Source organism: Oncorhynchus keta, chromosome 8 (assembly GCF_023373465.1).
Source record: "Oncorhynchus keta strain PuntledgeMale-10-30-2019 chromosome 8, Oket_V2, whole genome shotgun sequence".
In the NCBI taxonomy this organism is placed as follows: Eukaryota; Metazoa; Chordata; class Actinopteri; order Salmoniformes; family Salmonidae; genus Oncorhynchus; species Oncorhynchus keta.
In genome coordinates, this window is record NC_068428.1 from 14,033,334 (window position 1) to 14,105,422 (window position 72,089).

The 72,089-nt window shown below is 41.6% G+C and overlaps 4 protein-coding genes across 6 annotated transcripts in view; 1 reads left to right on the top strand and 3 right to left on the bottom strand.

The window, feature by feature from the left end:
- Positions 1–10,206: 10,206 nt before the first annotated feature.
- LOC118386831 (DBH-like monooxygenase protein 1 homolog) lies at positions 10,207–23,362 on the bottom strand. Of its 2 annotated transcripts, XM_035774708.2 has the most exons (13): positions 23,222–23,362; positions 22,703–22,898; positions 21,008–21,154; positions 20,635–20,802; positions 20,353–20,436; positions 18,120–18,299; positions 17,873–17,975; positions 17,530–17,696; positions 17,097–17,288; positions 16,624–16,683; positions 15,170–15,312; positions 12,589–12,757; positions 10,207–11,930 (listed from the first exon to the last, which is right to left on the bottom strand). In XM_035774708.2, the coding sequence occupies exons 2-13, from the start codon at positions 22,757–22,759 to the stop codon at positions 11,775–11,777; spliced, it is 1,626 nt and encodes a 541-aa protein (XP_035630601.1). In that variant the 5' UTR covers positions 22,760–22,898; positions 23,222–23,362; the 3' UTR covers positions 10,207–11,774. The 2 variants fall into 2 exon arrangements, with proteins under 2 accessions (XP_035630601.1, XP_035630600.1); XM_035774707.2 differs by lacking the exon at positions 23,222–23,362 and having other exon boundaries at positions 22,703–23,204.
- A 4,652-nt stretch (positions 23,363–28,014) lies between these two features.
- Positions 28,015–37,502, bottom strand: LOC118386832 (syntaxin-7-like). The gene is made up of 10 exons (XM_035774711.2): positions 37,391–37,502; positions 34,788–34,901; positions 34,462–34,531; positions 34,249–34,339; positions 32,660–32,797; positions 32,526–32,575; positions 31,187–31,289; positions 30,850–30,922; positions 30,362–30,444; positions 28,015–30,233 (listed from the first exon to the last, which is right to left on the bottom strand). The coding sequence occupies exons 2-10, from the start codon at positions 34,870–34,872 to the stop codon at positions 30,138–30,140; spliced, it is 789 nt and encodes a 262-aa protein (XP_035630604.1). The 5' UTR covers positions 34,873–34,901; positions 37,391–37,502; the 3' UTR covers positions 28,015–30,137.
- A 5,088-nt stretch (positions 37,503–42,590) lies between these two features.
- LOC127931344 (putative nuclease HARBI1) lies at positions 42,591–44,024 on the top strand. The gene is made up of 2 exons (XM_052523511.1): positions 42,591–42,919; positions 43,014–44,024. Exons 1-2 carry the CDS (start codon positions 42,808–42,810, stop codon positions 43,382–43,384), a joined length of 483 nt encoding a protein of 160 aa, XP_052379471.1. The 5' UTR covers positions 42,591–42,807; the 3' UTR covers positions 43,385–44,024.
- Positions 44,025–66,453: 22,429 nt separating this feature from the next.
- The window catches only part of LOC127931342 (trace amine-associated receptor 1-like), a 9,367-nt gene continuing 3,731 nt past the window's right edge, over positions 66,454–72,089 (bottom strand). The window contains exons 1-2 of one of the 2 annotated variants that reach the window (XM_052523505.1): positions 68,205–68,243; positions 66,454–67,910 (exon numbers count right to left, since the gene is read on the bottom strand). In XM_052523505.1, coding sequence (XP_052379465.1) covers positions 66,855–67,892 — 1,038 coding nt within the window. In that variant the 5' untranslated portion in view covers positions 67,893–67,910; positions 68,205–68,243 and the 3' untranslated portion in view covers positions 66,454–66,854. Of the gene's footprint in view, positions 67,911–68,204; positions 68,244–72,089 lie in introns of those variants that run through there. The other variant, XM_052523506.1, reaches the window with a different exon arrangement.

A 72,089-nucleotide genomic window follows, 5' to 3' on the forward strand; every position in this document is an offset into this window, starting at 1 on the left:
TCCCAGTCACGTACGGTTGTGATACAGCCTGGAATCAAACCGGGTCTGTACTTCAAATACAGCCTGAGACACCTTTGGTATTTCTCTTCATACAAAATAAATGGTGAAACACTATTTGTGATGGTGTTCTTCGAATGTATGTGGAGGAAACGCACACCATGGAAAACATGTCTCACACTCATCATAGTTAGTAGAATAATGAATGGATTGGCAAGAATTCAGAACCGTCAACTTTTAGAAGGTTAGTAGGAAAGTTAATCCTTTCAACCATCTAAATATACTCATATTCACTGAACATTTAGTATTTGAAACTCAAACATTTATTTCCCAACTGTTTTTTCCCTATAATCCTACAGGTTCTTTATCATTCTCCATACCTTATAGTCCAATGACTCTGACATTATGCATGCCCACCATGGTATTCAGCAGCTGCTTTTTGAGAACTCATCTGGTTTAGAAATCAAACTCTGGATAACTTATTGCAGAGCATATTGTACAACTGTTTTGAGAGACAATTGTATTACACACACACACACACACACACACACACACACACACACACACACACACACACACACACACACACACACACACACACACACACACACACACACACACACACACACACACACACACACACACACACACACACACACACACACACACACACACACACACACACACACACACTCCTTAGCAAGGCTAAGTGTGGTGTGTCAGGTGTGACTCTGCAAATTGGATTAAATATTGCTCAACTACCTATGAATGCTGAGTGTGTGACCAGTGTGTGACCAGTAGCCTGCTTTAATAACAACAAGGTTGGATCATGTCTCTCTCCAAAGGATGGCATTCCCCATCCTATTCCCTGTCTACAGTACATGCTTTGGATTTCTATGCAAAGCATATGATTGAATGTTTATTTAAGCCTCCAGCTAGTTACTTGAAATGAGACATATAATCATGCCAAAACATGATTCAAAAATGTAATTCACAGACAGAGAGATAGCTAATGAAACACAAATTGGCATTTACAGTAGCTGGCTAGGCTCGTCAAACTGTAACATTGGGGAGCTTACAATAAATTGTCTAAACTGTCAATGGAGTTCCCTCTTCATATGATAAAGACAATTCGTATTACATGCTGCATATTTCAAGTGCACTCGAAAACAAATGTTTGTCTTATCTCAGTCTTTGGGAGCTAGCTATACATGTTCTTCTTCATCAGACAGCAGCTCGCGTTTTCACAAGAGGCTGTATTTACATCGTATAGAGAAGCAATTGGCTGCCTTCATCAGGAGGGGTATGTTCGGATTGGTTCCGAGTTTAGAATTTGGTCAAATTTGCCTGAGCAGACAGAGTTGAAATATACATTTTAAAAGAAAATGTACAAGAATTGAAGGTATCACATTTTTTTTGAATCGTCATAAGAATGTTTTACTGTCATATACAAAAAAATCTACTCCTCCCTCGATGGGGATCGATCAACTTCACCTTCGGCTTCGGCCCACAACCTATGTGTCAACATATCAGCCTGACAAAATATCTTCAGTCTCTCTGTGGCTCGCAATGAGACATTTATATCCCCCAAACGTTGAGTAGCAAGATAAATGTCTGCGCTGCTGATCCAGATACTCTGCTGTTGCCAGTGACCCCAGTCATGAGTGACTCCTGACCCCTATGTGCAAACTGACCCTAGGCTGGAGAATATGTTTTCAGCATGATAAATTACTCCCCTTCGGAAAAAGAAACAGTAGACTGGGGAGAATTTGTTTTCCCTCTGTAAAAGTGTGAACTGTTTGTACAGAATGGGATATTTCAACATTGGGTCAGGGGCTGTGTTGCCCGCTGGTGTTTGCCTGGGGTCAACACTGTCTTTTCCTGCCCCCAGCTAGCTGGACATTCCCCACGTTGTTCACAGAATTGACTGCCCTGCCATTGGGCCAGTTTACCTCAGGTCACTCTCGATGGATTGAAAAGAGAAAAACAACCTCTAAAGAGGGCTTTATCCCATATGAAGTTTTTTCTCTTCACACAAATGAGGGTCGAATGCAGCTCATGTGGTGGCCAGAGTCTCACATGTATTTCAGCGGTGAAGTCCAGTTTAACTTGGACCTTGTTTATGACTATGACTGGTATTTCAGGTGATACAGAGTATCACAAGCGCAACACAGCTACACGACCGGGGCCCGGGGATAAGATCAAGAGGAAACGTACAGCCAGCCAGTCTCTAATAGCATCAAAAGCTCACCAAGACATTGCCTCACCACAGAAGAGGACAAGGTTTAAATTCCTCTGGATGCATTATGGTTTATCTGAGCCAAGTATTACTAGACCCCTAGTAATCATCTCGGTGCAGTACTGTAAACAGAGCCGTCTCACAGCGCCCTTGGGACAGCTTGTTTACCTCATCTAATTTCTCTACTTTTCCCTCATCATGAATACAAAGATAATGGCAGTGATGTCATTGTTAGTTTCTATGGAACTGCCTGCTGTGGAGGAGGAAAATACATGGATAATTTACTGGTACATTATTGCACAAGCCAAACAAATGTGAGGAGGAAGCCTCTTATATAAACTCCTGGGATCTCTTCAATATATTAGCTCTGCTGAAAACTGAAGAAGTTCACCTTGTTTACTTTTGAGTGCATGCATATTCCAGCTCCGATGGGCAGTTAATCATCAGACTAGTCTAGCTGGCTGATAATTTAAGAGTGATGTCATTTGATTTGCGATAGGTTCTGCTCAAGAAACTGGCAATTTGCGAACACTTGATAGGGAGCAAAACCTCTTTCAGAATGACCAAGCGACCGTATGCACTAGCAGGCATTCAACTGCTTCCCAACAGAGCTGCTGCATTTAAGATATTTTCCCTGAAGTAAAAAAAAGAATTAAAAAACTAAAAAGTATATGGGCATAAAGCCAATGTATATATGACATTATTGTATATTCTGTACATGCTCAATCGAGCAGAGACGCTATTTCACCAATCTTTATGAGAGCACCATAAGTAGCTACCTCATGGTGCGCCTTCATTTGGGGTCACTGTTTGCTAATGGTGCTGCTAATGAGCGTCTACAGAGTATTGGGTTCTGAAAGGGCCTCTATTGCCCAGGCCTGTAAACGTCCTGGTTGGCAGTGAGTGATCCGCATTAAGCCTGTCAGGCGCCGCTAATCATTTTCTCGTGTCCAAGATTTACAGGCTAGGCTGTGTCTCAAACGGCACACTATTCCCTATGTAGTGCACTACTCCCCACCCCCCCCTCTCCCCCCCCCCATAGGGCACTATAGGCAATAGGGTGCCATTTGGGACAGAAACACATTGTTCTGGTCCTGCAGTGTTAGATCAGGGAAACAGAGCATTAAAACCCCTAGCGGGGATAAGTCTGAATTACTCTTGTTAAGCCTCTGTAAGTTAACGGGCATCATTGTTACTTTGGGGTAAAGCTGGAACATTCCATGTGTTATTCAGGCAATGTCTATATGATTGAAAGAAGGGCAGATTATGGTGGAACTTTAAGACGATTTAATAGAAATATAAAAAACAAGAGTCTGAGAAACCGGGCTTATATTCTGTTTTATTAGCAAATTAGTTGAATCTTACCTTCTGAACTTAAACCTGCAACCCAACACGCTGATGTGCCAACTCTCCAGTTTGAATTCAGATACCACTGTATAATTGCATGGCAGGAGCACATCAACTATATAGGGGTACACATAAGCGCCTTACGTATGTCACACGACTGACGAGAAGTAAAATGTTCACTTACATCTTGAAAATAACCTGTGCTACTTTAAACTCAGTCATGACTTAAAATGTGATATAATTTACTCTCATCCTTGTGCCAGGCAGTTGGAGTAGCAAGTTCATTCGTTCCAATAGCTTAATTTGGAATCTTAAATAAAACCTAAACACCACTTACTGATAAAAAAAAGGTTTCTTGTTCCTATTTATATCTGATCCCAGTTCAAACAGGTGAACTTGGTGTTTGCTTAAAATGTGCACATGTACAAGGGAGCGTTACATAGTATCTACACACTGACTATACCAAACATTAAGAGCATCTTATAGAGCTGCCTTCAGAACAGACTCAATTTGTTCTGGGCATGGACTCTACAAGGTGTCGAAAGCATTCCACAGGGATGCTTGCCCATGTGGACTCCAACGCTTCCCACAGTTGTGTCAAGTTGGCTGGATGTCCTTTGGGTGGTGGACCATTCTTGATACACACAGGAAACTGTTGAGCGTGAAAACTCCAGCAGCGTTGTGGTTCTTGACACAAACCAGTGTGCCTGGCACCTACTACCATACCCAGTTTAAAGGGACTTAAATATTTTGTAATACATATAATATTACAATATTTAGCAGATGCTTTTGTCCAAAGCGACTTACAGTCATGTTTGCGTACATTCTACATATGGGTGGCCCTGGGAAACAAAACCACAACCCTGGCAGTGCAAGCACCATGCTCTACCAACTGAGCCATTCACCCTCTGAATGGCCCTCATGCACAATCCATGTCTCAATGCTTAAAACCCCTTCTTTAATTAACCGGTCTCCTCCCCTTCATCTACACTGATTGAAGTGGATTTAGCAAGTGGCATCAATAAGGGATCATAGCTTTCACCTGGATTCACCTGGTCAGTCTATGTCATGGAAAGCGCAGGCGTTCTTAATGTTTTGTATGGTCAGTTTATAGTAATGCAAACATACATGCAATTTACACTTACAGTATATACCTGAAGTGAACTATATTGAAACATTGTCAGGAAAAACAGGCCCAAATTCCTGTGAGTTCCACCATACCGCGTGGTTGCCGGGCGGGTCACAAAGAGATCCTGTGTTATGGCAAATGTGGAAAAGAAGGCCTAGTATACATTCCAGCCGACAGAAGAAGGCCTCTCTCTTCCCTGGGTCTGGGAGGGTGTTTTCGTAAGCTACTTTAGAATGTTTGTGCAATTGCTTTTGACCACTTGATTCAAAATATATTTTGACGCTGTGGGGCTATGTCGTGTAGAGGGTCAGCTCAAACTGGTTTGAGAAGAGCAACAACCTATTGGGGAATAAACATACCCGTTTTGGGTCACAGTAGTGTCGGAGTCTGAAGTAGCTGACTTTTTTTTCTCCCTCCACAGCTAGGTTGTGAAATAACCCAATCCAGTGGGAATCTAACATCGATCACCTCTGCCACAATAGTACTACAGAATATCCCCTCAAACCACACAGGTGGAAAAACTCAGAGGGACAACAACAACCAAAACACGGAAGCGGAAACGAGAATGTCTGCTCATCTCAGTGACGTGGCGAAAGTAACGGTGGCCTGTTGAACAAACAGAGGGCGCACAACCAGGGGGGATGTTTTGTGTGTCTCATTTTGACACCTGCAGCCGTGGTGTTTGCAGTCAACTAGGTGCTACGGGATGTGCACGAGATGGGAGAGCCCACTGGAACTCTTTTTACTTCCTCATCCGCCCAGACCAGACATCCTCACCTGACCCATGGCCTCTCACTCATCCAGCATACCCACCCCTGATAGAAATACATAAATCAACTCTCTCCGGAAGTCCTCTTCCACCGTTTGATGATTGTGAGAAAACTAGTAGGCTTGCATTCATGGTGCAGTCAGGAATGCTCTCGAATGGTCTCGAATCTGCTTAATGTACGAGCAATGGACCCACAGTCCTGTGGGTTGCAAGCTTCATAAAGGGGCCCAACGTAATCTTAAATCTTATTGTCACAATAAAATGTTTTATCACTCCTGTATTTCAGGGTCTCTCTCTCTGGTTGCAGTGGAAATGATTTGTGAGACCTCCCTTGTGTGGTTGCTCAATAGTGGTTCCTGTACAACCGCGGTACAGGGTCAAGGGTTTCAACCATACAACGATCAATGTTTTCCCTTCCTTAGTGTACTGTGTAATTACAAAAGCAAACACAGTCTGTCGTCATGGTAACGGACTCAGGCCATGTAGATAACTCGTAATAGTCTACTTCATTTTCTTTGGCAACGTTAGCGGAGAACGTACTGGGGAGGAGTGCTGAACTACAGCCGTCTGTTTATGAGACCTTCGCCTCACCGTGTTTTCACCATCCTGTATACCACTGGCATCCTGTGGCATTTGTGTGGTCTCAGCCACATCATAACCACATCCAACCTTTATAGGAGGAAGTAGGAACACGGGACTCTACTCAAGAGTGCACCTTGTCCGGCAAATATGAATTTCAAATACACATCTAACCCTAACTCAACTAAAGCAGTTCACTTCCAATGTCGCTAATGGAAGGGGGAAAACACAGCTGTCAGCCATGTACATAGCTCTCACACAGGCTTGTCCTGGGAAGTGGGTAGAGATGAAAGGTCAATGGGAGGGCTGTTGTTGCAGATCGTGACAGGACACAATGTAGGCACGCTGTGCGCCACTGACATTGGCGGATCAAATGTTTCTGTTTTTTCACAGACGACAGTGGAATGCGGTCGACCTTGCTGTGCACTTTTGATCATGGTGGACATGGAAAGTGCTCTGGACAGTGAGTGGCTGGCTGCCTGGCTGTTGTTTGTGTCCTGTGATGACAGGAGGCCCAGATAGTACTCACTGAGTACTTAACTCTTGCCTCTCTGCTGTTAACGTGTCTCAAAATACCCCTGGTCCCTGTGCAAACATTTGTCTGTGTATTTTAGACAAAAATAAATAAATAAATGCATCCCTGTCACGCATTAGAAGGCAATATGGGGTATGTTGTTTTCTGTCCTAATGCTCTCCAGTGTTTCATTACCGCCAATTGCACCATGATGGCTGTCAGGCCAGGCGTGCTATTGACGTGAAACAAATATATTAGCCCGAAACCGCACCCGCCAAATGAAATATTCTGTCCAATTTTGAGAGCAGACCAACAACTTCAAAGACTGCCTGGGAGAGTGACTTCAGTTGAAAAACACCAGGGGCATATTTAACTCTTGGCCGACAGCCACAAATTGCTGGAAGTCCTTGCAAAACATCAATATTTACCGGTATACTGAAGCCTTCCTATAAAAGTGGTTTCATGTTAAAACGTGCCAGTTGCACAGAGAGATGGGGAGAGGGATCTCATCTTTATTTATTACGTTTTTTTCAAATATGCCTTCTCAGAGCAGCCACCGCAGTGCACACTTTCATAGCAAATACAAAATTCCTTGGTACCATAGATCTAGTACAGAATGAACAACAGACCAGCTCCAAAGTAAAGTTTACATTCCTTCGGGGGTTCGATGAATCTGCCGGAATGTGTTCTTGAGAGGCTCTATTTTCATGGGGCCACGGGTATTACCAGTGGGGGCCACTTTATTGGGCAGAGCAGGAATGTACGATGCCAACACAGTTGTAGCTGCTGGTCTGCAGCTATTTCCTCCCGCCCGCGAAAAGGTAAATAAAGAGATATATTTCCCGTGGGCTTAAGCAAGGCCTAAAAATACTGTCAGCACAGCATCAGGACATCTGGCTTATTGGAATATACGACAAATCACCTGGTTATTTCCCTATGCTCATCAATTGAAAGTGAGATATATGATTGAAGTGAATATAACTCAGTTTAGTCATGGAGTATTTTTGTTACCCACGTGTGGTACTCACCCATAACCCTCTATTTACAAGAGGAGAATCTCAATTGAATCCTCCTTGCGTCCTCTCTTTTGCCTCCTTCTCAAAACCTGTTGGAGGAGAAGGTTAGAGGGGAGGGACCACTGGCTTTCTCTTCCAATGGATTTTGTGAAGAAGAAAGGAGAGGACACGAAGGAGTATGCCATTGAGATACTCCCAAGGATACCCTTCTCCAGGCCCTGGGCCGGGATCCTTAGCTCTACCCAGCTAAGAGACTGGTGGTTGGTTAAACCAGATCCCTCTTTCTTTCCATTGGCCAGTTCTTTGTGTGGCTTGTATCTGATCAACTAACCCAACTATAAAACCCTCTGGCTATAGGAAAGACCATGCCCATTGTGTGTTACTTCTGGTAACATCTCTTGTCTTTGAGTTAAGGGCAGCTGTGTATCAAAAATAGGTTAGCAAAGTTTACTTTATAGAGAAGTGAGTGGAAAAGCTGAGTCTCAGCCTGTGTGCTTGTTTCATGATATACCACCTGCATAAACATACATGTATGGGGATCTCCTTTGGGGAAATCTTGTTAAAATAGTCCTATCAAGTAAAATCTAAATCAACATTTATGATTTTTACACAGCTTTGTAGTCAGAGTTTTATTTGGAGCTTATTTGTTGCAGATGTGGAGTGTGGCTCTGAAAGCTATTAGCTAGTGGCTGAGAGTACGCACTCTTACAGGGCCAGTATCAGCTGATGGTGTCTGATGTTGGAACTTGGAACCAGCCAACTGAAGCCGGTTTGGGTTCTGTTTTTTTTCTCTCTATAAAATGTAGGTCAATGCGTTCTCAGAACCTCCTATCCAATTTATATAGCAGGGTGGCATGCTTCCAGTAATGAGGAAACCATGGTTCCCAGACTAGACTCTAGTCTCTGGACAAAAACCATAGCAATGTACAGAGACAACAAAGACCATGGGGCGGAGGACTCAGATCGGATTTTTACAAACCCCACTTCAAGGGCTTCAATGTTAACTGCAGTATAAATACATCAAACACGGTCTTGGGAGTCTACTTTGGTCAGAAGTGAAATATTATTATGTGCAATTATGACAGTTTTATTTACTGTTCATTTGAATGAGATAAACAACGGCAAAAGCCTAATGTGGTATGTGTTGTCAGATGGACATCCAAAACAAACGATAAATACTCTTTAGTATAGCCTACACGGTGTGCTTTTGATGAAGTCTGTAGTAAATATCTATATTGCGTTGCCATTCTCCTGGCCTCATACTGCATGAGTGAGGAATGAGTTTTATGTTCTTTTCAATTCCCCTGCTGCCTCTGCCTCAATCCTGTGCTGAGCAGCATCAAAGCAGGACTTTACATAATAGGCCTCAAGAAAGGCATCGACATTAGTTTCCATCCATATCCTCCAGCCAGGAGAAAACGGCACCTTCTGCAATAGGAGACCTGTGCAGTCTTCTTGTCTTATAAAAGCAGGTCTCTGCCGCTTGAGGGCCAGCGAATGCCGTTCGCGGGGAGTGCCAGTTGTTGACCGTGAGTCTGCTGCTGTTAAAGGTCCAAGGACAGGAGAAGAGAGGAGGAGAAAGGATAGAGGTAGGATGGGAAAAGGTCCTTCCCCATTGGTTTGGCCAGATGGGTGTGTTTACACACTAACCACAGCAGTCTGTGAGGCCTTGGGAAATGACAGTGGTCTGAGTCTCTCTCACTACCTTCCTCTGGGCTCAATAATCATCTCTCTGTTACAGGAAGAGGAACCAACGGTCTCCCAAACATGAGTGACGACCTCGCAGGTTCAGATGACTCAGCGGAGGGTTCCTGCCCCTCCAGACCACGAATTTGAAACAAACGTTTCCATGCAGCTCCCAGACAGAGGGATTGTGTCTGTCTGTGTCTGAGACCGGGCTGAGACATACTATACAGGATTGATATGTTATGAGGGATCAGTGTGTTCATATCCAAAGGTTAGTCAGCAAGTCAAATCCAGTGCAGGATAGAGCTCCTAATAAATAAATAAAAATTGGCAGGCATCCTGGCCCAAGACCTTGTATTACACCGTCTTACGTAAAGGAGATGTCATACTTTTGATATTGGATTTAAATGATGCATACATTACAAGGCTTACTATGGAAAGTCAGTGTCTGCAATATCACACTGAGATACTTGTCATAGGAATGTCCTCATGCGCTTACACTATTTCTGTGTTGGTTTGAGAACGAGATGCAGAAATTTGCTAGTGTATACTGACCTCTGCTGGATGTGTTTGGAATTGATATCTTTTTGGAAAATATGGACCCCAAAAAACATGTCGCCACCCAGAAAGGACTAGCCTTGATGTCAAATGAATGAAAATAATCCGCTATGGGTAATTATATCTGTGTAACATTGGCATAGTGACATTCAGTTTAGGAGTAGTCATAGTAGTAGTAGTAGTAGCAGTGGTAGTAGTAGTAGTAACAGTAGTAGTAGTAGTAGTAGCAGAAGTAGTAGTAGTCGTAATAGTAGCAACAGAGGAAGTGGCCTAAGGAGTAAATTAAATTTGATCCAACAACACCAATTTACTCTGATGCACCACAGCCACATACTTTATTCTGAACATGCCCATCTTTAGAGAGCCTCTTTCATGTCTGATGGCATTTGACAAGGGCACTTACGGCCAGGAAAACCAAATAACCTTGCAAAACTCTGACATGGCTTCTCACTTTGCAACAGGATGCTGCTGAAAATGCTCCTCAAACTGTTATTTGTTTGAACATTTCTGCAATATTCTCAATTGTGGATGTACCATTGTTAAACATGCCAATGATTGCTTAAACATACAGATTTTGATGAAGATTTTTTATTATACTAATTGGATTTACACAGGGTGAAAAAAATATATATTTTTAAAGGTCACCTCAGTGCATACAGACCAATATGACTATCAGGGAATCCTCAATTCACTTGGATTTCTGGTTTTGGCATAAATAAATAAAATCCCTTTTTAAATTTGGGTGGTCTTGGTTTGCCAGTTTTGAGAGAGAGTGGATGGATACTATCTCATACTTCCAGTATTCTATGGTATCACCTCTGTCATGCACTACAGAAACAGAGAGGAAAGTCGGCACAGACTCACAGAACAACATAGACAGAAGAACTGTCAGACAGAGAGGTAGCCGAACGGGGGAAAAAAGGTCATGTTTTCACCCATGACTCTCTCAAACAATTCATATCAATTCCACACTGTAATTGGTGGCAAATTCGTCTCCCCATTTGGAAAACCTCCTTTTCATAGCTACCCACGCCTAACTAGAGGCACAAAGAGAAACAAAACAATCAATAACTTAGTAAAAGATAATGATAATAATGATAATACCTTTTCATAAATGGCCCATGTAATCTAATAATTCACATACCTTCTTCACCGTCCCTATCCCATTGATGTATCTTGCTGTATCCATTAGATGAACAAAATCCATCCACTCATCCATTCAATCAACCATTCATCCAATGTCATCCACATGGTCTGGAAATAACACAGTATTCCATATTCCATGACTCTTCTCTCCAACTACTCCTAACAGAAAAGCAAGAATGAGACCTTCCTTTTTGCCCTGGTTGCGACTGTATGGGACATTGGCACATTGGAGTTACTCAGCCAGAGTAATCGCTGTAAGTCGGACTAGTGGTGCTGGCAGCACTGCGGCCTTAGGGAGAGATGTTCCTAGCGGTACCAGGGTGACCAAGGCTGTAACAGTGGCCTTACAGTACTGAAACTACCCTGAGCCAACTATATGTTTCTATGTAGCCTTGTCAATTATTTGAATCAGGTCTGGAGAAATTCACTGGTATTTGGGACTATATTGCAGGCCTAAATTCTGGGCAATTTATCCATACATCATAGAAGAAAAGAAGAATGTGTCATGGGCAATACTAGCAAAAAGGGTCGTACACTCAACGTAAATAACTACCTACCTAAACTTGACCTTCTTGGCAATAGGTAATACTACTACTTCCAAAACACAACTCTAAATAAACATTTATTAACTCTTGGACATAAAACATTTTAAAAGTATGTTTTATATATATTTAGACAATAACCCCCCCCCCAAAAAAATCCACCATGTCAACATCAGCACATCTGATGGAAGAGTCCTTCTAATACACAGGGAGTGGTGTGATTCACACAGTTGCATGGCTATAGGCTACAGGCTAAAGGCTTAAACAGGCATGGACTACGGAGTATGTGAGGCACAATGTAAAGAGGAGAACCACTCCGCTGTGTGGCTCTGAGGCAGAACGGCACACCACGGAGGGAGGCTTGACTTCAGACTTCACCTCTGGTGGTGACACTAACGTCCCTTGAATCTGGAGGGGAAAAGAACGAGAGGGAAACGGGAATAACTATGAAATATAGGGAGGAAGATGACTCTCCAAAGCACATTCAAGCATATATTATACAGTCAAATTAAACAAACAACTTTCAACAAAATGAATATAAATCAACATCGCGGAAGAGTGAAAGGGCACAGTTTCATTGGTGGATGACATATATGTATTTCCATCAGAGACTAATTTTATTTAATTTATTTATTTTACCTTTATTTAACCAGGCAAGTCAGTTAAGAACATATTCTTATTTTCAATGACGGCCTGGGAACAGTGGGTTAACTGCCTGTTCAGGGGCAGAACGACAGATTTGTACCTTGTCAGCCCCACAACCTTCCGGTTACCCAACGCTCTAACCACTCCAGCTGCCGCCCCAGCTCACCAGATTATCCAGCCCCACCCCCAGCCCCAGCTCCATCCCCAGCCCCAGACCCAGCCCCAGCCCCAGCCCCAACCCCAGCTCCAGCCCCCAGCCCCAGCTCCAGCCCCAGCCCCACCCCCAGCCCCAGCTCCAGCCCCAGTCCCAGCCCCAGCCCCAACCCCAGCCCCACCCCCACCCCCACCCCCACCTCCATCCCCAGCCCCAGCCCCATCCCCAGCCCCAGCTCCAGCTGCCTGATCCTGACAGAACACTCACCGACCACTCGTCCTGCCCCCACTTGGAGCAGCGCACGTTAATGGGCAGCTGTAGAACCATCTCGTTGAAGGACTTCCCCCTTTTCTTGGACCACCTGTACTTGTCCATGGCCTCTGTGAAGGATAGGTTGCTATACTTCTTTGGGCTCTTGATCATGAAAGGCCAGGTCCTTTGACAGAAGAGGAATGTACATTAAGTGACAGTAGGTAGAATGTTTACCCATACGTCTGCTGATGCGCAATATATCGGTCGCTGCATATGTGTACATGTACACTATTCAACATTTTGACAACTTATGGTCAGAAGGGAAGAAGGGCAGAGCTGCTAAACCAGATCATTCCCAAAGCATTTCCATGAGGTAGACGTTAGGGGGAAGTGGGACATTTAGTAGTTTCCTGCTAAGGCCTGTTTGTGTTTACAGAAGGTTAGTATTCGTCTTTACGACAAGGTTGCTTGGGAGAGCACATAGCCTTTCTCGGATGGAAGAAAGAGCTGTGTAACTTCATCTTTCTTTTTAAGCGCAGCCAATCTATTCGAAACCTCCTCGTTCTTGTGAATGAGAACAGAAGGAGTTGCGTCCCTCTGTAAACACACTCCAGCAGCTCGACCCATGAAATAGGCTCTCATTTCCAGGCCTCTCATCATTCTCAGGGCCAAGGTCTTACCTTACGCAACCTATTAAACAGGAGCATATGAACAGTAGAGACCATGGACACATTACAATATGTAGCATCGGATTAAGGAACACGTTGAACTGTGTTTACTGTACGGACATACAATGAACTGACTTCTATGTGACGTAATCATTATATGAAGTAAAATGACGTTATATTTTAGGATTTCCTTTCATGCGCTTACAGCATACAAATTGAAACGTTACGGCAAAATGATTGTTTTCACAGCAACTATTGTGTATCGTTTCATTTCATTTGATGAAAAACATGTTATTTTGAACAAAATGAATGGAATTCAAGAGCAAAAACATAGTGAGGAAAACAATACACTATTGCTTTGTATATCTCGCCGTCAAATTCCAGCATGTTAACTAGTAAAACATAACAGAACCTGCTAAAACAGGACAATGAGTATCACTGTTCTCAGCTGCAGCTCAGCTCCACATGTTGACCCCACTGGGCGAGTGTGAGTCCATATTCCTCTGTCCTTCCTTCTTTCCTTCTAATGGCACTCTCTCAAGCACTGTCAGGTTGGATGGGGAGCGTCGCTGCACAGCTATTTTCAGGTCTCTCCAAAGATGTTAGATCGGGTTCAAGTTCGGCCTCTGGCTGGGTCACTCAAGCACACTCAGATTCTTATACCAAAGCCACTCTTGCGTTGTCTTGGCTGTGTGCCTAGGGCCGTTGTCCTTTTGGAAGGTGAACCTTCGCCCCAATCTGAGGTCCGGAGTGCTCAGGAGCAGGTTTTCATCAAAAATCTCTCTGTACTTTTCTCTGTTCATCTTTCCCTCAATCCTGACTCGTCTCCCAGTAACTGCACCTGAAAAAAATGTCCACAGCATGATGCTGGCACCACCATGCTTCACCGTAGGGAGGGTGCCAGGTTTCCTCCAGGAGTGACGCTTGGCATTCAGGCCAAAGAGTTTGATGTTGGTTTAATCAGACCATTGTTTCTCATTGTCTTTAGGCAAACTCCAAGCAGGCTGTCATGTGCCTTTTACTGAGGAGTGACTTCCATCTGGCCACTCTACCATAAAGGCCTGATTGGTGGAGTGCTGCAGAAATGGTTGTCCTTTTGGAAGGTTCTCCCATCTCCACAGAGGAACTCTGGAGCTCTTTCAGAGTGACCATCGGGTTTTTGGTCACCTCCCTGATCAAGGCCAATCCCCCCTGATTGCTCAGTTTGGCCGGGCAGCCAGATCTACAGTAGGAAGAGTCTTTGGTGTTTCGAAAATTCTTCCATTTAAGAATGATGGAGGTCACTGGGCTCTTGGGGACCTTCAATGCTGCAGACATTTTTTTGGTACCCCAGCTATGTGCCTCAACACAATCCTGTCTCGGAGCTCTACGGACAATTAATTTGACCGCATGGCTTGGTTTTTGCTCTGACATGCACTGTCAACTGTGGGGCCTTATATAGACAGGTGTGTGCCTTTCCAAATCCTGCCCAATCAATTGAATTTACCACAGGTGGACTCCAATCAAGTTGTAGATACATCTCAAGGATGATCAATGGAAACAGGATGCACCTGAGCTGTATTTCAAGTCATAGCAAATAAGGTATTTTGATTTTTTATAAATTTTGTAACATTTCTAAAAAATTATTTTCACTTTGCCATTATGGGGTATTTTGTGTAGATTTTAGAATAAGGCTTTAACGTAACAAGATTTGGAAAAAATCAAGGGGTCTGAATACTTTCCGAATGCACTGTATGTACTCGCTGTATAACATGCAGTAACTAATTCGAAACATAACTTCTCCCTGAGAACACATGCTGTGTGACCTTTGAAAGGTGCTCCAGGAAGAGAAACTCTTCACCTCAAAAGTATCTTCCCCAATTGTTGTTGCAGGTTCCAACTTGAACTGCTGCATAGGTATTAGTTACAGTATACAGCTGCATACTTACGTGACAGGGGCCTGGATCTCTTTGACTCCAATGAACTTGAGCTGCCCGGTGATCTCAGGGAGGCTCTCACACCTGGCCAGGTTCACTCTGGGATAGTAGAGTAGGTATGACAGACACATCTCATCCCTGGTGGTCAAACCACCCTGAAGGAACAAACCAGAGGAAAATAATCAAGAAATCAAGCCTGGGAGACAATCAGTATGCTCAATATTAAACGCCAATACCACAGCTAAATTAAGGTTACCACTTACCATGTTTTACAACTATCACATGACACTTTTATTTCATTCTATTTAGCTCCACAGAAACATTTGTCAACAAATACACCGATATCTGCGCAACAATCATCAACTCTAACAGCCACTAAGAAATCACGAAAATCTGTTTCGGAACAAATTTGAATGTGAGTGATAAAATGTTAGCATATTGGAAACAGTGCCAGGGAAACTAAACCAAATCATGGATTAGTGTCATACCAGGTGCACAGACTGCTTACAGGGTAAGGAAACGAATGTAACATTTTGTAACTTGGGTGAATGATCCCTTTAAGGACTACTTCAGGGAGTATGATTTCTGACAAGGAGCAGACACAAAAGCATTGCTTTGTGGCGCCATGCGCTGGACAAAGTTGCAATGGCAAGCACTGTGTTTTTCGGGGGGAAATATTTGGCATGAATTCACAAAACCATAACAATGGATTCAAATTTAGTCTCATGTCGTTCCAGAATAACAATGAGTTATCATGTTTCCTCCTGAACAGTAGAGAGTAACTTCAGAAGAAAACCACCCTGGTTTTACGACTAGTCGTCAGAAATGTGTTAGTTTGATGTCTCTGTAAGAAACAGTGCCAGTAGCTGCAAACGGCGATATAACCAAGATTCGTCTGTGGTCCTGGGGCTGTATTTGCAGACAGATCGTTCAGCCAAGAACAGACAGTCTTTAACACATACATCTGAAAGTATCAACCAAGAGGTTCATGCAGGGGAAACACAACTCATTCCTATAACAAAATTCCCTTCCATTGCATTCAAGTAGCCTCCCCTCTTTCCACTGATATATTATCCTTCTTAATTTTGAGAAATTGGAACGATAGTGTTCTTCAATGTAATTGTTCTTCACGTTAAGAATGTTTCAAAACAATGTGCTTCGTGTCTGTCTCATGCCGACGCTGAAGTCAAAGGAATAATCCCATAGCTCTATCCTAAAGGGTTCTGTAAAATTGGCGTGAACATGATCACTATTCTACCATCCGGCAACCAACCAAATCATCAAATCCTGGAAACACAGACAGATGAGAAACACAAGCTCAAATAGACTCAAATAGGCTCAGCCGGAGGACCAATAGGACACACTGAAAAATGTTGTGATCTCTGTAAACTCAGAAGAACAGATAATTAAAGAAAAAAAAGTGTGTTTTTATTTATCCATGTGGATTGTGAGTACTACATTCTTACCCAGGTCATGTTTTGTCTGCCTTTCGTGGTGTACTTGCATTCTGTGATCAAATGGTCACCCTGAAAAGAAAACATATTGAAATCAAGGCTCTTCTCTGGTTGTGAATTTAGAACCCCACATCAAACAGAATGGCGTTGTCATAAAGTACAACATCAATATAACACTAAAGCAACAGTGCATAAGGTGTGACTCACTGTGGTTTTAGCACGGCTGTACTGCGGTCAAAGGCAACAGCCGTTTGTATGACATCTTTTTCACATAAGTGAGCAAAACCCCCCAAAATGAACCACTTTTGTCCTGTATCTACAGTATGTCGGTGGATCAAAGTAATGCAATCATCAATCTTTACTGTTCATCAAAGGGTGAGGTAAACCTGCTTAGACCTGCATGGGAAGCTCAAGCAGTAGATTTATATTCTCATGTTTCCTTCACTACTTAACATGTCAGGTTAACAGTATAGCAGTGTACCAACAGGTAGCAGCAGCCTCTCTTCCTTCAGCAGCTGGAACTCCTGGAAGTTGAAGTCAAACTCCTCGTCATGTGACAGGGGCTGCAGCTCCTCCTGCTCCCGGAAGTGTCTGGTTCTGATGGCGCGGCCAGCTAGGTGGGCATGCATCAGAACAGCAAACACCCTCACTCCATTGGGCATCTCCTGGCCTAGGGACTGATGGAGGAGCAAAGAGATTCTCTCATAGATGCAGAAAGTGTTTTTTTTAGTTTAATTGCACTTTTGGATGATCACTGTTTTGGGAACGTAGCAAGAATAAAACAGAGGCTTGCCACTGTAGGTGATGTAGCATAACAGTAATTTAACAGTGGATGTTGGACGCCTGTTGTTCCCTAGTGAAATGGGACTTTTGGCATCGCACCAGATTGAAAAACAACGCCAGAGCTGGCTGTCTTACCTCCTGCAGACACTCGCGGGTACAGTGTCCTTCGGAGACGTACTCCTGCATGCCTGGAGGCAGCATGTGGTACAGACTGACCCAGACACCTGTCTCTATCACACCTGCATCATATTGGCGCAGCTCCGGGGTATAGAAGAGACGCAGGCCAGAGCTGTCCACCACTCCTGAGAAGGAAACAGTAACATTACCGTTCACAGGGTAACTGACCGTTGTGCTGTAGATGTCACTTTGGCGCACACAAATGTGTATGCTGTGAACGGGTGAAAAGGAAGAACACAATGGCCATGGCAAATGAGCCACGTTCGCTGTAACATGACGCGTCTTTGTTGGTGTACTGTACCTTGTTGAAGGGCTGGGTTGTCATAGTGGACCTCCATCAGGACATAGACAGGGTCTATTGCTGTGCCAATGGACAGACCAACGTGGGGCGGATAGGTGAACCCCTGTGAGGGTAGATTGAGAGGCACACTGAACATGTCGATAAGGACGCTTACGCGGCCACTCCGATACACGCACACACATGTAGCTAATGAAATGTATTACGACGCTGAATTGAAAACCACCACAAGTAGAAAACAATTGCCCACCTCACCACCGATGGCCCAGGCGAAGACTATCGTCTCACAGGTGAGAAATGAGTCAGGCATATTTGGATGGTAACATTCATGGCTGGCACCGAGCTCACTCTCATTCAAGTTGCTATTACATTGATACAACAAAATGTGATGAACCAGGTTTTCGTGGCCCCTTTGAATCAAAGGCTCAATCTGTAAAGAAAAGAGGGGAAGTTGTACATTTGAATGCATTCTAAACCACAGTTGGCTTCTTTTGAATTGCCTACACTTGCCTTAAAAGACCTCAACTCTATTGCTCTTAACCGTAGGATACACATGAGATGGGATAAACAGGATTCGGTTGGCCCTGCTCACCATAGGATGGAAGTAGTGAAAAATATTATTTTTTCCTCGATAGGGGCCTCTAGTTTGGCCTGCGATTCTGAGCAAAGCAGCTTGCTGCCTGCTGGGCAAACTGTGACATCATACTGTGAGGCCTCCTTTCAAATCAGCACGACATAAGACCAAAGCTTGGCCTATGACCACCATATAAATATTTAGACATTCTTTCGTTTACTTTTTCTCAATTGTTATTATTTAGGGTGGAAGCAGCTGTCGTAGTCGAAGTTAGAGGTTGAGATTGTGACATACGGGGGGTATCCCTTGTTAGACGATTTGAGACACTTTATAGGCTGCTGTCTCTGAATAGAGGACTTTGTTGAACAGAATACGTCTGTCAAACTCAAATACGCATGTCATGTAGACACAGTTTTCAGGAAGTCTTGAAAGTCAGAGTCAGCTAAACAGGAAGTGAGGTTGCGGTGCCCAGGATAATAGCGGGTGGGGTGAGGTGGTGAAAGGCCAAATAAATCCCCCAGAGGGATGAAACAGGTGGAGCAGAGGGTAGAGAGAGAAACCACGACTGAGAAAATACCATGGGAATGTTTAAAAAAATGTTTTTATGTCAGGATAGGCGTGCACAGGGAAAATGAGACAGGCTCTTTTAAACTTCTGTATAAATGCTTTAAAACGCAAAAAAGAACAACAGTAATGTTTCTTTATGGACCACAGATGAATTGGATGAGACAGACCTATTCAGATCACGCATAAAAACAGATGTCTTACATACGGCCTCTCGCTCGCTGACTCACACATCATGCACACGCACACGAAAACATCTGGGATGGAAAAATATGTTTAATGACAACAGCCTGACTCCCATTTGGATAACCAAATGATTTCCGTTTCACTCTAATTGTGTGCTAGCAACTCTTTTAGTATCTTACATCATTCCGTTATGCAAAAGATCCCTCTAAAATAAGAGTTCACAACAATATACGGGCTATCTTAATAAAACAACAGTGCGTGTGTTGTGCATAGTGGAATCAGACACCCCCAGCTGTTAATAAGGCTAGGATTTTCCACATCTTTTTTTCTCCAATTGAGCATATTTTTAGTCTAGAATGGTGCTGGTGTTTCTCAGTCTATGCTCTAATTGTTATCATCCGAGTGGCAGAGTGGAGAACAGACGAGAAGAACCAGCTCCATGGGGCAGTACAGTAAGCTATGTGCTGGAGGGGAAGTAAGAGAAGAGGGAGCGAGCCATATTTATCTCTTTCTGGCTCTGGTTCACTTAATGACTGAAGACTCTTTGTTTTTGCGTAACCGTGTTTGACTTGACAGAATAGTCCTTCCGTAAGTGGTACGACAAATGACAACATGGCACAGTACCACTATTCCACATGACATGATATAGCTAAGGCACTGTAGATAAACATACAAGCAGATTTGGGATTTAGATTTAAGAGCACGTTTGGTATTTATGACAAATCAATGTGCCGTCATACCATACCTTTGATTCTAAATTGTACGTGCTACCTCCTTTAATCATGTGTGTTTGGAAGGCTTTTGGTTTCATACTTGTTCAATTATGTTTGGGGTATATAATTAAAACAATGGCTCTTCTAATACACAGTAGCAATTTGAAGCTGCAAACAAGCTGCAGGTGTGGCTCGGAAGTGAGAGAGAGCTCCCCCCAGGGGGGGGAACATACTTCAGACGACAGCAATGAAAGAGGGACGCAGGCAGACCAAATAAGAACTCAAATGATCCAGGTGAGATGCCTTTAGAGAAGGGTAAACAAACTGACTGCTCCATGACTGAACTATAGGCTAGTCCTTCCTCAAGAGAAATCCTGTCGTCGATTTGCTATTGTTTTTCTGCTGTGCTGTTAATATAGCGAAATGATTTCCAAGCGTGTACTTACTCTAATTATGTGATGCTTCTGCTGTACCTTCTGGATCTGAAATATCTGACACCAGTAGGTAGTGTCCTTGTATGGCACTGGCACCTATCTTGAGAGAAACAACAAGACAGCAAGACTGATGTTTACCCTTAATAAAATGTGACTAGATCTCACACAGTGCAAATACGGTCTCAGAGTTGTAAAGGTCTCTCAGAAGTAACAAAAGCCAGAAGTGGTATCAGGTTTGTTTAAGAGACGGGTGGATACTGGGCAGCGTTAGTCTTCTCCAGCTGTCACACTTACGTTTATGTTTTGCAAGTTGAAAAAGTCGGTCCCAGAGGTAATATTAACTTTACTTCCTGGGTCGAGTAGCCGCATACTCTTCCTCCCCCTGTTCACTCCATGGTACATCGGTCCTGACGGTCCCACATCGTCACTGTGGTAGGCCCATATCACCCTCACTGTGCTTTCCTGGGCAGCACATATTACACATCTATTATCTATCAATTCATTTACATTTTTAAAATTCTGTAAGAAGTACTATGAAAACCCCGGGCACGAACTGACACTTCAACTAAAACGCCCACCCACCTTACCCCATACACAAGCACACATTTAAACATCCAAACAACCCACACATTTCCCAGAAGATAAAACACTTCCACCGCCCACGTACCGTGATGTCCTTGTCATTTGTGTCACAGGTCAGGAGATCCCTGCTGAAAGCCAGGACAGTGTGTGTATTGTTCTCCCTGCCATACTCCAGCCTGTAGTTCTGCTGAACATCTCTATGCACTTTTCTCTTGGCGTCTGCAAAGTAATCCTGTAGAAAGCATGCCGGATAAAACACAACTATTCTGGCTGCAATAATACTGTAATTAACCAAAAATGAAGGAGGAGATAAGAGAGCTCTTCAATGTAATTATAGATACATAGATGTAATTCACTAAACATGGGGGAAACCAGTGTTCTTATGACACAATTGAAAGAGCACTCTAAAGAACAAATGTTATTATTATTATTAATAATGACCTATTATGGCAGCAGGGTAGCCTAGTGGTTAGAGCATTGGACTAGTAACCGAAAGGTTGCAAGTTCAAATCCCTGAGCTGACAAGGTACAAAATCTGTCGTTCTGCCCCTGAACAGGCAGTTAACCCACTAGGCCGTCATTGAAAATAAGAATTTGTTCTTAACTGACTTGCCTAGTAAAATTAAATAAACTGTACGATTACTATAGCTAGGATGACTACAGTTACTATACCTAATTTGTCTTGAGCCCTGTTTATACCTGCCACTAACATCTTGGCACTAGCGTATTTTGTCCTGATCTTGTACACATTCTGATTGTCCCCACATTTTTAGACAGGTGTAGTCGATTAAAAGGCGCATTGTGATCGGATTGTGATCAGATCTTCCTGGCATGCATTCGTCAGGCATTGAACACCTCCGGAGGTAGTCAGGCATTGTGTCTGGATATCTTACAAGTGTAGACGGATCTGCACAGTTACAACTCTAAAATCATATACAGGTGGCACCATTGACTATGTGTCTTAAAATAAATAAATCAATATTATTTTGAAAGAATGGATTTGTAATAATTAGCATACAGGGAGGAACCAGGAAATCTGGTCACAGTGGGGACACCATGAACAAATCGGAGACACATTGTAATACCATGTGTAGACAGATTTCTGAAAATGTGGGTACAATCAGAATCTAGACAAGATCTCAGGACACAGGACCCATGTTTGCACCAGGTATAAAATGGGGCTGTTGTTGGCAAGTGTCTGGCTGTCACTGCCAAGCCTAGCTTGCAAATACGTATGACAATTTTCCACTAAGGCGGGCAAACAACAACAACATTGGCACAAAACTACAGCTACCGTCTCCTTCTGGTAACACAATGAGAGAGGTTATTTTGGATTGTGTGGCATCGTTGCCAGAAATGTAATCCTTGATCCCTGATCCCTGAGGCAGAGCGAGATTCCTGTGATGTGTAGCAATATCAAGACCCCTTACACTGTTGGAGTTAAGCCATGAGTGGCTGACTGTGCATCACAACAGTTTACCATACCTAGTTACACCTAACCAATAACAGATGTCACTATTGGTTCAATTTGGAGATCCTCAATGACTATGTTCTAGCTATTTTAATCGGGATTTATTTCAACATCCACAGTATAACCCAAATAGCCTTGGGAAAAGAGTTAAACATAAATGTAATATAAATCATTATTTTCATATAGCAGCACAACTGAAGTATGTATGTCATGTAAAAAAATGCAATTGAAAGTAGCCCGCCTCGTGATAAAAAGCAAGGCATAGGCCTAGATGCGTCACTTTCATTCTGTAAAACCAAAGGTGCATACCTGTAGATAGGGTCTTCCATCTGTGACTCCACCAATGACAATATCCGACAACGCCATTGCACCGTTGGGAGATAGACCAAATCCTACATATCCTTTCGTTTCCACTTCTATTTCGAAAGTAATTGTTCCCCGGTCAAACCTCCACTTTAGATGGTATTTCCCATGAGGGTCCAAGATGGTTGAATGTCTAAATCCGCTGCCGTGGGAAAAAGATGCGTAAAACCAAAAAGCTGTGAAGAGAACTAGGACACTACGATATTTCGCGGGTAACATTGTGAACGTTGACGTAAAAAAAAGAAACAGCCACAAACAAACTAAAGTGTCTCATTGAATGTCGTTGTTGAGATAAATTGACGTTTCTGTAGAGGTTTGCCAGTGGTGCGCGGCGACCTAAAGACGCTTAATCTGCGAGGAAGCAGCGCTTCTCTCATTCTCTCACTACAACTGTCGAAATGTGTGCTGGCCCCTCTGATCTTTAGAGACACGTCCCACACGGCTACTTCTGTGGTCAGGCCTTACCTGAGTGGTTCGTTGTACACACAGGTGGCTGCGGCTTTCGGCAGTACAGCATAGGACCGTGATAGAGGCTACACATACTTTTAACGGCCTGTATCGACGGGACAGAACGTGAAGAATGGGTGCGTTACAAGCACATACATTCTGAAGTGCACAACAGGGTGCATGGTCAGAATGTATAGTTAGACACTGGATGGATCATCTCTGAACGTGTAAGGGCATAATAGACTATTAGCCTAAATACCAACCTGAGTTAAAAATACAACTCAAAGCAAAAACACAAGCTAAATTAGAATAAGTCTATAGAGGAAGAAAAACAAGAGTATTACATAAATACGAAATAATAAAAGATACAGAAGGCCTGTGTTTCTCATATCTCACCATGTCATATATTTTGTGGTAAAAAAAAGAAAAAGTATTTTCCTTGTCCCTTAATTTGAACTTCTCCTAAATGTATCAGTGACATTATGCCCTTACACATTCACAACTGTAGGCCTGGATGTATGGTGAACTACAGTAGGAAAGTAGCCATCAGTCAACAGGCTGACCGCAGTGAGACAAGCTGAAGCTGCCAAAACTTCCAGGAACTGTCCCTCCTTCAGAAACACACCTACATGCAAGATGAGGAGAGGGAATGAAATCAACCACTGCATAAAATGGAAAATCTGTTTTAATTCCTATATGCAGATAAAAAATAAGTAGCCAAGTAAAAATTGTTCAACAAGAATAATGCAATTAAGCATATGAGATTGAGTACACAAATCAGTTTTTTATTCTCATTTATATAGCCCATTAATCAGGTTTAATGAGTATATTGTACAGTAAAAGCTTCCTCATTCAGAAATAAATATTCAAATATCCAACAACTGAACATAACCAAGAATCAAGAAGTCCAAAAACATAATTTCAACTTTTGATTGTTACCATTACCATTAAAAGCATAAGGCAGATAGAAAGTTGTGTAGCCTAAAGGGTGACCAAAACACACTGAATTAATATCGTATGCGAAGGTCAGAAGGGGGAAAGGGAAGCCAGGAATTATTTATTTTATTTATTTAACCTTTATTTAGCTAGGCAAGTCAGTTAAGAACAAATTCTTATTTACAATGACTGCCTACCCAAAGGCAAAAGGCCTCCTGTGGGGACGGGGGCTGGGATTAAAAATAAAAATAGATAAAAAATATATAAATATAGGACAAAACACACATCACGACAACACTACATAAAGAGAGACCTAAGACAACAACATAGAAAGGCAGCAACACATGACATCACAGCATGGTAGCAACATAACATGACAACAACATAGTAGCAACACAACATGGTAGCAGCACAAAACATGGTACAAAACATTGGGCACAGACAACAGCACAAAGGGCAAGAAGGTTGAGACAACAATACATCACACAAAGTACCCACAACTGTCAGTAAGTGTCCATGATTGAGTCTTTGAATGAAGAGATTTAGATAAAACTGTCCAGTTTGAGTGTTTGTTGCAGCTCGTTCCAATCGCTAGCTGCAGCGAACTGAAAAGACGAGCGACCCGGGGATGTGTGTGCTTTGGGGACCTTTAACAGAATGTGACTGGCAGAACGGGTGGTGTATGGTGAGGATGAGGGCTGCAGTAGATATCTTAGATAGGGGGAGGGAGGCCTAAGAGGGTTTTAGAAATAAGCATCAACCAGTGGGTCTTGCGACGGGTAAACAGAGATGATCAGTTTACAGAGGAGAGTGCAGTGATGTGTCTTATAATGAGCATTGGTGGCAAATCTGATGCCCGAATGGTAAAGAACATCTAGCCGCTCGAGAGCACCCTTACCTGCTGATCTATAAATAATGTGTCCGTAATCTTGCATGGATAGGATGGTATTCTGAATCAGGGTTAGTTTGGCAGCTGGGGTGAAAGAGGAGCGATTACGATAGAGGAAACCAAGTCTAGATTTAACTTTAGCCTGCAGCTTTGATACGTGATGAGAGAAGAACAGTGTACCGTCTAGCCATACTCCCAAGTACTTGTATGAGGTGACTACCTCAAGCTCTAAACCCTCAGATGTAGTAATCACACCTGTGGGGAGAGGGGCATTTTTCTTACCAAGCCACATGACTTTTGTTTTGGAGGTGTTCAGAACAAGGTTAAATGTAGAGAAAGCTTGTTGGACACCAAGAAAGCTTTGTTGTAGAGCATTTAATACAAAATCTGGGGAGGGACCATCTGAGTATAAAACTATCATCTGCATATAAATGGATGAGAGAGATTCCTACTGCCTGAGCTATGTTGTTGATGTAAATTGAGAAGAGCGTGGGGCCTAGGATTGAGCCTTGGGGTATTCCCTTGGTGACAGGCAGTGGCTGAGACAGCAGATTTTTTTTTTATACACTGCACTCTTTGAGAGAGGCAGTTAGCAAACCAGGCCAAAGATCCCTCAGAGACACCAATACTCCTTAGCCGGCCCACAAGAATGGAATGGTCTACCGTGTCAAAAGCTTTGGCCAAGTCAATAAAAATAGCAGCGCAATATTGACATCATTGAGGACCATTAAGATGGCAATGGCACATCCATAACCTGAGCGGAAACCAGATTGCATACCAGAGAGAATACAATAGACATCAAGAAAGCCAGTCAGTTGATTATTGACAAGTTTTTCCAACACTTTCGATAAACAGGGAAAAATAGAAATAGGCCTATAACAGTTAGGATCAGCTTGATCTCCCCCTTTAAATAAAGGACGAACCGTGGCTGCCTTCCAAGCAATGGGAACCTCCCCAGAAAGGCGAGACAGGTTAAAAAGATCAGCGATAGTCTTAGCGATGATAGGGGCAGCAACCTTAAAGAAGAAAGGGTCTAAACCATCTGACCCAGAAGTTTTTTGGGGGTCAAGTTTCAGGAGCTCCTTTAGCACCTAGAACCCAGTGACTACCTGCAGGGAGAAACTTTGTAGGGGTGAATGGGTAAAAAAGGGAGAAGCATTGGGGATAGTCACATTAGAAGGGGTGGGAGATGAGGAAATGTTGGAGGGGCAAGGAGACATGGCTGAGTCAGATAGGAATTCTGACTTAATGAAGTGGTGATTAAAGAGCTCAGCCATGTGCTTCTTGTCAGTAACAACCACATCATCAACATTAAGGGACATGGGCAGCTGTGAGAAGGAGGGTTTATTCTCCAGGTCTTTAACCATTTTACAGAACTTCTTGCTGTTAGACCCACAGAGTGAGAACTGCTCCTTAAAGTAATTAACTTTGGCCTTCCGGATAGCCTGAGTGAACTTATTTCTTATTTGCCTGAACGAGAGACAGTCAGCCTGAGTGTGCCGAGCCTTTTGTGCCGAGGTTTTTGCAAAATGCAATTCTTGGGGTGGAGTAAATCTGCAAGATCATGGTCGAACCAGGGGCCAAATCTGTTTTTAATTATCATTTTCTTTATGGAGGCGTGTTTGTTAACAATAACACTGAAAATATCATAAAAGAAGGTTCAAGCTTCTTCAACAGAGGGGATCAAGCTGATTCTATACCATTTTACAGAGGCCAGTTCATGAAGGAAGGCTTGCTCATTAAAGTTTTTTAGCAAGCGTCTATGACAAATCAGGGCAGGTAATTTCACTGAGCAGCCATTACGAACACAGGCTGTAAAACTGTGATCACTAAGGTCATTGCAGGTGGTTTAAGCATGTCCCAGTTTAGGTCACCTAGCAAGACAAATTCAGGCTTAGTGTAAGGGGCCAGGAGAGAGCTTAGGGCAGGTATAATCCTTAATTGAAACAATAACAAAGTGGACACCCTGCCTCAGCTTTGGTAAAAAGTTGGGGGCTGGGCCAGGAGAAATGTACCCAGTCTCAAATTAATAGACAGAGGTATGGATGCAAGGACTGACCATTCATGAAATAGTTTTAACCATGTCTACATTTACGTTATTTGGGATTTAAAAAAAAAATAAGCATATATTTTGGGTTCTGATAAAGTATGACTAGGGCTGTTGTGGCGACCGTATTATCGCCACACCGGCAGTCACGAGTCATGAAGGCAGTCAAATTCCACATAACCGTTCGGTCATGGTAATTAGGCTTCTTCCAAGCTCTGATGCTGCTGCTGTTCATTAGTAGCCTACCAAACATGCTAATTGCCTGGTACTCAGCACTCTATTGTCCCTATAATCACTCTGACATCAATGCAAATGTATTCGAAAATCTAATCAAACACTTCTCGAGAGCCCATGAGCTCATGTTGCGCAACATTTCTAAAGGCTATGCAATTGCGGGAGAAAACAAGAGTGATGGCCGTAAATAAAGAGCATGCTATTATTTTCTTCTGAAAGCGACTACATTTTCTTCATATCATGCTCCTTTAGACCAGTCTAAAATAAATAATGGATTCATTGTGAAGGTGTAGGCTATATTACCTGGATTTATTAGACTTTTTAAAATGGCTTGTAAGCTATGTGTGGAAGCCAGGAGATGCTAAAAATGTTTATGTTAATTAATGGTAAATTACCGTGAGACAGACAGCTATTTGCTTGACAATCACCGGCTGACAAAATTTAATGACCGCCACAGCCCTAGTTGTGGCAGTTGACCTTAGCTCATTAGGCGTTTCTAAGTTATATTCTTCAAGAACTAATGGGTACGTGTCATCATTTTGTAAGTCCAAAAATGGATATAGCAACTACCTATTCTAGCTTTAAGAGTTCATTGCATCTAGTGTTGCACTGCTTTTTATTGAAGAAAATGAAAACAGAAAGAGCTGTATAAAAAAATATAAAAAATTGTGAGGCAGCAAAAACATTCACTGGTCCAAAATCGTGTACAATCCATACATATTTAATCATACAGTGAGAGTAGTTATGAGATTAAATACAAATTCATAAAGTGAAGAATGAGGCACCTTACAGCAAAAGTGATGCAAGATCTTGTTTAGTATTGCACAATCCTTGACCTCTAGTGCATAGACAAGGCTACGGTCCATTATAATCAGCAGGTCTTAAACAAGCCTATTCCAGGCATATTCTGTGTATTCTTCTTACTATAATATTAATTAACAATCAACAAAAATATGATTTCAATATCTCAGGATTAAAACGGCAAAAGCCTGGACACAAAAGCATTGGTCCATAGAACAAGAGACTACTATATACACTGAGCATACAGTACCAACCATTAGGAACACCTTCCTAATATTGAGTTGCACCCCCTCCCCCCTTTTGCACTCAGAACAGCCTCAATTCGTTGTGGCATGGACTCTACAAGCTGTCAAAAAAAGCGTTCCACAGGGATGCTGGCCCATGTTGACGTCAATGCTTCCCACAGTTGTGTCAATAAATAAAAAATAAAAGTTGGCTGGATGTCCTTTGGGTGGTGGGCCATTCTTCAAACACACGGGAAACTGTTGAGCGTGAAAAACCCAGCAGCATTGCAGTTCTTGACAAAAACCAGTGTGCCTGGCACCTACTACCATAACCCCATTCAACGTAGCGGAGGCTTCTCAGGGGAGAATGGCTCATAATAATGGCTGGGACGGCATTAATGGAATGGCATCCAACACATGGAGACCATGTGTTTAATGTATTTGATACCATTCCACTAATTCCCTTCCAGCGACTACCACAAGCACGTCCTCCCCAATTAAGGTGCCGCCTGTTGTTTAAAGAGCACCTAAATCTTGTCTTGCCTATTCACCCTCTGAATGGCACACAATCCATGTCTCAATCGTCTCAAGGTTTAAAAATCCTTCTTTAACCGTTCCCCTCCCCCTTCATCTACACTGATTGAAGTGGAATTAACAACTGACATCAATAAGGGATCACAGCTTTCACCTGGTGGAACCTGGTTTTTAATGTTTTGTATACTCACTGTATGTGCCTGCAGATAGCATACAGTATGTAGACACCAAAAGGACATACTCTTTAGATCATATAGAATTTAAGGAGTTTATACATTATTAATTCATTACTGATGGATTATTTTGACAAATAGAAGCCAACAATGGCACACTGACAAAGTTCTCTTGAAAAGTGATCTATTTAAATTTCAATATAATACACTGAACAAAAATATAAACGCAAAATGCAACAATTTCATCAATTTGACTGAGTTACAATTCATATAAGGAAATCAGTCATCTGAAATAAATTAATTTGGCCCTAATCTACAGATTTCACATGGCTGGGTAGGAGTGCAGCCATGGGTGGGTATAGACCAACCCAGTTGGGAGTCAGGCCCAGCCAATCAAAAATAGTTTCCTCACAAAAGGGCTTTATTAGACATAAATACTCCTCAGTTTCATCACTAGTCCAGGTGGCTGGCCTCAGACAATCCCACAGGTGAAGAAACTGGATGTGGAGGTCCTGGGCTGGTGTGGTTACACGTGGTCTGCGGTTGTGAGGCCCGGTTGGATGTACTGCCAAATTCTCTAAAACAATTTAGAGGCAGCTTATGGTAGAGAAATGGACATTACATTTTCTGGTGGACATTCCTGCAGTCAACGTGCCAATTGCACGCTCCCTCAAAACTTGGGACATCTGTGGCATTGTGCCACTGTGTAATGATCACACTGTTTACATTTACATTTACATTTAAGTCATTTAGCAGACGCTCTTATCCAGAGCGACATACCACACCTGTCAGGTGATGGATTATCTTGGCAAAGGAGAAATGTTCACGAACAGGGATGTAAACAAATTTGTGCACAGAGAGAAATAAGCTTTTTGTGCATGTGGGAAAAAAATTCTGAGATCTTTTATTTCAGCTCATGGAACATTGGAACAAAACTTTACATGTTGCGTTTATATTTTTGTTCAGTATAGTAAAGTGACAGTACAAAACAGCAGTCACATTTGTCTTCATTTTACAAGCAATGGGCCTTGAAACTCAAACTTAGTCCTAAAGAATCATGAAACTGCCAGGACCAAAGTGTGTGTGAATAGCACCATCATCCTTTAACTGATGCCCAGATGATTAAACCAACGACAACAGCAAGTACAACCAGAACGACAATGAGAATGCAGATCTTCTTTCTAGATTTGCGCTGAAAGGGTCAGAAGAAACACTTAATGTGATATGCAAGTTGATTCGATGCAATGTTGTCACAATTTATTTACTAATTTAATTGAATATGTATTGTATTTATTTAAGAATAATTTCCATGTTACCTACCTGATAGTCTGCAGCCTGTGCCAACTGCTGGGTGGCATTCTGAACATGAAGGTCGGCAGTTTCTACATGAGCCTCTATACTGTCTAGGGGTATAAGAAAATGCAGTGAAAGGGTCATTCTCTCACAGAAGTTCACAGTTTAGGTTTAATGTTTTGTTAACTTTGCAGAAAAGTTGGATGTTTACTTCAGAACACTGTTACTTTTGACTTGTACACGATGACGATGATTCAACTCTCAGAGGATGTCAGTTTTAACACCTTGAATTGATCCTCTGAGTGTTGTGTGACCCATTTCAATGTGTGTGTGTGTGTGTGTGTGTGTGTGTGTGTGTGTGGCATAGCTGATTGTCATCCTCTGTTCCCAGAACACTCGTTAGACTCTTCTCCATAAAGGCTCCTAAACATGCAGTATGTTGTCAATGTTTTGAAATTGGAAGAGTTTCTGATGTATTCAGAAGTCGAGGTGTAAATGACTACATGGATGCTTACCGATCATATCACCCTGCTCATGGACCATCATTCCCAAGTCCTTAAATATTTCATTTATATCTGTAATATCAGACTGAAAAAAAGTAAAACCATGCATTGAATACACAGACAACATAACAGATTAAATAAACTGGATAGAAATCCATTACGTAAGTGTGATTTGCAGGATAGCATAAGGTGTGCTTACTGTATACATTTATTGAAAGGCAACCAATGTCATTTGGAGGAACAATAGACATACAAAATCTTAATTCAACCCCGATTCTTGCTCATAATAGAGTTCGATGACCGCTCACATGGTTCGGGTTTATGAGTAACAATATGCGAGTGCTGTCACCTCTAGCTGTCTGATGGAAGTCTCTCTCTCCTGGATGAGCTGCAGGTCTTCCTCAGTGATGGCCACCTCCTGGGACTGAGACTGGACCTGGGCCTGCCCCCCACTGCAAAGTCAGACATGGGAAACACTGTCAACCACCCCAAAGCAAACACTCACCTCCCACTCTGTCAGGCTGGGCCAGAGAGATGGGCCTGAAAAGACTGACATGATAACACTAAAGTAGATTGTTCGATAAACAAGCAGACCAGTAGCAGTCAGATAATAGTAAACTGTGGGATTTGTATGTGAACATTCATTTGATGGTTAAAACCCCTGTAGGTCTAAGCCCTTACATCACAATATCTACTAAGCTAACATATGGAATTGTTTTAAGATGGTCATAAAAAGTCAAATTTAACCATTTGATTTGGAATTTCAAGACCCCTGTAAGTATAAAAAATAAATATATATATACAAATATTTGATCAAACATTGAATTTGGCCTCAACGCATTGAATAACACATTCAGAAATGGAAAAACAAAGAGATACAAAATAAACCATAAAGGAACAAGGTTTTGAAGTGTCTGTCCTATATCTGAGAGAGAGATAAGAAAATGTATTAACTTTTTGCAATTTGTACAGCCACCTTCAGACGACTCCCGTAGACTAGATGAACAGAACCTTTGTGTTCGTCTCCCCTTTCGTTTATTGGTGACATATTAGTTTGTATCCAACGGTTCAGTCTGGATGGTCAATTTTGTGAGAAGACCTCTTCGAAGTCAGGATGTCCGCGACAGAAAATTCAGACAACTCCCGTAAAACATATAGGATGCCGTAGAGCAAAACAACCAACGCTGCCGTGATCGTGAGAGTCTACCTTTGCGATGGTATAGGTGCAAACGTCAATGGCAGAAAGAGGGGATTGAGCTGCAGGCTCTACAAGAAATGGTAAGTCTCTAGCATAGCGGAGCTTCAAATCGACTTTAGGGGGTACAGAGGAGAAATTCATAGTAGAACAAAAGGTTGACCCTATATAGTCACAAAACAGGACATTAAAAATAGAGCTAAATCCTAATAGACCAAATAAATATTATCTCCACTGTTGTGGTGTTGAGAAAAGAAGATGTTTACATCCTTCACAACTGTAGGCAACAATAATTGAATCAGGATTACAAACTCTGGGTAAATCCACAAAATAGTGTGTCTACAGCGATTTCTTCCTCTGTAGTCAGGATGCAGTTTTATGTGGGGACAAACATTGGGTTGTATTTAGACAGCTTGCACAGTATGTTTAGTGCAGCATGTCTGTGCACTATTGCACTCAAAAGAACTAGACCACTGAAATGTTGAACTCTGACCTTTCAAAGGGGTTTCCATTTCCTCCAAAGCTGTCGTCAGGAAAACCACCCTGAGGGGGGACAGAACAGTGAGCCTGATGCACTCACATTGCAGGTGCGATTTGATTTGTTTGTGTAAAGCATTGACTACTAACCGACACTCTGGACTCGGCACGGACTCTGGCAACAAACTCCTTCTCTTTCTGAGCAGCCTGCCTCTGTGCCTTTTGGAAATTGGCCAGTGCATTGGAGAAGTCGTTGATAAGGCGATCTTTCTGGATCTTTCTCTGGCGCTAGAAGAGGTAAACAAATGAGCAAACGTCACATACTGTACATGATACCGTGTCATAGCACTATTCAATTTCAACTGATAGACAACTATTCTTAGGATTTCTGTCTCAGGCCACAACACCCTACTTTACATAAGATGCTAGTATTTCACTTCTTATTAAAACATTTATATTAATTTTGTTAGCAAGAAATACAACTAGAATGCATTTGCAATTAAACCAATAATTTTCTTTCCATTGTCTAAATGTGGGCTCCCGAGTGGCTCAGCGGTCTAAGGCACTGCAACTCAGTGCTAGAGGCACTGAGCTGTGTTTTATGTTTTAATAAGCAGAAGTGAAATACTAACATCTTATGTAAAGTACGGTGTGGTGGCCTGAGACGGAAGTCCTAACAATAGTTGTCAATCGGTTGAAATTGAAGAGTGCTATGACACAGTATCATGTACACTGTACAGTATGTGATGTTTGCTCTGTATCACAACCGGGAGTCCCATAGGGCGGCGCACAATTGGCCCAGTGTCGTCCGGGTTTGGCCGGTGTAGGCCGTCATTGTAAATAAGAATGTGTTCTTAACGGACTTGCCTAGTTAAATAAAGCTTAAATAAAAAAACATCTAAGACCGTATTGAAAAACAGAAATTGTGGATGTTTGTAAGAATTTAATTATTCCTGCCTGTGCATGCGTTCCAGCCATTCCTTATGAACTTCACAAGAAGGCACTAATTTCTTTCTTTACCACACACAAGCACACATTTCTTCAACATTGTGGGATATCTGCTGTCAGGAAAAATGTTCATGCTGTGTGCCTTGGGCCTTCCTTGAACAAGAACCCCCACAACTACAAAAACAGGAAATAAAGGCCCAATGTGCTTAAGAATAGCGCACCAGCTGAATTTATAAATAAAAAGGGGTACCTTACAATTAGTTTCCTGTTATAGTTCATTACACAATATAATGAAAAACTGTTCATTATTTAAATAATTGCATTTTGAGAAGAAATTCTTATCTAATGTATTATCTCCAATGTGTCATATAAGTAAAACTTTAAGTATGCAGGGTAAATTGAATGGACAGGTGGCTAAAATAAAAGATTAAATAACAGCATGTACATTTATTTTATATTGCAGGGTTTACATGCTTGCCTGTAGATGGCGACATGTGCTGTTTAATGACATGCATTCTTAAAAAGGTGAACAGAGGACACTATAGCAATTTTTTTGTGTTAAGAGACTCAAGGAAAAGGTCATCCAGGGACCAGCTTAGACAGCACAGGCCCGCCCACCTAACATGTGACCAATGAGCACTGAGGTGCTGTTCACATATTAATGTATGAGTAACATTCTGTCTGCTATTGGGCATTACACTACACGTTCCATGCAGTGCACACAATTCCTATACATTTTGTTGTTTGTTGTAAATTAATTTGAAGCTACCGTACAAAAAAAAGTTGATTACCTGTTCAGTTGTGACAGGCAAAGAGCCAAATTCCTTCACACATCGGTCTGTCTCTTTGGCAAGGTGGTTGACATTTTGCTGTTTCTGCTGGCTACATTTGAAAAGTCAAAAGCGTCATTTAGATAACATTCCACAGAAAAACACATAGCAGCATGTAATAACTTTAAAAGCTACACACTGCAAGAGCCCTCTTCTGATTAGAACAGAACTCACAGCTGCTGTCTGAGCTCAGTTGTGTCTTGTGGGGTTCCCAACTGATTCACAATTCTCTGAATTTCAGATGCTGGTAGAAACAGGGCACAAATATTGTGACAAAACAATAAGAGTACGCATGTTCATTCAATAGGTAAAGTATTCAATTTGAAAGTTAATTCAAAATGAAAAAAAAAAATGTAAAAGGTATATTAATACTTCTCAGTCAATCCCCAGGCCTCATATGAGAAGTATAGTAGCCTACAGGCCTACTAAATTCAGAGGATATGACAAAACTTGTGTACCGATTTACATGTGTGCACAGCTTGTCCATATGTCTCACTTACTTTGCTGTGTTATCTTCTGGATGTTGGAGATTATCGTCTGAGTAAGCACATTTGGGTCCTGCACTTTTCCGTACTGGTAGGCCATGGTTGACGCATTGGGAGTCTCCCGAAGACCTTGAAATATAAAATGTTACAAGTATTGTTGTAGGTCAGTCACTCACACAGCTTCAGTTCATTCCACCTGCTTTAGGCATTGTGTACACTCATTCCCCGAGACATAATGTAGCGCGTCACCAAGTGGTAAAAATCCCATTTGCTTGTATAAAATGGTTTTAAAATGAATAAACCTACATATTGTTTTCATGAATATTGAACATACTAATAATAGGCTGTCGGTAAGAGTAAGAAATGAATGTACACAGGGTACATTGTGCATGAATCAGCCTTCCACTCAGATTAGATAGGCCTTCAAAGAGGCTCGGCATAGATGTCAGCTCAAAGTCAAATTTGGATTTAGCCTACATTTGGTTGAGTTGTCAACTAACATGAATTCAAAGTGAACACAACAAAAAAATGTCACCATGTCAGTGGATTTAGATTAAAAGTTTGGGTGAAAAGACAAAATGCCCTTACATTGAGGACTTCCCCGTTGATTCAACATCACACAGATGTTTGGGTATAAATGTGGAAACAATGATTCAACACGTTTTTGCCCAGTGGGAGGCCACCTACAGCACAAGCTAATATGCTGACCACACTGCCTGCATTGCGTTGAAAAATAAATGTACACATACATCTTAATCAATCATTTCATCCAAACTGCTCGCGTCAACGAGCATCTGCATAGCCAGGCGCTAAAATTGAACTTGCTTCTATGTTTAACTCCTGATATGCTGCAAGTCCCACCTCTCCCATCCCCCCATTGATTTTTTAGGAACATAACCACATGGGTGATTGAAAGATGAACTGAGGTCTACACTCCCCAGCTAGCACAGTGTATCTGGGCCGATTCCGGCTGAGAGCAGGGCCACTCGGCTGAGAGTCAGACTCGGTCGACATCATGTGGCCCGAGTCTGGGCCGCCTTCGGCAGAATTACTTATGGCTAGGATGCGGGGATTGAGCTCGGGCCGATTCCATTGTGAGTTATCTGGCCCAAATGTATTACTTGGGGCTAAGGCCAATTGAGGCTACTCTCTGGCAGATGATTACACAGGCTGCTTTATATAATTAACATTTCATTATTAATTTTTCCATATTTTCTCAATGTGATCAAAAAATACAATTAACATTTAAGAGTCCTGTGTAGTATTTTGATACTTTATGCAAGGCAATTGATAAGCATGAACAACTTTGTGTATGGAGCCTCCCGAGTGGAGCAGCAGTCTACGACACTGCATCGCAGTGCAAACGGCATTGCTACAGATGCTGGTTCGAGACCCGTGCTGGCCGCAACCCGGGAGACCCGTGAGGCGCTGCACAATTGGCCCAGCGTCATTCGAGTTAAGGGAGGGTTTGGCCGGTCGGAATGTCCTTGTTCTATCGTGCTACTCCTGTTGGTGGGCCAGGCGCACGCACGCTGATACAGTCACCAGGTGTATGGTGTTTCTTTGACACAAAATGCTTTTTTTGTGGATGGGTATAATTTGTATTTATAAAATGTATAATAGTAATATTTAAAATGACTAAAATTGGGTAATTTTGTATCCGTTTATTTAAATTAGCCTCAGGCCGCTTCTGGGGGGGATTCTGGTAAGATGCAGGCAAAGTCGGCTGAATTCGGGTAGACGAGTCCGACACCGGGCCAATCAGTGCCGATTACTCATTGCTAGCTGGGTCCAGTCCAGTTCGTGGTGGTAATGCACCTTAAAGTTGGTTGCCAACCGTCATATAAAGTCCACAGAAAAAGAAGCGATTACTAGAAACTAACTAGGCTATGCTTTTTATCTGTGGATTAATTGTTGGAGTAGAGAGCACACGATTTTGGGCTGACTCAAAATGGGTCAAAATTCTTCAAAGATCCAGGGGGAAAAAAGGAGCTTGGGCATTTCAGGAAAAATAACAACCCATTGTTTATATCCCAGGACAAATTAGCTAGCAACAGAAAGCTAGCTAGGTAAATGACCATGAAGGTTTCATGTGTTTCGACTGTCTGCAAATTAATATAGTTTCTTTTGATATGTCAACCTGCGTGTCTTGATCGCGTCTGGTGTGGATGGACAAAATCAACATGCGTGCGATTGCGCGTGCGTGCACGGTCTCGTCGGCATGTAACGCTCTCAACCTGAAGAACGAGGCCAGAAAGATGCGGAAATACAGACGCCTGAATAACCTGTAATAACCGGTCTCCATTTGCGACTTATGTCATCATATATACATTTCATCAAACGCAATAGACGTGAATTATAAAGTACCATGTGAATTTATATCAGGAAATACTGCAGTGTAACTTTAGAGGTAACGTTAAAGATACATTGTTTCTTCAGTTGCACAAATGCTGGCAACTGTTTGTGAAAGCAGACTATACACATTAGCATTCCTTTAAGGTCGCATGAGTTTTAGCTTAATTGTCGCTTGTCGACATTTCCAAATTATTGCATGCCCAAACATTGCTTTTGTCAAATTTCTGCCAACACTAAATACTTGTTTTCCATGTTTCGTTTACCTTAGTTCTGTCTTGACAGTCTGCCCCGTTTGCACTCTGCTTCCTTATCTATGTGTCATGCTTTTCAGTCACATGATCTGCTCTGCTTTACAGGGTACCGGCAACGTTTGTGTTCAGAGTCAACTATTAAACCAAAGAAGATAGATTATTTATTTTCATCCCAAAAAACATTTTATTACCTTTTTGTTTTACACATTATTCTACGGTATATAAAAATTACAATAAAAGAGTTAAACGATTTATAAGTCAAACACTATTAGACAGAAAAGGCCAGGCAAATGTTGACAGCAGTAGAATGAATGTGTGCAGAAGAGTAGACAAAGTAGACAATGTCACTGCTTAGATACAAAAAATAATAATACCAATGAACCACATACAGTACATTTATTGACATGAATCCAATACAAGCAATTTTCTGGGAAGTAAATTCCCTGTGCCAGCCATCTGCCCCCCCCCCCTACTTAAAAAAGGGCCATCATGAAACATTGTAAAATTGTTTGCATTAAATTAGGTACATACTGTTCACACATAATTTTACATAATAGTGATGTAGCTTTACAATGCCCTATCATGTAGTAGTAAATATATGTATATAGGATGAATTTTAATAAAATATTTTCAATGTGACAATGAGATGAAGACCTTTCTGGAACCAATGATAAAACAGCAGGGGCACAACTTTCACTGGAGTCATGTCCCTCAATGTGATACAAAAAGTGGCAACGGTGTGCTTTAGGGATCTGCTGGATTTAGGACCATGTGAACACCACAGAGTGGGCTGGAGGCCAAATATAAGATCAGAGCTATTTTGATAGATGTGTGGCAGAAGAGATGGGACTCTGAGCCCAAGGTCCAGCATTTATATGGCCTTCAAAGAAAGGACAGTAGACCAAGATTCAAAGGTCAGATTAGGAAGCAAGAGTTGGTGTTTGCTCGATTTGCTCTTGGGACATTGCACATTGAACTCGTCATTACATCTGGTTGGCGAGCATGTTAATGGTTTGTGTCTGGAGTGTATGGTCGATGAAACGGTGGAGCATGTGTTGTTATATTGTTGTAAGTATGTTGAAGAGAGGGAAAGCTTGAAGTGTAGGGTCATTGAGGTTGGATGAAGTTAGCAGGGCTCTTTTGTATTTTCTCAGAAGTACTGAGTCAGGTAGGAGGATTTAGAAATGTTGTAAACTGTGATTGATTCTGATGTTTGTTCAGAGTTTTTATTAGTCAGTATTGCATGTAATGTTATTGATTTGTCTGTTTTCCCCTAGCTAATTCCCTACTTTTCACACTGACACAGTAATAAACAGCTCCGACGTTACAGGCTTGAGTGGGACCAATTTCTTCATACTGCTCCCAACTGCACCTGCAGCTTTTCATACCGCACCCTGCCAGTGGCAAGAACTGATCCCAAACCCAACTGCAGTCCGGCAATGTTCTTTTTTAGGTGTATGTGACTCTCCTCACTTGCCATCCATTATCACAGCAATTTTGCTCCCTATAGGCAATATCAAATGTGCAAAAAAACAAACAGTTAAATTACCAGAGATTCTCATATGGTCCTTACAGTATATTAGGCTATCTGTATTACTTGGCTATATCAGCCAATATGATAGATGTAGTTTGAAGAGGGCAGAGTTGGAGAGACTTGCACTTTCTCTTGAGCTATTTTTACAGCCTACCTTTTAGAGCTGGGAAGATTTTCAGATGGGAAAATATATCAATATGTATTTATTGGCAATGTAGTAAACTATAGCCTAATCATAGGCCTATTTAGGAAGTACATTTCCTTGGAAAGATAACTGCCCCATGCTTCTCCGCCCATTCATAGGCAATAGCCTACTCTATTTAATTGAGAGCACAAGCACACCTGATCTTGCAGGTATGAGATGAAATGAGAACTTGTTCTCAACTGGCCGACCTGGTTAATTAATAAATAAATAAAAAACAGGCCAGAATGCTTCAAGGAAACAGTGCCTCGACAGTGGAAAAGTAAGTCAGCTAGCAAGGAATTGTTGTCATTTTACAGCAGGTGATGATAAGCAGAAATAAGGGAGTACTAACTAACTCTCATAGTAGTAGATGTGAGTTTCTCTTTCAAACAATCCCCTGGCCTTGTACACAGCTAATAGCTAACATTCGCCAAAGCAAGCTGTACAGATGAAGATGAAAAATGATCAGGCCTAGTTGTCACGTTCTGACCTTAGTTCTGTTGTTATGTCTTTGTTTTAGTATGGTCAGGGCGTGAGTTGGGTGGGTGGTCTATGTTACGTTTTCTATGTTGCGTTTGCGTTTGGCCTGGTATGGTTCTCAATTAGAGGCAGGTGTCGTTAGTTGGTTCTGATTGAGAATCATACTTAGGTAGCCTTTTACCACTTGTGTTTCGTGGGTGTTTATTTTCTGTTCTGTGTTTGTATTTCACCATTCAGGACTGTTTTCATTTCATTCTCATGTTTTGTTGTTTTTGGTCGAATATTCATTTTCATTAAAAGAGAATATGAATACTTACCACGCTGCACCTCGGTCCTCCTCTCTATCTCCCAACGACGAGCGTTACACTAGTGTACATCTTACTGTAGAAATTATTGTTGAAAATTAGTCTAGGTTGGAATTGTTGCTGTTAAAATACAATAATAATTGTCATTCTTAACTGGAATAAACTGATTGAAGCAAGGTGCTTTTTGAGGCAAACACACTCACACAGTTCTGAGTTGCTCATCTACAACAGGAAGCGGTCTCCTGCCAGAAAGAGAAAGCAGTAGATGTTCTGGTCCAGTTTGGCACCACATACCTTTGCGAGTCAGGGTTCTCAACTCTGACATACTTAAAAAAACAAATATAGAAACAGTTTCAAGGCTGAGCATGATCTCAGTGTTACACTGTCAAAAACAGAGCCCAGAATAGACATGTTGCTGTTAAAATACAATACATATTTTATATTGTGAACTGGAATAAACTGATTGATCACATCACACAGATATAGACCAGAAAAGGACTGTGTATGTGTTTTCTGGTATATATCTGTGTGATGTGATCAATCAGTTTATTCCAGTTCAGAATAAAAAACATGTGTTACATTTTAACAGCAACAGTTCCAATCGAGACTTTCAACAATCATTTCTACAGTAAGATGTACAGTAGGCCTGATCATTTTTCATCTGTACTGTTACTTAGGGTTGCACTATCAAAAAGCCTGTGTGTGTTCTGTTATTCATCTGTGTGATGTCATCAATACACTTATTCCAGTTCAGAATGAAAATGATTTATTGTATTTTTAACAGCAACAGTTCCAGCCTAGACAGATATGTAAGTGTTTTAATGGGGGAAAATAAACATGAATAGATATTTATATGGATATTTAATTTCATTGTTATTTGTTTTGGTCTATATTGCATTTGTTTTAGGCATAAGGGCAATGAAATATACCAATATTTATATATAGTTGCATATTTTCCTAAGCTTGGGCCCCAGGAAAACACAGAATTTCTCATTTGGGTCACAGGCTGAAAACGTATAAGAACCCCTGCTCAAGGCTGATCCCTCCTGATGACCTGGATGGAATTGACCCTTCGCTAAGCCCTGCCCCCCTTGGTTACTATTGAAACCTCAGACAACATTTTCCCAGGAAGTTGAATTCCCCCTCTAACCACTGGTGAAATCCCCTCACAATGATCTCAAACTGTGTTTTTAATGAAAACCTTCTTGGTTTCCACTAATGCAATTCTGCCGTTACAATACCCTATGACATTCCTGCCTACTTCCTGGTGCATGTCCCATACTGTTTGTGATTGTGCGTAAAGCGTTTATCAGCTTATAAATTCATGAAAATGGGACTTCATAGGGTATTGCTTCATGGGAATCTGGTACAATTATGTCTGAATTCACTGTCAGCATACAGTCGACAACTAAAAAATATTAGGCAACCAAAAGTCGTCTGTTCTTTCGACCAATCGATTGGTGGATTTTAAAAAATGTAGTTGTTGCACTTTGTACCCCCATTTATTCTCCCCAATTGGTAGTTACAGTCTTGTCCCATCTCTGCGATGCCCCAATGGACTCGGTAGAGGCGAATCCCTAGAGTGTCCAAAGCTGTCATCAAGGCAAAAGGTGGCTACTTTGGTTACACTTTTTTGGTTAATACTTGATTCCATGTGTTATTTCATAGTTTTGCTGTCTTCACTATTATTCTACAATGTAGAAAATAGTAAAAATAAAGAATAATCCTTGCATGTGTGTCCAAACCTTTGACTGATACTGTATATATATTTATTTGTTACTGCTTGATTGTTTTAATCTCGGTCGACCAACAGCCTAACGACCAAACAATTGACCAGTTGACTAATTGGAGTCAACCCTATGTCACGCCCTGACCTTAGTATTCTTTGTTTTCTTTATTGTTTTGGTTAGGTCAGGGGCCTGTTGCACAAAAGTAGAATTAAGACATCCGGGATAAATGACTAAGCTGAGCTCAATGAAGCCAAAACATGTGCGTCCAGGCTTAATTGGTTGCACAAAGACCAAGCCAGGATGAGCAGACACGGATTCATTAAGCCAGGTGAAACCAATCCTGGATAGGTGCGCGCTCACGGCTCACTCAAATAGACCCCGCCACAGATCACAGATTAACTGATTTACCATGGCAACTAGAGCCGCGTACTTTTCCCCGTCGGAAGCACAAATCCTCATGGAGGCATACGAGGAGGTAAAAGATATAATTAAGAAGAAAGGCAACACCGCCACAGTGATAAAGCAAAGAGAAAAAGCGTGGCAAAGTATTGCAGACCGCCTGAATGCGTAAGTAGTGCACAATTACACACTCACGGCTCCGCTGAAACATCACAATTACAATTCAAATATTTAATTCACATCTCCAAAAACGCAGTTGTACTGTAATTATGAAACGGTTAAATTTTTAATTGAAATGCACTGCAGATATGAGTGAAATTGTGTAAAGTAAGTCCATCACACTGTATAAAGCTATGATTTATTATTAAAGCCTTACATTATTATTTAACGTTACTACGCTCAGTACGGTTTAATCTTAGCCGTTGTACTCTGCTTCTTATGTTGTCCACCGTTTTTTTTGTGTTTCTCCTGCTTTCATTAATGTAAAGCTGCTTTGACAGAATGAAACAATTGTGAAAAGTGCTATATAAATAAAATGTAATTGAATAAATAGATGAGCTATAATAATAATTACTTTAATTTATATAGCGCCTTTCAAAGGACCCAAGGTCGGTTGCTCACTGCACTGCAAAAATGTCTTTCTTACTTAGTATTTTTGTCTTGTTTTCAGTAAAAAAAAAAATATCTAAAAAACATCTTGAATATTTTCTTGAGCAAAATTACCTAGGAAAATAAGCAAAAAAATCTGCCAGTGATGTGCATTGATTGGTGTAATATTCCTCATCTTATGATTTCAGATGGTCTGCAATGCTGACTGTGTGATCAGCAATGTTGTGGCAAAATGGCCTGGCTCAGTCCATGACTCCAGAATCTTTCGGGCCTCTGAAATCTATCAGTGCCTATCACAAGGTAAGCCACACAACCCCTATTTATAACCATCATGGCTGTGTCAAGAATATCACTGTGTTTATGAGGTAGTAATGATGAGATTTTGTGTTGACAGGTGAATTCTCTGGTGTGTTGCTGGGAGACAGGGGGTATGGCTGCCAGCCTTTTCTCCTGACACCTTTCACAGACCCCCAGGAAGCACAGCAGGCCTACAACCATGCCCATGCCAGGACCAGGGCCAGAGTTGAAATGACCTTTGGCCTCCTGAAGGCACGCTTTCACTGCCTTCACAAATTAAGGGTCAGCCCTGTTAGGGCATGTGATATTACTGTGGCTTGTGCTGTCCTCCACAATGTGGCCTGCCTGAGGAAGGAGAGGGCCCCCAGAGTGCCACCAGCCATGGACTGGGACAATCCGGCAATCTTCCCTGATGACGACAGTGGTCGGCTGCTGAGGGACCAATATGTGTTGAATTATTTTAGTTAGTATGTGTGCTTTCAATTTTGGTTAAATATGTCCTGCGGTGGCAGAGGAATTTGGGTTTTTTTGGGTTTGTTTTTTTACGAATTTGGCCTCTTATGATGTTTGTGCGGTATACTGTGTGTAATACAAGGCTGCAGGGAGGCTACTGCATCCATTCATTTGTCTGTTCAGTTGATGTGTATGGATTTGTCCTGCATTTATTTTAGTGTGCAGACATGCAGGGTGTGTTATATACAGACCTTTGAATGTGTATGTATCATTTTGTATAATATGCTTGGATTCTGTGCTTTCCATCTTGTAGAGTCACTGTGACTTCAGTTTCGAAAGGAGCTGATGGTTTACCTGCTTTGTTTTGTCCTTATTCAATAAAGGAACATAATGTTACACATTGTGTTTTTATATTCATATGGAATGTGTATTTGTTTATATGACAGAGTACTAGGGCCACACTGAAGAAAAAGGATAAAGTCATAAATTTATGAGGCTGGTTCTTTCTGCAGAAAAGCTACATATTGTTTTTACAGTTTTGATACTTATGACAATGTGATACTTAATATTCTGGCACATCAGCATGTCTTTGTTTATGAAACCATACTGAAGTACAATTTCACGAAATGCCCCGCATCTGTCATTTTAACAACTGTCCTCCTTTAAAACAACTGGTTACAATATTATGACTTGTCTTTTTTTCCTCTGTGGCCCTAATATTCTATCATTTTATATATAGTCTATGGGAAACTGTAAATTATCTAATGATAGCAACATCTAAAAATCATTTTTTATCCAAAATCATTGACATTAATGATCACAAACGTTTAAATAATGACAGTGGGTCTAGTTATATGTGATAACAATGTATAGTGAGCAGTGAAATAACTATTGGTTTCCATTTGTGGTGACTGCTGACTGACATTAGGGATGAGATTAAATAGATCCTGGAATTTAGCCTGGTCTGGAGCAGGCTAGCTCCACAGAATAAATCTCCATGGTAATTTATACCATAACATATCCTCCTGCCCCCTATCCATCTTTAGTGCAACTGGATTACGGATCAATTGAGCCAGGATCACCAAGATATCCTGGCTTAATCCCTTATCCTAGTTTTGTGCAACAGGCCCCAGGGTGTGACATGGGTGATGTATGTGTTTTTGTACTGTCTAGGGGTTTTGTAGGTTTATGGAGGTGTTTACTATCTAGGCGTTTATGTAAGTCTATGGTTGCCTAGACTGGTTCTCAATTAGAGGCAGCTGTTTATCGTTGTCTCTGATTGGGAACCATATTTAGGCGGCCATCTTCTTTGGGTATTTTTCGTGGGTTATTGTCTATGTCAAGTTGCCTGTGTTTGCACTTTTGTATCATAGCAGCACGGTTATTTTGAATAGTTTGGCTCGTGGGAAATGACAAAGCTCTTATAGGACCAGGGCACAAATAATAATATAATAATCAATAATTTTGCTCTTTTTTTAGCCATCTTACATATAAAACCTTATTTGTTCATCAGAAATGGTGAATAACTCACCACAGGTTAATGAGAAGGGTGTGCTTGAAAGGATGCACATAACTATGCAATGTTGGGTTGTATTGGAGACAGTCTCAGTATTAAATCCTTTTCCACACACAGTCTGTGCCTGTATTTAGTTTTCATGCTAGTGAGGGCCGAGAATCCACTCACATACAGTTGAAATTGGAAGTTTACATACACCTTAGCCAAACATTTAAACTCAGTTTTTCACAATTCCTGACATTTAATCCTAGTAAAAAGTCCCTGTTATAGGTCAGTTAGGATCACCACTTTATTTTAAGAAAATGAAATGTCAAAATAATAGAAGAGATAATGATTTATTTTAGCTTTTATTTCTTTCATCACATTCCCAGTGGGTTTACATACACTAAATTAGTATTTGGTAGCATTGCCTTTAAATTGTTTAACTTCCCACAATAAGCTGGGTGAATTTTTTTGTGTGTTTTTTTGTTGTTGAATTTTACCCTCTTTTCTCCCCAATTTCGTGGTATACAATTGTTAGTAGTGTCATGACTGTACTAATCAGGTCAGGTTACAGGAGACCACAACCCTACAGATAGCTACATCTATGGGCTTTTATGTTTTGCTGTTGTGCTTAATTTGCGGTAGCCTATATTAGATAATGACACACTCATTTGCGTTTTTTTGGGGCTGGGGCTCATAAAATGTCTTTTAATGTAGGGATCATAAAATTGATTTAATATATGGCTCATCAGAATCAGGTAGTGTCAGGCTTGGATTTCCATGGCGATCAACGCACTAATCAAATCCATACGTGCTTTAAGTGCTTTAAAATGACACTTCCGGTTTGGGTGGGAAATACCTGGTTACCAGGGAGAAAAGTGATTCTTTTCAGCATGGAACATTTGTAAATTACAGAGAAAATATTCAAGCCTGATCTGTAGCTTATTCTTTAGATGTTTGGGGCTGCTGGTGAACCATGATGTGCAGGTATAATCAAAGTGAGGGTGTCTATAGCTAGGTCCCCATCCAATTGGTGACAGATTTTCATGCAAATATTCAAAAATCTGAATATACTGTAAACAATGAGCATTTTAGGGTTTTCTTTAGGAAAATTGGATGCCTGACCACGTGACCAGGAAGATTTTAATTGACTGGACATTTGATACATTTACCAGACATCCATATGCATTCAGATCAATAAACAAGGGATATTGGCCAAATGAGCCACATTTTACATGTCCTTAACAGCATAGAACAAGTTACAAAAACACTATTGTGTTTGGATGTGTAGCATATGCAACATTTTATAGAATTTTTTTTGTTTTTTGGGGGGCTGCTTTCCTAAAACAATTGTTCAGATCATAATGATGTACCCTGAGAGTCAGGAAGCAAGTTCAGGGAGTGAGTGTTTTAATAAATAAACAGAACATAATACAAAATAAGGAACACGAACAACGCACAGATATAACACAGAGACAGAAACAATAACACCTGGGGAGGGAACCAAAGGGAGTGACATATATAGGGAAGGTAATCAGGGAAGTGATGGAGTCCAGGTGAATCTGATGACGTGCAGGTGCGCGTAACGATGGTGACAGGTGTGCGCCATAATGAGCAGGCTGGTGACCTAGAGGCCGGAGAGGGAGCACACATGACAGCTTAAATGGTCCCTTTCCTAAATTAGCCATGGATGGAGATAGGGACTTGGACTTGTAGTTTCTCCGTACTGGCCAATGTTTATAACAGCGATTCTGAACCAACCATTAATTCATGAATTTTTGTACCCCTGACCTGGGAGGATGGAAGTTCAATGTATGTAGCCAGATGTAGAATGTTTACTAGCTAAAGTTGCCCATGAATGGAAGTTAGGCTAGCGAGCAAGCATTTTAGTCTGTTAGCTTATGATGATTGGAATTGATTGTTTTTGGTATCTTTTAGTTGTCACTGTATTAGACTAAGCAGAGGTAATTGATGTTGAAATGCTCCTGTTTTCTTTGCGACTTGCGGTAACTCTCTGTGGTTATAAATCAATAGTTGTTTAGTTGTCTGAAAATGTCGGAAACATTAACTTGCTTGACCATGCTGTAGGTCATGTAACTCTGTTATTGTACAAGTAACGTTAATATGCTTTGTGGACTTCACTGGACAGAGGTTGCTCTCTGGTTTTGTGATAAAACAAAGGTCTGGTTAATGTGTTCTTACTGTCTCTCTTAAGCCTATATCACTGTCACAAATCATAAGAGGTTATTAAAGAAGAGATGGAGAGGGACAGAGACACTTAATTAACATTGCCACATTCAGAAACTACTCTCATCTACAATAACCATATACTTTTCACACGAACCGCTACCCACTTTCAGCAAGAAATCATTAATGTATTTGTGTGAAATGCCTGGGTTTGCCAGGGATCTCTCAGTGAAGAGGGCAGTCTTGAAAAAGGATTGGGCCTTTTTGCTGCACACTTGTAAGGCTCAGATTGTCCAAAATGGTTCCAACAACTCTTCTACTGTTGTCCTTCTTCGTAGTTGTCCGGTATCCGGTGACTTGTGTAATCCTGAACAGAACTACAGAGTTGATTTTCCTTCCATTCGCTCTTAAAGATGCTTCTTTGAAGACCGGCTAGCCAGCCGTATTGATGATGCTCCAGTGGGGTGATGTGAGTAGCGTAATATGATGGTTTGAGCAGAGCAACAGGATGGTCCTACTTAAATTCCCTTTCGAAGATACCTTACTTAGGACAGCTAATCACCTCACTCCGGGGTGGTAATTACTCACTGTGCAAAGTTATGGAATACAATTATCTCTTATAACTTCTCAAATCGCATCCCTCTCTTAACAAAAACACTTGGATAATTTTCCATATTACATGCACAACCCATAGTATGCACACTTCATCCATGTAGTGGGTATACTTACAGTATTTCCTTTATAACATTTTTAATGACATCACAAAATGACATTAGTGTTCTATCGATCGCCTCTGACCATTCCCCACGTTCTACAATATAAATATTGTTAAAGCATTTGCTTTTGAACGTGTTAGAGTTTCAGCGGGAAAAGGTCTGTTGAGACCAAGCACATTCCTTTGGTGAATTTCGAGAGCACAGGCCTGGATCTTCTCCCTTGATTTACAACAGGACATGAGTTGTTAATACTTACATGTACTTCTCCCTCAACCAGGACAGAGAAACCAGGCACATGCTCATTTCTCACAAGACAATGAAAAAATGTACACAACTGGTTATGAAAATAAACCAAAACTAGTTTCTCACTAGTGTAGCTGGTTGTGAACTCTTCAAACAACGTTTGCACTGCGAGAATGAGAATGGTAAATGACTGTAATTAACACATGCATTAACAGAAATGTATGTACCCAAATGAGGGGGATTGGTGGTACATTTACTAGGCCTACTGGTGACATACAGTACCAGTCAAAGGTTTGGACACACCTACTCATTCAAGGGTTTTCTTTATTTTTACTATTTTCTACATTGTAGAATAATAGTGAAGACATCAGCACTATGAAATGGCACATATGGAATCATATAGTAACCAAAAAAATGTTAAACAAATCAAAATATTTTTGAGATTCTTCAAAGTAGCCTCCTTTTGTCTTGATAACAGCTTTGCACACTCTTGGCATTCTCTCATTTATAAAAAATAAACATTCAAAGGGCAAAATATCAATTTACTTTAAGGGAAGCCAGCATCTGTACTGTACACTGAGCACCCGCCAACTTTCCTTTCCAATCCGCAAGAGGCTGAAACCAACGATCTGTACAATGGGAGTCATTGTCCCAAATGCGGGATGGCACGCGACAAGCTTAGGTCTGCATATTATGCCCATAGAAACGCATTGGGCTAATTCTGGACAGTTTTTTTTGCGAGACCTAGCCCTTTTCGCTTCCAGTAGAGGTGCTTGGGTAAGGTCACTAAGGAATCAAATCAAATCAAATCAAATGTATTTATATAGCCCTTCGTACATCAGCTGATATCTCAAAGTGCTGTACAGAAACCCAGCCTAAAACCCCACACAGCAAACAATGCAGGTGTAAAAGCCAAGCCAATCCATTAGTTCATACTCCACGTGGTATACAATAAGGCCGTGACAAAAAAAAGACAACTCTCACACAATGGCAGAATAAATTCCACTGCACATTCGTCACAAAACCGGAAAGCAACATATGTCCAGTGAAGTCCACAAAACATGTATTGCAAACAAACACCTGCAGCATGGTCAAGCAAGTTAAAGTTTTTGCCAGTTTACTAAACATCTACTGATTTAGAACCATCAGAGTTACCATCAGCACAAAGACAACAGGAGCACTGTCTCCGCTATTCCAGCACCATTTTAAATTTAAACATCAAATCAACAAGGCTATATATGCTTAGTTTAATACTATGAAAATAAACTTAAAGATACCAAAACAATTTAGTCCAATGAATGTTGCTAAATTTCATGTGGCTGTCCATGGTACTGATTTGTGTGTGTGTGTGTGTGTGTGTGCACGTAAGTAAAACCAATAATATTGACTCACCCTACTTGTAGACACCCTCTTTCATGTTGCCAGAACAGTTTATGGTTCTGTATATATAATACTAATATAATAATATAATAATAATAATAATAATATAATAATAATAATAATATATGCCATTTAGCAGACGCTTTTATCCAAAGCGACTTACAGTCATGTGTGCATACATTCTACGTATGGGTGGTCCCGGGGATCGAACCCACTACCCTGGCGTTACAAGTGCCATGCTCTACCAACTGAGCTACAGAAGGACCTGAAGTGCGCATGTGCAACATCTCAATTTTCTCTTGCACTCCCTCTGTCATACAGTACACTTTTAGTTTTTGTTGTCATAGGCTACCTAGCCAGAATGATTGGCTAATTCTTTTATATATTGTTTTATCAAGGGAGACCAAATGCTTGCTGGTATCAATCAATATCGCAGCAACATGTTATACTATTTTGGTCCAGACAGCATTAGCTACATGGGCTACACATACTGAGGGGTGCTGTTTCCCTCGCTCGGATGATTTCTCCATGCTAATTGATTACGAAAACACAGAGAAACAAAAAACAAATGATTTTATAATAATGTGCTTGTAATCATTAAGGACTGGGGAGTCAAACTCTAAATAATGCTAATATAACCATTCTCCTATTTGCTTAAAATGCAGTGGTAAATATGTTTTACAGTGGTAAATATTCAAATAAAAACATCCAAATGAAACAAACACCCCCACCTCTCTGTCATGGTTTAAACCATTTATTCTACGTGGCTACACAAACAGTCTCCCTGTCTATGGCGATGTCCACTCAGTAGTGCTGGATTTCGGCCTCAGTTGCGCTCCTTCAAAATGCATAGATTTTTCTTTGTACTTGCTCATTTTCACCATTTATTTGTCATGCGCCCTTCAATAAAAATAGCCTTAATTCCAATGCATTTGATTTATCATTGTTTGCCTTTGGCAGTCAGCTGTTTAGATCTCTCATTGCTTTTTTTTTTTTTTTAGGTGGGCACAGGTATTGGTGTTCTCTGTCCTGTCAGTGGCCAGAACAAGTAGACCATTTTATTTAGCTTTAGTATTTTCTTTTAATATTTGTTTTCTTTCCTGGATCAGCTGGTGATGGTCGCCAATATCACTAGATAACTAGCCTACAGCCAGACACCAATGTGCATCCAAACCATCCAACATTATTTTCGATTCGTGTGGCCATTTTTACGGCGAAAAATAACAAAATGTTACGTAGATCCAAGATCCAGGAATCGTACAGGGTTTAAGTTCAATGTTCTAATTCAATTGTTAAATACTTAATAATTACAAAGAACACTGTCATTAATGTAAGGAAAGAAAGGTCATTTTTTATGTCACGTGATCTGTGAAGACTCCAATCATTCAACTCAGGAATTATGGACAACTCATGAACGAGGGTGTAAACATGTTTTGATTCAACTCATGTATTATATTGAATGTAAGCTACCTGTTCTGCATGTGTTCATGTGTGTAAAATTGCCTTGGCTGAGAGGGTCGGTTACCGCCAGTGACCTTTGAAAATATATAGTTATATGCATTCAAAGTATAGGGAGCGTTACTACTTTCACCACGATCGGCAGTCAGTTTAACCACCAATTTCTTTACCACTACATCACTGGCTACCGGTAAGCCTATTTGAACTTAATGGTAATAGGCATACACATTGTAGCCCAGTCTAGTAAATTTACCATGTGTGTTAGGATGACCATCCCATTTTTCCCGGGACAGTTTCAGCCCCATTTAAGGTGTCCCAACTAGAGGTCGACTGATTATAATATAATAATAATAATAATATATGCCATTTAGCAGACGCTTTTATCCAAAGCGACTTACAGTCATGTGTGCATACATTCTACGTATGGGTGGTCCCGGGGATCGAACCCACTACCCTGGCGTTACAAGCGCCATGCTCTACCAACTGAGCTACAGAAGGACCACGGAATGACCGATTAATTAGGGACGATTTCAAGTTTTCATAACAAACGGAAATCGGTATTTACAACTTTATTTAACGAGGCAAGTCAGTTAAGAACACATTCTTATTTTCAATGACGGTTTAGGAACGGTGGGTTAACTGCCTTGTTCAGGGGCAGATTTTTACCTTGTCAGCTGGGGATTCAATCTTGCAACCTTACGGTTAACTGGTCCAACGCTCTAACCACCTGCCTCATGAGGAGCCTGCCTGTTATGTGAATGCAGTAAGAAGCCAAGGTAAGTTGCTAGCTAGCATGAAACTTATCTTATAAAAAAACAATCAATCAATCATAATCACTAGTTATAACTACACATGGTTGATGATATTACTAGCTTATCTAGAGTGTCCTGCATATAATCGATGTGGTGCGCATTTGCGAAAAAGGACTGTCGTTGCTCCAACGTGTACCTAACCATAAACCTCAATGCCTTTCTTAAAATCAATACACAGAAGTATATATTTTTAAACCTGCATATTTAGCAAAAGGAAAGGTTAGCAGGTAATATTAACCAGGTGAAATTGCGTCACTTCTCTTGCGTTCATTGCATGCAGAGTCAGGGTATATGCAACAGTTTGGGCCGCCTTGCTCATTGCGAACTAATTTGCCAGAATTTTACGTAATTATGACATAACATTGAAGGTTGTGGAATGTAACAGGAATATTTAGACTTATGGATGCCACCCGTTAGATAAAATATGGAACGGTTCCGTATTTCACTGAAAGAATAAACATTTTGTTTTCTAAATGATAGTTTCCGGATTCTACCATATTAATCACCAAAGGCTCGTATTTCTGCGTGTTATTATGTTATAATTAAGTCTATGATTTGATAGAGCAGTCTGACTGAGCGGTGTTAGGCACCAGCAGGCTCCTAAGCATTCATTCAAACAGCACTTTTGTGCATTTTGCCAGCAGTTCTTCGCAATGCTTCAAGCATTGCGCTGTTTATGACTTCAAGCCTATCAACTCCCGAGATTAGTCTGGTGTAACCGATGTGAAATGGCTGACCTCGGTTGACCTCTAGTCCCAACTCAACTTGTCAGCAAGACTCATCAGTTAATGTAGGCCTAATCAATGGAAATTGCAGAACGTCATCCGGCACAGTTTTTGGTGTTTTGTAACAGATGTCTATTTCCATTCAAGTGTACATGCATTGCACTGTTTGGATTATTTTTCAGTGGACGAACATGCACAGGTAGCCTACTTTTTGAACTGATTTTTTGACAATCTGATGACAGCATCATGACTGGTTGTGTTCATGCCACATTAAAAGGTAATTCACCACCAGTTATGTTTTTATTATTAGGCCCACAAAATATTTGTAATTCGCACTCTGGCTACAAGGCCCTTCCCCACCTTCCCTTTGGCAAATCAGATCACACCTCCATTTTGCCCCTCCCCTGCTATGGTACCCCTGGTAAGGACTGTTTAACGTGGGTCTGAACAACCGGCATCTATGCTTCAAGATTGTTTTGATGACGCGGACTGGGAATTGTTCTGGGCTGCCTCTGAGAATGGTATTGACGTATACACTGAAGACAGTACAGGGACAAAGTGGAGTCACAATTCATGTGCCAGGGACTCCAGATAATCAACGATTTATTAAGGGAAAGCCAGCCACATTGCGGACACCGACGCCTCACTCCTGGACAAGGTAAGCACCTTCATTTTCATATCTGATAATTCTAATAACCCCAAACGTGAATTTTTTTTTTTTTTTATTCTTTTTTAATTGGATATGGCAGTCAATTGCAAAACATTCTAACAGTATTTTCAACTCACCTTCGTATACTTTCAATGTGGGGATATGACAGTAAATTGCAAATGAGTCTGACATAATTTTCTTATCTCATCACCACTAATGGGTGTGCTTGATGCATGTCGCATCAGAGCTTCTCAAAATCAGGGGGCGTGGTCGACAGTGCACACCTTATCTCTCTTATCACATCCAACCTGAGTGACCGAAGCAGCTCTTCGATTTCACTTAGTGCCATGTAATCTGAGCCAGGATCACAGTCAAAAAGATTTTGCTGATTCGGTCACTCATTTGTATACATTTTTTTGGTATTTCCCCTGTATGCTTGCGTTAAGTTTCCCAAATATGTCTGTTACATGGGCAAGGAGATACATTTTCTTTTCCTTACACAAAGTCAAGTCTGTTTTTAATTTGACATCCATTGCGAATGACAAGAGTTCTTCTCTCAATTCGATTTTTTTCTCCCAAAACTCCACCTGGATAACCCCCCAAGATTGGTGTGAAAAAGAACATTGTCATGCTCTGATCCCATATCTCCACATAGTTTAGCGAATAGGCATGAGCGATGTAGTTTACAATCGTAGTTACCGGCTGCATATCTCACTCTTTTGCTCCAGTTGCTCTCGGTGTATCCATTAGAGCTCAGTGGGAGTATCATAACGAGAGTGCAGAGGCCTGTCTGCTGTCCAGTGAGATAGATGGAGCCCCATCTGTGCAAAAGCCAGCCATTCAATCCCATGGTATCTGTTTTTCGTCAAAATAGCCACACAGCACACTGAACATCCCCTGTGCTGTTTCATGATCAGGAATCGTGAGACAGAACAATATGTCCTCGTGAATAGCATCCCCCAACATTTGGCGAACAAAAGTCAGTTTCCTCTTGATTGCAACACTACAGTGCATTTGGAAAGTATTCAGACCCTGTCACGCCTTGGTCTTAGTATTTTGTGTTTTCTTTATTTATTTGGTCAGGCCAGGGTGTGACATGGGTTATTGTGGTGTGTTTTTTGTCTTGGGCTTTTGTGGGGTGTCTACGTAGTCTATGGCTGCCTGAGGCGGTTCTCAATCAGAGTCAGGTGATATCATTGTCTCTGATTGGGAGCCATATTTAGGCAGCCATATTCTGTGAGTGTTTCGTGGGTGATTGTTCCTGTCTTTGTGTTTGCACCAGATAGGGCTGTTTCGGTTTTCATTATTTCATTTCATTACTTTTGTAGTTTCTGTATGTATAGTTTTTTCTTTATTAAAATATATCATGAGTCATCATCACGCTGCATTTTGGTCCGATCCTTGTTCTACCTCTTCGTCAGAGGAGGAGATAGAAGAGAGCCGTTACAGACCCCTTGACTTTCTCCATATTTTATGATACATTTACATTTACATTTACATTTAAGTCATTTAGCAGACGCTCTTATCCAGAGCGACTTACAAATTGGTGCATTCACCTTATGACATCCAGTGGAACAGCCGCTTTACAATAGTGCATCTAAATCTTTTAAGGGGAGGGGGGGGTGAGAAGGATTACTTTATCCTATCCTAGGTATTCCTTAAAGAGGTGGGGTTTCAGGTGTCTCCGGAAGGTGGTGATTGACTCCGCTGTCCTGGCGTCGTGAGGGAGTTTGTTCCACCATTGGGGGGCCAGAGCAGCGAACAGTTTTGACTGGGCTGAGCGGGAACTGTACTTCCTCAGTGGTAGGGAGGCGAGCAGGCCAGAGGTGGATGAACGCAGTGCCCTTGTTTGGGTGTAGGGCCTGATCAGAGCCTGGAGTTACTGAGGTGCCGTTCCCCTCACAGCTCCGTAGGCAAGCACCATGGTCTTGTAGCGGATGCGAGCTTCAACTGGAAGCCAGTGGAGAGAGCGGAGGAGCGGGGTGACGTGAGAGAACTTGGGAAGGTTGAACACCAGACGGGCTGCGGCGTTCTGGATGAGTTGTAGGGGTCTAATGGCACAGGCAGGGAGCCCAGCCAACAGCGAGTTGCAGTAATCCAGACGGGAGATGACAAGTGCCTGGATTAGGACCTGCGCCGCTTCCTGTGTGAGGCAGGGTCGTACTCTGCGGATGTTGTAGAGCATGAACCTACAGGAACGGGCCATCGCCTTGATGTTAGTTGAGAACGACAGGGTGTTGTCCAGGATCACGCCAAGGTTCTTAGCGCTCTGGGAGGAGGACACAATGGAGTTGTCAACCGTGATGGCGAGATCATGGAACGGGCAGTCCTTCCCCGGGAGGAAGAGCAGCTCCGTCTTGCCGAGGTTCAGCTTGAGGTGGTGATCCGTCATCCACACTGATATGTCTGCCAGACATGCAGAGATGCGATTCGCCACCTGGTCATCAGAAGGGGGAAAGGAGAAGATTAATTGTGTGTCGTCTGCATAGCAATGATAGGAGAGACCATGTGAGGTTATGACAGAGCCAAGTGACTTGGTGTATAGCGAGAATAGGAGAGGGCCTAGAACAGAGCCCTGGGGGACACCAGTGGTGAGAGCGCGTGGTGAGGAGACAGATTCTCGCCACGCCACCTGGTAGGAGCGACCTGTCAGGTAGGACGCAATCCAAGCGTGGGCCGCGCCGGAGATGCCCAACTCGGAGAGGGTGGAGAGGAGGATCTGATGGTTCACAGTATCGAAGGCAGCCGATAGGTCTAGAAGGATGAGAGCAGAGGAGAGAGAGTTAGCTTTAGCAGTGCGGAGCGCCTCCGTGATACAGAGAAGAGCAGTCTCAGTTGAATGACTAGTCTTGAAACCTGACTGATTTGGATCAAGAAGGTCATTCTGAAAGAGATAGCGGGAGAGCTGGCCAAGGACGGCACGTTCAAGAGTTTTGGAGAGAAAAGAAAGAAGGGATACTGGTCTGTAGTTGTTGACATCGGAGGGATGATACAGCCTTACTCTAAAATGTATGATATTGTTTTTTCCCCTCATCAATCTACACAACAATACCCTATAATGACAAAGCAAAAACTGTTTTTAGACATTTTAGACATAATAAAAAACTTAAAATAATTTTTATAAAGTATTCAGACCCTTCAGTACTTGTTGAAGCTCCTTTGGCAGCGATTACAGCCTCGAGGCTTCTTGGGTATGACGGTACAAGCTTGGCACACCTGTTTTTCACATTCTTCTCTGCAGATCCTCTCAAACTCTGTCAGGTTGTATGGGGAGCGTCCCTGCACAGCTATTTTCACGTCTCCAGAGGTGTTAGATCGAGTTCAAGTTGGGGCTTTGGCTGGGCCACTCAAGGACATTCAGAGACTTCTCCCGAAGCCATTCTTGTGTTGTCCTATTGAAGGTGAACCTTCACCCCAGTCTGAGGTCCTGAGCGGTCTGCAGTAGGTTTTCATCAAGGGTCTTTCTGTACTTTGCTCCTTTCATCTTGCCCTCAATCCTGACTAGTCTCCCAGTCCCTGCCGCTGAAAAACATCCCCACAGCATTATGCTGCCTACACCATGCTTCACCGTAGGCATGGTGCCAGATTTCCTTCAGATGTGACTCTTGGCATTCATGCCAAAGAGTTCAGTCTTGGTTTCATCAGACCATAGAATCTTGTTTCTCATGGTCTGAGAGTCCTTTAGGTGCCTTTTGGCAAACTCCAAGCGGAGGAACTCTGGAGCTCTGTCAGAGTGACCATCGGGTACTTGGTCTCCTCCCTGACCAAAGCCCACCTCCCCCTATTGCTCAGTTTGGCCAGGCGGACAGCTCTAGGAAGAGTCTTGGTGGTTCCAAACGTCTTCCATTTAAGAATGAGAGAGGCCACTGTGTTCTTGTGAACCTTCAAGGCTGCAGAAATAAAAACATTTGGTAACCTTCCCAGGTTCAATCCTGTCTCGGAGCTCTACAGACAATTCCTTCGAACTCATGGCTTGGTTTTTGATCTGACATGATCTATCAACTGTGGGACCTTATATAGATAGGTGTGTGCCTTTCCAAATCATGTCCAATCAATTTGATTTACCACTGGTGAACTCCAATCAAGTTGTAGAAACATCTAAAGGATGATCAATGGAAACAGGATGCACTTCAGCTCAATTTTGAGTCTCATAGCAAAGGGTCTGAATACTTATGTAAATATACTATGCCGTGGAAATTACAACTAGGGACACCTGAAGTCAATCTTAAATGAATCATTCTTTATTATTAACAGCATGTCACGCCTTGGTCATAGTATTTTGTGTTTTCCTTAATTATTTGTTCAGACCAGGGTGTGACATGGGTTTATTGTGTTGTCTTATTGGGGTTTTTGTAGGCATTGGGATTGGTGTTGATTAGGGGTGTGTCTAGTTTAGGCTTGACTGCCTGAGGCAGTTCTCAATCAGAGTCAGGTGATTCTTGTTGTCTCTGATGGGGAACCGTATTTAGGTAGCCTGGGTTTCACTTTGTATTTCGTGGGTGATTGTTCCTGTCTCTGTGTAGTGTTCACCAGATAGGCTGTAATTAGGTTTCACGTTCCGTTTGTTGTTTTGTATTTGTATAAGTTATGTTCATGTATCGCGATTCATTTATTAAAGACATGAGTAACCACCACGCTGCATTTCGGTCCGACTCTCTTTCTACAAACGAAGAACACCGTTACAGAATCACCCACCACACACGGACCGAGTGGCGTGGTAACAGGCAGCGACAGCTGGAGCAGCAAAAAGAGGATGAATTATTCGGAGAATGGACATGGGAAGACGTGTTGGATGGTAAAGGTTGTTACACTTGGGAGGAGATACTGGCCGGAAGAGATCGCCTCCCATGGGAACACGTGGAGGCACTTAGGAGAGCAGAGGCAGCCGGAGATAGGAGCTGACGATACGAGGGAACACGGTTGGCAAGGAAGCCCGAAAAGCAGCCCCGAAATATTATTGGGGGGTGGCTTACAGGGAGTATGGCTATGCCAGGTAGGAGACCTGCGCAAACTCCCTATGCTTACCGGTGGGCTAGAGAGACCGGGCAGACACCGTGTTATGCTATGGAGCGCACAGTGTTTCCAGTGCGGGTGCATAGCCCGGAGCGGTTCATACCAGCCCTTCGTATTGGCCGGGTTAGAGTGGGCATCGAGCCAGGTAAGGTTGGGCAGGCTCGGTGCTCAAGAGCTCCAGTGTGCCTGCACGGTCCGGTCTATCCAGAGCCACCTCCACACACCAGTCCTCTGGTAGCAGCTCCCCGCACCAGGCTTTCTGTGCGTGTCCTCGGCCCAGTACCACCAGTGCCAGCACCACGCATCAGGCCTACAGTGCGCTTCGCCTCTCCTGTGCTGTCGGAGTCTCCCGCCTGTTCAGCGCTATCAGAGCCTTCCTCCTCTACAGCGCTGCTGGAGTCTCCTGTCTGTTCAGCGCTATCAGAGCCTTTCTCCTCTCCTGCGCTGTCGGAGTCTCCCGCCTGTTCAGCGCTATCAGAGCCTTCCTCCTCTACAGCGCTGCCGGAGCCTCCTGTCTGCATGAAGCAGCCAGAGCTGTCAGTCTGCAAAGAGCTGCCAGTCTGCAAGGAGCTGTCAGTCTGCAAGGAGCTGTCAGTCTGCAAGGAGCTGCCAGATCCGCCAGTCAGCCATGATCTTCTAGATCTGCCAGTCAACCAGATTCTTCCAGATCTGCCAGTCAACCAGTCTCTTCCAGATCTGCCAGTCAACCAGAATCTTCCAGATCTGCTAGTCAACCAGAATCTTCCAGATCTGCTAGTCAACCAGAATCTTCCAGATCCGCCAGCCAGCCAGGATTTACCGGAGCCTACTACCTGCCTGAGCTTCCTCTCAGTACTGGGCTTCCTCTCAGTACTGGGCTTCCTCTCAGTACTGGGCTTTCTCTCAGTACTGGGCTTCCCCTCAGTCCCGAGCTTCCCCTCAGTCCCGAGCTTCCCCTCAGTCCCGAGCTGCCTCAGTCCCGAGCTGCCCCTCAGTCCCGAGCTGCCCCTCTGTTCAGTGGGGTTCTGGGTGAGGACTATTAGGCAATGGTCGGCGGCGAGGGTGGATTATTCCAGGACGCGAAGGGGAGGAACTATGACTTTAATGGAGTGGGGTCCACGTCCCGAGCCGGAACCGCCACCATGGACAGACGCCCCCCCGGACCCTCCCTATGGTTGTGAGGTGCGTCCGGGAGTCCGCACCTTAGGGGGGTTCTGTCACGCCTTGGTCATAGTATTTTGTGTTTTCCTTAATTATTTGTTCAGGCCAGGGTGTGACATGGGTTTATTGTGTTGTCTTATTGGGGGTTTTGTAGGCATTGGGATTGGTGTTGATTAGGGGTGTGTCTCGTTTAGGCTTGGCTGCCTGAGGCGGTTCTCAATCAGAGTCAGGAGATTCTTGTTGTCTCTGATGTGGAACCGTATTTAGGTAGCCTGGGGTTCACTTTGTATTTCGTGGGTGATTGTTCCTGTCTCTGTGTAGTGTTCACCAGATAGGCTGTAATTAGGTTTCACGTTCCGTTTGTTGTTTTGTATTTGTATAAGTTATGTTCATGTATCGCGATTAATTTATTAAAGACATGAGTAACCACCACGCTGCATTTCGGTCCGACTTTCTACAAACGAAGAACGCTGTTACACAGCAAGCTGGAGAGGTCACAGTCAAACTTAGATGCATAATGTACCGGGCTGAAGTGAGCTCTACCGGGGCAGTCCCGTTAGTTCTCTTATATACTGCTTACACAGACAAGTTATATTTGCATGATTTAGCTTATTCATCATTCATAATGAATTCCTCATTGAATTCATGCATGTGACCATTCATGCATGTGACCACAACATTTTCCATCAAACGTATTTCTGTTTTTTATTTGTAATACAGTTGCAAAAAAAATGTCTACTTGTTTTCACATTGTCATTATGGGGTATTGTGTATACATTGATGAGGATTTTTAAAATCCATTTAAAATAAAGCTATAACATAACAAAATGTGGGAAAAGGGAAGGGGTCTTAATATTTTCCGAATGCACTGTGTATATACAGTTGAAGTCGGAAGTTTACAAACACTTATGTTGGAGTCATTCAAACTTGTTTTTCAACCACTCCGCAAATTTCTTGTTAACAAACTATAATAATAATAATAATAATAATATATGCCATTTAGCAGACGCTTTTATCCAAAGAGACTTACAGTCATGTGTGCATACATTCTACGTATGGGTGGTCCCGGGGATCGAACCCACTACCCTGCCGTTACAAACGCCATGCTCTACCAACTGAGCTACAGAAGGACTATAGTTTTGGTAAGTCGGTTAGGACATCTACTTTGTGCATGATACAAGTAATTTCTACAACAATTGTTTACAGACAGATTATTTCACTTATAATTCACTGTATCACAATTCCAGCAGGTCAGAAGTTTATATACACTTTGTTGACTGTGCCTTTAAACAGCTTGGAAAATTCCAGAAAATGATATCATGGCTTCTGATAGGCTAATTGACATCATTTCATTTGAGTCAATTGAAGGTGTACCTGTGGATGTATTTCAAGGCCTACCTCAAACTCAGTGCCTCTTTCCTTGACATCATGTGAAAATCAAAAGAAATCAACTAAGACCTCAGATTTTCTTTTTGTAGACCTCGATAAGTCTGGTTCATGCTTGGGAGCAATTTCCAAACGCCTGAAGATACCACGTTCATCTGTACAAACAATAGTACGCAAGTATAAACACATTGGGACCACGCAGCATCATCCCGCTCAGGAAGGAGACACCTTCTGTCTCCTAGAAATGAACGTACTTTGATGCGAAAAGTGCAAATCAATCCCAGAACAAGAACAAAGGACCTTGTGAAGATGCTCGAGGAAACGGGTACAAAAGTATTTATATCCAAAGTAAAATGAGTCTTATATCAACATAACCTAAAAGGCCGCTCAGCAAGGAAGAAGCCACTGCTCCAAAACCGCCATAAAAAAGCCAGACTACGGTTTGCAACTGCACATGGGGACAAAGATCATACATTTAGGAGAAATGTCCTCTGGTCTGACGAAACAGAAATAGAACTGTTTGGCCATAATGACCATCGTTATATATGGTGGAAAAAGGTGTAGGCTTGCAAGCCGAAGAACTCTATCCTAACCGTGAAGCACGGGGGTGGCAGCATCATGTTGTGGGGGTGCATTGCTGCAGGAGGGACTGGTGCACTTCACAAAATAGATGGTGTAGTATCTGGGATCTACATCTGTTTATATTAGTTACTGTGCTGTTACTAAGCAGTAATGCATTACGGCAGTGTTACGTTACTACACTTAATAGGAAATGCACATGCGCACTGGAATGCCGCGAACTGTAGAGCACGAGGGGTTTTTGACTAAACGACAACTAACTGTACTCCCGTCTCCTGCCTGGTCATTTCTCCACAACACAAATATTACAGATGGCATCATGAGTCAGGAAAATTATGTGGATATATTGAAGCAACATCTCAAGACATCAGTCAGGAAGTTAAAGTTTGGTCGCAAATGAGTCTTCCAAATGGACAATGACCCCAAGCACACTTCCAAAGTTGTGGCAAAATGGCTTAAGGACAACAAAGTCAAGGTATTGGAGTGGCCATCATAAACCCTGACCTCAATCCTATAGAACATTTGTGGGCAGAACTGAAAATGCGTGTGAAAACAAGGAGGCCTACAAACCTGACTCAGTTACACCAGGTCTATCAGGAGGAATGGGACAAAATTCACCCAACTTCTTGTGGGAAGCTTGTGGAAGGCTACACAAAATCTTTGACCCAAGTTAAACAATTTAAAGGCAATGCTACCAAATACTAATTCACTGTAATTTAAACTTCTGACCCACTGGGAATATAATGAAATTGTCACGTTCTTACCTTAGTTATTTTATTATGTCTTTGTTTTAGTATGGTCAGGTCGTGAGTTGGGTGGGTTGTCTATGTTCCTTTTTCTATGTTTTGGGATTTCTGTGTTTGGCCTGGTATGGTTCTCAATCAGCGGCAGCTGTTTATTGTTGACCCTGATTGAGAACCATATTTAGGTAGCCTGGTTTCACTTTTGAGTTATGGGTGATTATTTTCTGTGTTTGTGTTTGTGCCACATGGGACCATTTAGTTTGTTATTTTGTATTTTTGTAGTGTTCAGTTTTGTCTTATTAAAATGGACACTTACCACGCTGCAAATTGGTCCGATCTCTCTTACTCCTCATCAGAGGAAGACGACGAACGTTACAGAAATAAATAAAAGCAGAAATAAATAATTCTCTCTACTATTATTCCGACATTTCACATTCTTAAAATGAAGTGGTGATCCTAACTGACCAAAGACAAGGAGTTATTACCAGGATTATATGTTAGGAATTGTGAAAAACTGAATTTAAATGTATTTGGCCAAGGTATATGTACATTTCCGACTTCCACTGTATACAAAAGTATGTGGACACCCCTTCAAATTAGTGGATTTGGCTATTTCAACCACAAAACGTTGCTGACAGGTGTATTAAATTGAGCACACCGTCATTTAATCTCCATAGACAAACATTGGCAGTAGAATGGCCTTACTGAAAAACTCAGTGACTTTCAACGTGGCACTGTCATAGGATGCCACCTTTCCAATAATGATTTCTAGTTATAGCATCAATTCTTAGTTTCACAGTGTTCTCTGACTAAGGTATTAATGTGAGTTTCTGTGCCTCTGCCTCCACAACACAGACACCAGAGAAGAAGTAGATACTTCTCAAATAATGACATGCCTCCTTTGTGTAATACAGTCCATTTGGTGAGCCAGCAGCAGTGCCATTTGTTGATGTATAAGTGCTATTAGTATTTCATGAGATATTGTCAAGATGGTCAACTCATGATGTTAAATCTACATCAAGATATAACAGAGAGAACATGCTGCCGACAAACAGGGCCCAGTAGATGATTATTCATCCAGATGTAGGGTGCTCACTGGGCAGGGACGATCCGGGTGAAGTAGATCAAATTCAGATCGAGATTGACATGTTGGTGGGTGATGAGTTCACCATTATCAGAACACCAGCAAAGCAGAGCTCTGAATGTTCATTTGATGAAGAATCAGCACAAGTATTCCTTTGCAATTAGTGAGACCAGAAACTGTGTTGTAGGAAACCAAGGCTCCTTGGAGTATATTCCAAGGCCATTTGAGAGGGATTCAAATGTCTCCTTACACAGTATTGAGAACGGCTCAACTAAAACAAGAATTCTGAAAGGATCTTGTACAACTCCGAGGTTTTGTTTTTGTATATCTACTGTAGGTGGGACAGTATACAGGCCTTAATATTGGTATGTGAACCTCATCACGCTCTTATGAACATACTGCAGAGTTATATATCGTGTGTTCTGCACATGTTATTTTTGTGCTCTTGAATACAAATGAATGTGAACAAATGAAAACGTATCAGTACCGAATCACCTGGAGTGAGATATCCATCTTGTTAATCTTTTTCTCTGCAAAACTGACAGGCGCTCAACTGAAGAAGATGGTTTGTCTGTCCGTATTTATTTGGACAGTGAAGCTACATTTTTTTTTTTACATTTCGCTCTATACTACATCATTTTGGATTGAAGATACATTGTTTCATCTGAGGTTACAGTACAGAATGTCACCATTTATTTGAGGGTATTTTTTGTTTTACCATTTTGGTCCCATATTCCTAGCATGCAATGACGACGACGAGACGGCCTACAGGGAGGAGGTGAGGGCCCTCGGAGTGTGGTGTCAGGAAAATAACCTCACACTCAACGTCAACAAAACTAAGGAGATGATTGTGGACTTCAGGAAACAGCAGAGGGAACACCCCCCTACCACATTGATGGAACAGTAGTGGAGAGGGTAGTAAGTTTTAAGTTCCTCCAAACTGAATTGGTCCACCCACACAGACAGCATCGTGAAGAAGGCGCAGCAGCGCCTCTTCAACCTCAGGAGGCTGAAGAAATTCGGCTTGTCACCAAAAGCACTCACAAACTTCTACAGATGCACAATCGAGAGCATCCTGTCGGGCTGTATCAACGCCTGGTACGGCAACTGCTCCACCCACAACCGTAAGGCTCTCCAGAGGGTAGTGAGGTCTGCACAACGCATCACCGGGGGCAAACTACCTGCCCTCCAGGACACCTACACCACCCGATGTCACAGGAAGGCCATAAAGATCATCAAGGACGACAACCACTCGAGCCACTGCCTGTTCACCCCGCTATCATCCAGAAGGCGAGGTCAGTACAGGTGCATCAAAGCTGGGACCGAGAGACTGAAAAACAGCTTCTATCTCAAGGCCATCAGACTGTTAAACAGCCACCACTAACATTGAGTGGCTGCTGCCAACACACTGACTCAACTCCAGCCACTTTAATAATGGGAATTGATGGGAAATGATGTAAAATATATCACTCGCCACTTTAAACAATGCTACCTAATATAATGTTTACATACCCTACATTATTCATCTCATATGTATATGTATATACTGTACTCTATCATCTACTGCATCTTTTTGTAATACATGTATCACTAGCCACTTTAACTTTGCCACTTTGTTTACATACTCATCTCATATGTATATACTGCACTCAATACCATCTACTGTATCTTGCCTATGCCGCTCTGTACCATCACCCATTCATATATCTTTATGTACATATTCTTTATCCCCTTACACTTGTGTCTATAAGGTAGTAGTTTTGGAATTGTTAGCTAGATTACTTGTTGGTTATTACTGCATTGTCGGAACTAGAAGCACAAGCATTTCGCTACACTCGCATTAACATCTGCTAACCATGTGTATGTGACAAATACAATTTGATTTGATTTGATACTTCAAGCTTGTGGCTCTAGAAACTTGTTGGCTGCATTTGCAGTTTGTTTTGGTTGTTTGATTGTGTTTTGCCCCAATATGAACTGAATGATGAATATCAGGAATGAATTTTGTATAACGATTATGGATAATCAGTGAGAACATTAGAACATTAGTAACTAAGATCATTACCCCCAAAACATGCTATCCTCCCCTTTTTTTATTGGTAATTGTGAGAGGTAAGTGTGTTTTGGGGTTATGATCTTTGAGAATCTGTGACTTTCTCTCTCATCGTTATTCACGATTCATTCATTATTATCTGTAATCATGATAACAACCACATTAATGTAGAAGTGTTCAGAAACAGGACTATTTCTAGCTTTTTTGGGCCCCTAAGCATTTCCTGGTTGCTAAAATTCTAATAGTTCACCTAATTTCAGTTTATGGGGCAAAACAAGCAGTGAAATATATTTTCCATAACCAAAAATATTGTATTTTCAGCTGTTTGAAGCTGGTGTACAAAACCAAAAGGAAAAGAAGCAAAAACAAAACTTAAAGGGAAGCAGCGAAGTAGCGTGCACAGAACAGATGTACTGCTTCGTAGACTTGCTTTCAATGTGAAAGACAGATCTATAAATCACATTTCTATGTGAATTTCGTAGGGTCGCCTCAAAAAGTTACATATTGTAGCTTTAAATTAGTGTATTTTTGTACAAAAATAATACAAGAAGATTTTAGTTGAAACATGGATAATTGGTGGCGTACTGTGGATACTACTAAACCTTGTAAACCTCCAAGGCCCATGTTGCCCAGGGTTAAGAACGTGCATTGTAGATTCATATTATTACATTGTATTGTACTATACCCTCTAAATATTATTATTCCAATCTGTTGTTTTTTAATATTCCTTTAAAAATGAAAAATTAACGGGACCGCGTTGATAACGCCTGCCCTAGAGATCTGGATTGCGTGACCGGTCAGTCATTTTGCCATGATTACTTCAATGTTTAGATAGCTGGGTAGACTACCTTACCTAAGGGGGCCCCTAACCGACGGCTTGTCTCTTATTCCTAGAAACGGCACTGTTCAGAAACTATTCTATTCTTATTTACGATAAAAGTGACTCCAAAATGACACACAACATTATTTACCATTCGTTTCTATTGGGCAACACATTTCAATTTTGACCCATTCAATTACTGGGAATTTATACATATTGAGTGTACGACTCTCTTTGTTTTTCTAGTTTATTCACCATTAGTCAGCACGTCTACACTAAATAATTTTCTCTGGGTGTGCGCCAGCTCACGCTTTTTATTACACACCATTATCTGAAACACGACCAAAACAAACTGCAAAAGCATCAGACAAGTTTGTAGAGCCACAAGCTTGATGCAGTCATTGTGTGCTACGAATATGGGACCAAATACTACATTTTTGACAAAATGTAACAGACTATAAATAAATTTGACCTAATACTTATGACACCTTCAAATTCAAGGTACCACATATGTAGGATATTTTGCTACAGCAGGAAAAAGATTCAGCAGCAACAAGAAATGTGGATTATAATAAATGGACACTTTTGTATGGGCTGATATTTTATTTGCCATAACAAAACATCTAAGTGGAAATTAGAAACTTTAGAAGCCTTTTTAAAACTCAAATACACTACAATTTTGCATTTCCTTCTATGCAGGAACATTCTCAGCAAAAAAGTGTGATCAAATTAAGAACGTACTCTGTAGATACATAAAGTGCATTAATTTCTAAACAGTAAAACAGATATGTAAAAAAAAATACCCTAAAATAAAATGTGACAATCTGAACTGTCACTTCATATGAAATATTTGATCTGAAATGTTGGAGTATAGAGCTAAATTCAACTGGATTGTACTTTTTTAAACCTACACACCTGTGTCTGATATTGTTGTATAAAGGACTGAGAGCAAGGCACATATGTGTCACACTTCTTTGTCAGTATTAGATTTGGCCATATTTATTCTGAAAACAATTGCATTATTGAAGAGTCAGGTTGAAATATTTGACCAGAAATGATCATTCTAAACGCCCTCCTGAACCAACTGTAGAAGAATGCATACACCATGGGATTAATTGTTGAATTCAAATAGCCAATCCATACAAATGTTACAAACAAAACGGGTGGGGTAGAGTAACTTATAAAAGGATCAATGCAGTTGATGACAAAAAAGGGTGTCCAGAATGATAGAAATACCCCCATAATGATAGCAAGTGTTTTGGTGGCCTTCCTCTGTGATTTGCCTACTGAGTTCTGATTGGTTGTACCCTGAATTGAGCGTGCCTGTCTCTGTGCTATAAGGAAAATCTTTAGGTAGATGCTAAGCATCCCTACTCCTGGGATGTAGAATGAGAGAATCAAAGATGCAGTACTCGATGCTTTGTTTTGAAAGAAAATACATTCTCCCTCACAGGCAACATTATAGTTATAGTTATTATAGTAAAAATCCTCCATGCCCCAAGTACTGAGCTCCAAAAATATCATACCAAACACTACTATAGCAGAACCAGTCCAGATGACCAGCATCATAATCAGAACAACATGAACAGTTATTTTAGTTCTATAAAGGAGAGGGCGACACACTGCATAATACCGATCAATAGAAATAAAACACAAGTTAAGAATGGATGCAGTGCACAACATGACATCAGTGCTGGTGTAGATTTTACAGAATAAATCTCCAAAATACCAGCAGCTTTCCAGTGAATATACCATGCTGGGAGGCATCACTAAAACCCCCAAGAGCAAGTCTGACACAGCCAGAGAGAGAATGAGGTAGTTGGTTGGGGTGTGGAGCTGTTTGAAGTGAATGATGGGGATGATTACAAGAAGGTTGCCACACACTGTGAGAACAGACATTGAGCCAAGTAAGAGATAAAATAATACTCGTATTGTTGGAGGAAAGATTGATCTTTTGCAAGACCCATTCAACGATTCAAAACATAGAAATATATTCTCAACAATATCAGCCTTGCTGAGACTGATTCCTCGTTCCATGGTCGTGTTTGAAAGAATCTGAAAAAAATGTAATAAAATGATTGTCACATTAGTTAGTAATATACATTTTTAACAATTACATTTTGGAAATTACATTATGCATGGTTTAATACAAAAAAATGCTGTATTCTTCACCACAGTATACTGTCACTTAGTAAAATCTATTAAATTACTGTTGCTTATTCATTGGAAATATTTTCACAAACACCCAAAGGGACATGCTTTTTCCATTTCAAAAGGTGTGACATTCAATGTAAATGTTTCCAATTCAGCAAATATGATTTGTTTTCATGGTGTTTCATCATAGCTTACCTCTCAGCCATGCAGATGATGCATCACATGTGAATCCATTTTCTCTGGTCACAATGTGATACAAAAATCTGAACTTGAATCTCATGCTTTTGTACCTATAGTCTATTAACATAATGGTGATTACAATATCCTTTTGACCAATCAGACATTTCTACATTCAACTCTACAGGGCACTCAAACTGATGATGTCATATGGTTGTCATCACTCCCCTCAACACCATTATGGATAATTGTAAAACCTTGACAAGTATATCATGCCATTTTATAATGGACTCAAATTCAGATTTTGAAGTCAAACATTTTTACACAAAAAGAAAGTCAAATATAGAGAGCAGTAGAATATGCAAAATATGTTTCTTAGTTTACTGGGGGAGGTCGGGTAATGTAATTATGTGTACAAGCACTTATCACCACATCTGTCATTTTAGTCCCGTCTGAATCTGCCATGCTAGATGTTTTTACATGGCAAGAGAGTAAACATTCCAGACAGAATAACCTACTGGTTTTTTTTTTGGGGGGACTCAAGGTCCTCTGATAATACTAGTCCCGTGCAAATCGACATCCCGTGTTTTGAGAGAAATGTTTGTGGTTTTAGCAAGAAAACATGAACTGATTCGATAAATTGAACGAAGTACTGCGCATAAGATATATGAAGGGCCTACATGTATCAACTTGCACAGTGAATGCTTCTGTTCATGTTTTGTGCATGTGAATTGAATATTGACAAATGCATCAATAAAACACATTTCCCCTATTTAATGCAAAAATAAAATATGCTAACGATAATGATCACACTTCCTCAAATCAGATATTATGGCGACACTATACCAAAGATTGTTTCGAAACGTGGGAGCCAAACTCAAGTTATCATTGTTGCCCTGTTGTCGCCTAGCCCCAGAGCCGCCACCGCGGACAGACACCCACCCAGACCCTCCCCTATAGGTTTAGGTGTTTCTGTGTTTGGCCTGGTATGGTTCTCAATTAGAGGCAGCTGTTTATCGTTGACCCTGATTGAGAACCATATTTAGGTAGCCTGGTTTCACTTTTGAGTTGTGGGTGATTATTTTCTGTGTTAGTGTTTGTTACCACATGGGACCGTTTCGTTGGTTTCACTTTGTTATTTTGTATTTTTGTAGTGTTCAGTTTGTCTTATTAAAATGGACACTTACCACGCTGCAAATTGGTCCGATCTCTCTTTCTCCTCATCAGAGGAAGACGACGAACGTTACAGAAATAAATAAAAGCAGAAATAAGTAATTCTCTCTACTATTATTCCTACATTTCACATTCTTAAAATGAAGTGGTGATCCTAACTGACCAAAGACAGGGAGTTTTTACCACGATTAAATGTTAGGAATTGTAAAAAACTGAGTTTAAATGTATTTGGCTAAGGTGTATGTAAACTTCCGACTTCCACTGTATACAAAAGTATGTGGACACCCCTTCAAATTAGTGGATTCGGCTATTTCAACAACACACGTTGCTGACAGGTGTATTAAATTGAGCACACCGCCATGCAATCTACATAGACAAACATTGGCAGTAGAATGGCCTTATTGAAAAACTCAGTGACTTTCAACTTGGCACTGTCATAGGATGCCACCTTTCCAATAATGATTGCTTGTTATAGCATCAATTCTTAGTTTCACAGTGTTCTCTGACTAAGGTATTAATGTGAGTTTCTGTGCCTCTGCCTCCACAACACAGACACCAGAGAAGAAGTAGATACTTCTCAAATAATGACATGCCTCCTTTGTGTAATACAGTCCATTTGGTGAGCCAGCAGCAGTGCCATTTGTTGATGTATAAGTGCCGTTAGTATTTCATGAGATATTGTCAAGATGGTCAACTAATGATGTTAAATCTACATCAAGATATAACAGAGAGAACATGCTGCCGACAAACAGGGCCCAGTAGATGACTATTTTGATGTTCCTCTTCATCCAGATGTAGGGTGCTCACTGGGCAGGGACGATCCGGGTGAAGAAGATCAAATTCAGACAAGTCGAGATTGACATGTTGGTGGGTGATGAGTTCACCATTATCAGAACACCAGCAAAGCAGAGCTCTGAATGTTCATTTGATGAAGAATCAGCACAAGTATTCCTTTGCAATTAGTGAGACCAGAAAAACTGTGTTGTAGGAAATCAAGGCTCCTTGGAGTATATTCAAAGGCCGTTTGAGAGGGATTCAAATGTCTCCTTACAGCACTATTGAGAACGGCTCAACTAAAACAAGAATTCTGAAAGGATCTTGTATAACTCCGAGGTTTTGCTTTTGTATATCTACTGTAGGTGGGACAGTATACAGGCCTTTATATTGGTATGTGAACCTCATCACGCTCTTATGAACATACTGCAGAGTTATATATCGTGTGTTCTGCACATGTTATTTTTGTGCTCTTGAATACAAATGAATGTGAACAAATGAAAACGTATCAGTACTGAATCACCTGGAATGAGTTATCCATCTTGTTAATCTTTTTCTCTGCAAAACTGACAGGCGCTCAACTGAAGAAGATGGTTTGTCTGTCTGTATTTATTTGGACAGTGAAGCTACATTTAAAAAAAAACATTTCGCTCTATACTACATCATTTTGGAATTAAGATACATTGTTTCATCTGAGGTTACAGTACAGAATGTGTTAATATAAATGAGTGATGTGGTGTGGAGTCAGGCGCAGAAACCAAAGGATTGAGGAAAAACACGCTTTAATGTCCCGGAAACATAACATGAACAAAAGTAGGAAAACAAATGAACAGAAATGTAAACGGACAGCGTGAAACCCAAATGCAAACAAAAATACACTCAAACAACAAAACAGACGAACAAGCCCGCACGAAACAGAAGCGGGCTGAACAAACTATATATAACCCTACCCTAACAACCAAACAAGAAACAGGTGCAACCAATTAGACAGAACTAAAGGAACACAGAACAACGGATCGGCGATAGCTAGTAGACCGGCGACGACGACCGCCGAGCGCCACCCGAACAAGAAGGGGAGTCACCTTCGGTAATATTCGTGACAGAATGTCACCATTTATTTGAGGGTATTTTTTTATACACATCTGTTTTACCATTTTGGTCCCATATTTTGGTCCCATATTCCTAGCATGCAATCACGACGACGAGACGGCCTACAGGGAGGAGGTGAGGGCCCTCGGAGTGTGGTGTCAGGAAAATAACCTCACACTCAACGTCAACAAAACTAAGGAGATGATTGTGGACTTCAGGAAACAGCAGAGGGAACACCCCCCTATCCACATTGATGGAACAGTAGTGGAGAGGGTAGTAAGTTTTAAGTTCCTCCAAACTGAATTGGTCCACCCACACAGACAGCATCGTGAAGAAGGCGCAGCAGGGCCTCTTCAACCTCAGGAGGCTGAAGAAATTCGGCTTGTCACCAAAAGCACTCACAAACTTCTACAGATGCACAATCGAGACCATCCTGTCGGGCTGTATCACCGCCTGGTACGGCAACTGCTCCGCCCACAACTGTAAGGCTCTCCAGAGGGTAGTGAGGTCTGCACAATGCATCACCGGGGGCAAACTACCTGCCCTCCAGGACACCTACACCACCCGATGTCACAGGAAGGCCATAAAGATCATCAAGGACATCAACCACCCGAGCCACTGCCTGTTTACCCCGCTATCATCCAGAAGGCGAGGTCAGTACAGGTGCATCAAAGCTGGGACCGAGAGACTGAAAAACAGCTTCTATCTCAAGGCCATCAGACTGTTAAACAGCCACCACTAACATTGAGTGGCTGCTGCCAACACACTGACTCAACTCCAGCCACTTTAATAATGGGAATTGATGGGAAATGATGTAAAATATATCACTAGCCACTTTAAACAATGCTACCTAATAAAATGTTTACA

Excerpts from the sequence above, each read along its gene's own strand:
- LOC118386831 (XM_035774707.2), bottom strand. The coding sequence starts at position 22,975 with ATGTTACCCGCGAAATATCGTAGTGTCCTAGTTCTCTTCACAGCTTTT. Across the intron at positions 18,300-20,352 it reads AGAAGCATCACATAATTAGA|ATTGAGCCTTTGATTCAAAG; the intron begins GTAAGTACACGC and ends TTTTCTTTACAG. Across the intron at positions 12,758-15,169 it reads GAGATCCAGGCCCCTGTCAC|GACCTGGCCTTTCATGATCA; the intron begins GTAAGTATGCAG and ends CTTCTGTCAAAG.
- LOC118386832 (XM_035774711.2), bottom strand. The coding sequence starts at position 34,872 with ATGGCCTACCAGTACGGAAAAGTGCAGGACCCAAATGTGCTTACTCAG. Across the intron at positions 32,798-34,248 it reads TGCCTGTCACAACTGAACAG|CGCCAGAGAAAGATCCAGAA; the intron begins GTAATCAACTTT and ends TACCTCTTCTAG. Across the intron at positions 30,445-30,849 it reads TGAGCAGGGTGATATGATCG|ACAGTATAGAGGCTCATGTA; the intron begins GTAAGCATCCAT and ends TTATACCCCTAG.
- LOC127931344 (XM_052523511.1), top strand. The coding sequence starts at position 42,808 with ATGGTCTGCAATGCTGACTGTGTGATCAGCAATGTTGTGGCAAAATGG. Across the intron at positions 42,920-43,013 it reads CTATCAGTGCCTATCACAAG|GTGAATTCTCTGGTGTGTTG; the intron begins GTAAGCCACACA and ends TTGTGTTGACAG.